Source organism: Bos indicus x Bos taurus, chromosome 15 (genome assembly GCF_003369695.1).
Source record: "Bos indicus x Bos taurus breed Angus x Brahman F1 hybrid chromosome 15, Bos_hybrid_MaternalHap_v2.0, whole genome shotgun sequence".
Classification (NCBI taxonomy): domain Eukaryota; kingdom Metazoa; phylum Chordata; class Mammalia; order Artiodactyla; family Bovidae; genus Bos; species Bos indicus x Bos taurus.
In genome coordinates, this window is record NC_040090.1 from 37,779,381 (window position 1) to 37,851,469 (window position 72,089).

General features: G+C 39.3%; 1 protein-coding gene across 1 annotated transcript; it reads right to left on the reverse strand.

Moving 5' to 3' along the window:
- Positions 1 to 10,903: 10,903 nt before the first annotated feature.
- On the reverse strand, positions 10,904 to 38,161 carry LOC113905624 (interferon-induced very large GTPase 1-like). The gene is made up of 3 exons (XM_027563161.1): positions 38,028 to 38,161; positions 27,514 to 27,583; positions 10,904 to 18,467 (listed from the first exon to the last, which is right to left on the reverse strand). The coding sequence occupies exon 3, from the start codon at positions 18,121 to 18,123 to the stop codon at positions 11,179 to 11,181; it is 6,945 nt and encodes a 2,314-aa protein (XP_027418962.1). The 5' UTR covers positions 18,124 to 18,467; positions 27,514 to 27,583; positions 38,028 to 38,161; the 3' UTR covers positions 10,904 to 11,178.
- Positions 38,162 to 72,089: the final 33,928 nt, after the last annotated feature.

A 72,089-nucleotide genomic window follows, 5' to 3' on the forward strand; every position in this document is an offset into this window, starting at 1 on the left:
TATCAGGCACAACAAAATTGTAGATGAGGATACAGATGAAGATGGCATGATTAGGACTTTCCCTTAGTCTGTTAAAGGCATTCATTATCAAGAGGGTGATTACAATATTTTACAAAAGAAATAAGACGGAGGTAATAATTCTCTTGATATCCCAAATGGACTTTGTTGTTGTAGTTCAACCACTCAATCATGTCCCACTCTTTGCAATCCCATGGACTGCAGCACGTCAGACTTCCCTGTCCTTCACCATCTCCCAGAGCTTGCTCAAACTCATGTCCATTGAGTTGATGATGCCATCCAATCGTCTTGTCCTCTGCCATCCCGTTCTCCTCCCGCCAACAGTCTTTCCCAGGATCACAGTGTTTTCCAGTGAGTCCATTCTTTGCATCAGGTGGCCAAAGAATTGGAGCTTCAACATCAGTCCTTCCAATGAATATTCAGGATTGATTTCCTTTAGGATTGCCTGGTTGGATCTCCTTGCAGTCCAAGGGACTCTCAAGAGTCTTCTCCAACACCACAGTTCAAAAGCATCAATTCTTTGGCACTCAGCCTTCTTTATCATCCAACTCTCACATCCATACATGACTATTGGAAAAACCATAGTTTTGACTATAGGACCTTTGTTGGCAAAGTAGTATCTCTGCTTTTTAATATGCTGTTTAAGTTTGTCATAACTTTTCTTCCAAGGAGCAAGCATCTTTTAATTTCTTGGCTGCAGTCACCATCCACAGTGATTTTGGAGCCCAAGAAAATAAAGTCTGTCACTGTTTCCATTGTTTCCTCATCTATTTGCCATGAAGTGGTGGACTGAATGCCATGATCTTTGTTTTTTTGAATGTTGAATTTTTTTTTTAATTTAATTTTATTTTTAAACTTTACATAATTGTATTAGTTTTGCCAAATATCAAAATGAATCCGCCACAGGTATACATGTGCTCCCCATCCTGAACCCTCCTCCCTCCTCCCTCCCCATACCATCCCTCTGGGTCGTCCAAGTACACTAGCCCCAAGCATCCAGTATCATGCATCAAACCTGGACTGGCATCTCGTTTCATACATGATATTTTACATGTTTCAATGCCATTCTCCCAAATCTTCCCACCCTCTCCCTCTCCCACAGAGTCCATAAGCCTGTTCCATACATCAGTGTCTCTTTTGCTGTCTCGTACACAGGGTTTTGTTATCATCTTTCTAAATTCCATATATATGCGTTAGTATACTGTATTGGTGTTTTTTCTTCTGGCTTACTTCACTCTGTATAATAGGCTCCAGTTTCATCCACCTCATTAGAACTGATTCAAATGTATTCTTTTTAATGGCTGAGTAATACTCCATTGTGTATATGTACCACAGCTTGCTTATCCATTCATCTGCTGATGGACATCTAGGTTGCTTCCATGTCCTGGCTATTATAAACAGTGCTGCGATGAACATTGGGGTACACGTGTCTCTTTCCCTTCTGGTTTCCTCAGTGTGTATGCCCAGCAGTGGGATTGCTGGATCATAAGGCAGTTCTATTTCCAGTTTTTCAAGGAATCTCCACACTGTTCTCCATAGTAGCTGTACTAGTTTGCATTCCCACCAACAGTGTAAGAGGGTTCCCTTTTCTCCACACCCTCTCCAGCATTTATTATTTGTAGACTTTTGGATCACAGCCATTCTGACTGGTGTGAAATGGTACCTCATAGTGGTCTTGATTTGCATTTCTCTGATAATGAGTGATGTTGAGCATCTTTTCATGTGTTTGTTAGCCATCTGTATGTCTTCTTTGGAGAAATGTCTGTTTAGTTCTTTGGCCCATTTTTTGATTGGGTCATTTATTTTTCTGGAGTTGAGCTGTAGGAGTTGCTTGTATATTTTTGAGATTAGTTGTTTGTCCATTGCTTCATTTGCTATTATTTTCTCCCATTCTGAAGGCTGTCTTTTCACCTTGCTGATAGTTTCCTTTGATGTGCAGAAGCTTCTAAGGTTAATTAGGTCCCATTTGTTTATTTTTGCTTTTATTTCCAATATTCTGGGAGGTGGGTCATAGAGGATCCTGCTGTGATGTATGTCGGAGAGTGTTTTGCCTATGTTCTCCTCTAGGAGTTTTATAGTTTCTGGTCTTACGTTTAGATCTTTAATCCATTTTGAGTTTATTTTTGTGTATGGTGTTAGAAAGTGTTCTAGTTTCATTCTTTTACAAGTGGTTGACCAGTTTTCCCAGCACCACTTGTTAAAGAGATTGTCTTTAATCCATTGTATATTCTTGCCTCCTTTGTGAAAGATAAGGTGTCCATATGTGCGTGGATTTATCTCTGGGCTTTCTATTTTGTTCCATTGATCTATATTTCTGTCTTTGTGCCAGTACCATACTGTCTTCATAACTGTGGCTTTGTAGTAGAGCCTGAAGTCAGGTAGGTTGATTCCTCCAGTTCCATTCTTCTTTCTCAAGATCGCTTTGGCTATTCGAGGTTTTTTGTATTTCCATACAAATTGTGAAATTATTTGTTCTAGCTCTGTGAAGAATACTGTTGGTAGCTTGATAGGGATTGCATTGAATCTGTAAATTGCTTTGGGTAGTATACTCATTTTCACTATATTGATTCTTCCAATCCATGAACATGGTATATTTCTCCATCTATTAGTGTCCTCTTTGATTTCTTTCACTAGTGTTTTATAGTTTTCTATATATAGGTCTTTAGTTTCTTTAGGTAGATATATTCCTAAGTATTTTATTCTTTCCGTTGCAATGGTGAATGGAATTGTTTCCTTAATTTCTCTTTCTGAATGTTGAATTTTAAGCCAGCTTTTTCATTCCTCTTTCACCTTCATCAAGAGGCTCTTTAGTTCCTCTTCACTTTATGCCATAAGGGTGGTGTCATCTCCTTTTCTGATGTTATTGATATTTCTCCCTTGAATCTTGATACCAGCTTGTGCTTCATCCAGCCCAGCATTTTGCATGATGTACCCTGCATATAAGTTAAATAAGCAGGGTGACAGTATGCAGCTTTGACCTACTCCTTTCCAATTTTGAACCAGTCCATTGTTCCATGTCCCGTTCTAACTGTTGCTTCTTGATCTGCCTACAGGTTTCTCAGGAGGCAGGTAAGGTGGTCTGGTATTCCCATCTATTGAAGTATTTTCCACAGTTTGTTGTGATCCATAGATTTAAAGGCTTTAGCATAGTCAATGAAGCAGAAGTAGATATTTTTCTAGAATTCCTTTTCTTTTTCTATGATCCAGTGGGTGTTGGAAATTTTATCTCTGGTTCCTCTGGCTTTTCTAAATCCATCTTCAACATCTAGAAGTTGTCAGTTCATGTACTGTTGAAGCCTAGCTTGGAGAATTTTGAGCATTTCTTTGCTAGCGAGGGAGATGAGTTCTATTGTGCGGTAGTTTGAGCATTCTTTGGCATTGCCTTTCTTTGGGATTGGAATGAAAACTGACCTTTTCCAGTCCTGAGGCCACTGCTGAGTTTTCCACATTTGCTGGCACAATGAGTGCAGCATCATCTTTTAGGGTTTGAAATAGTTCAGCTGAAATTCAGTCACCTCCACTAGCTGTGTTCTAAGGTCTACTTGACTTAGCACTCCAGGATGCATTCTAGGTGAGTGATCACACCATCGTGGTTATCTGGGTCATTAAGATCTTTTATGTCTAGTACTTCTGTGTATCCTTGCCACCTCTTCTTAGTATCTTCTGCTTCTGTTAAGTCTATACCGTTTGTGTCCTTTATTGTGCCCATCTTTGCATGAAATGTTCCTTTGGTATCTCTAATTTTCTTGAAGAGATCTCTAGTCTTTCCCATTCTATTGTTTTCCTCTATTTCTTTGCACTGATCACTTAGGAAGGCTTTCTCATCTCTCCTTGCTATTCTTTGGAACTCTGCATTCAGATGGATGTATCTTTCCATTTCTTCTTTGTCTTTAGCTGCTCTTCTTTTTTCAGCTATTTGTAAGGCCTCCTCAGACAACAGTTTTATCTTTTTGCATTTCTTTTTCTTGGGGATGGTCTTGATACCTGCCTCCTGTACAGTGTTACAAACCTCCATCCATACTTCTTCAGGCACTCTGTCTATCAGATCTAATCCCTTGCATCTATTTGTCACTTCCACTGTATAATCGTAAGGGATTTGATTTAGGTCATACCTGAATTGCTTAGTGGTCTTCCCTGCTTTCTTCAATTTAAGTCTAGTTATAATTACTACGGAGAAGGCAATGGCACTCCACTCCAGTACTCTTGCCTGGAAAATCCCATGGATGGAGGAGCCTGGTGGGCTGCAGTCCATGGAGTCGCTAAGAGTCGGACACAACTGAGCGACTTCACTTTCACTTTTCACTTTCATGCATTGGAGAAGGAAATGGCAACCCACTCCAGTGTTCTTGCCTGGAAAATCCCAGGGACAGGGGAGCCTGGTGGGCTGCCGTCTATGGAGTCGCACAGAGTCAGACACAACTGAAGTGACTTAGCAGCAGCAGCAGCATAATTACTAAGATCTGTTCCCAACCATAGAACACTTCTGACACTAAAATGTGGGGTTTCCCTACCAAACAGTTCTCTAATTCTGTGCAGATACCAACTGGGTGTCCTACAATTTAATTCAATTCTGACACTAAGTACCTGGAGTTGGTTCAGACCTCCCTTGTTAAGGGCTCAGCCCCACCAGACTGCCCTCCCACTTCAGATAGCAATTGCAAATTTTGGATACCTAGTTATCCACAAGTTGTCTGCCTTATCTTAAAATTTGGGATTCCCATGACCCTTTCTTCTAGTTTGATAATTTTCTATGACAGCACATGGAAATCAGGGACTTTTCTTATTTATAGCTAAATATATATGGGAGATATGTATTTATATATCCTTATAAAGGATGTTGCTACTGCTGCTGCTGCTGCTGCTAAGTCACTTTAGTCGTGTCCGACTCTGTGCGACCCCATGGACTGCAGCCTACCAGGTTCCTCCGTCCATGGGATTTTCTAGGCAAAAGTGCTGGAGTGGGGTGCCATTGACTTCTCTGATAAAGGATGTTAGAAAATATATAAATGAAGAACCTGATTAAGAGGCAAATCATATGAGGTACGGAAGTGTCCTGAATAGAAGGGCTTCTGTGACTGTGGAGGTTGGGGTACACCACCTTTCTTCGTGTGGGGGTGTTCACCACCCTAGAAGCTCTGCAAACCCTTTCCTTTTCAGTTTTATGGGGGTCCCATGACATAAGCATGATTAAATCATTGGCAACTCTGGATTAACTCAGTCTCTATCCCGTTTCCCTCCTGGAGGTGTGAGGGGATTTGGAACTGAAAGTTCCAACCCTGTAATCACATGGTTTCTTTGGCAGGCAACCTGCATCCTGAAACTATCTAGAGGGCTCATACAGAGTCACCTCATTAACATAAACTCAAGTATTTTCTACAGGGATTTTTTAGGAGTAACAAAAGAGGCTCCTCTCATCCCTGTAACTCATGAAGTTCCAAGAATTCTAGGAGCTCTTCTCCAGGAACCTGGACAAACCTGGAACTGGATGTATCTTTATTATTATATCACAATATTGTACTAGTTAATAATGAGAAGTAATTGAAAACATCTCCTGGAAGCAGCTCCTTCCTTTTCCAGAAGAGACTCATCTGTGTTGCCAGTTTATTTCTCCTCTTGCCCTCTTCCTCACTTTTCTTCATCTGTGTGTAACCTGTTCATTGAATGAGCTGAACTCAGTGATGTATAATTGGAATATTCCTTTATTTATCTCTACTCTCTGCTTGCCACCATGTTATTTTGGTTCTCCCTGCCCCCATTCCCGGTAATATTCTTGGGAAAGTGACTTTTCTAGTCACTTTTGGTATTAGAATATCTAAAGTCTTAGGCATTAAAAAGTTTAGTCCTATCTACTATCAAAACTTCCATCTCTCATTAAACCCTAAGCTGGCTCTTTGACCACCTTTAACCACCTCCATCAAGTTCAGGCCTGATTTACAATTTCATAGGACAGTAGGGAGTAAGTATGTCATAGCCTGTTTTTTTTCTTATTTCTTTACTTCCTTTCTTCCTCCTATTCTTATTATTTGGTTTGAGGGATGAGAGCTGAAGGGTAGCTGGTGCTATTTGTGATTTGTCTTTTAGTTGTTGAATATACAATAGCTGCTTCTTGTGGTTGTGCTTTTGTGGAGTCTTCAGAATGCGCCCATACACTTAATGACCTGATAGTGTAAGCTACCAGCACAACACATTGATGGATTTGTGGATAACGACCCATCCTAGCATCCTGGGATGAATCCTACATGATCACTGTATATGAGCCTTTTAATGTATTTTTGAATTTGGTTTGCTAATATTTTTTTTTGAGAATTTTTGCTTCTATGTTCATTAGTGATATTGCCCTATTTGCTGGCCTGTTTTGCTGACATCCCAGGGCAACCTGTTTGACTTTCCCCTCATTCCTGCTTCTGGCAGTATATTTCCAGTTGTCTCTGCTAAAGTGGGCGGTGGGAGGGGTGGGGCGTGGCAGAGGTGACGGGTAGGCGGGGTGAAAAAACTGCTGGGCAGAGGATCCCATCTGTATTCCATGGACCTTGGAGAAATTCAGCATCTTATTCAGGAGTAGAGGACACTAGTGACCATGAGCAGGTTGCCCCAGCCTCCATGTTAGCTACCATTATTGCTATTTCCTGAAGGTTGCTCAAACTCAGTGATGCTGTCTAAACATCTCATCCTCTGCTGCCCTCTTCTCCTTTTGCCTTCAATCTTGATATCTCCTCCAAATTAAAAGAGATAGAAGTCTATCTTAAATCCCTATGGATTTCGGGATGACAGAAATATTGAGTCTGTAACAGTCCATAATACACTTCATTTACTTAGAGACCTAAGTGAAAATCTTTTTAGTGCAAATTTCCATCTTTTTTAAAGCATGTGCTGGTGCTCAGTCATGTCCAACTCTTTTCAGCCTCATAGACTGTGGCCCACCAGTCTCCTCTGTCTATGGAATTTTCCAGGCAAGAGTACTAGAGTGGGTTGCCATTTCCTTCCACAGGGGATCTTCCCAACTTAGGGATTGAACTTCGCTGTCTCTTTTATCTCCTGCATCGGCAAGTGAGTTCACCATTGGTGCCACCTGAGAAGTAACTCACATCGTATTTGTGTTATTTATCTTGTCCTAGAATCCATCCAGAGAAGGCAATGGCACCCCACTCCAGTACTCTTGCCTGGAAAATCCCATGGACGGAGGAGCCTGGTAGGCTGCATTCCATGAGCTCGCTAAGAGTCGGACACGACTGAACAACTTCACTTTGACTTTTCACTTTCATGCATCGGAGAAGGAAATGGCAACCCACTCCAGTGTTCTTGCCTGGAGAATCCCAGGGACGGGGGAGCCTGGTGGGCTTCCGTCTATGGGGTCGCACAGAGCCAGACACGACTGAAGCAGCTTAGCAGCAGCAGCAGCAGCAGCAGCAGCAGCAGCAGCAGAATCCATCAGTCTCCTAGCCCCATTCCTGCAGGACTTGTCCTGTCTTGCTTAAATTACTCTGGAAATTCCCTATATCTATTGATGTCGTGACCCCCAATAACTTTGTTTCTGTGATCCACATTTTCAGTGAGTCTGAGAGACTTTTCGTACTGATCATGTGAACCTTACCTCCAGTGACCTTACAACTCTGGCCATCTCTAATCCCTGTCACCTACACTGGGCCCAGCATCTCCCACTTTTCATGACTATAGGATTCTCATCCCTGTGAACTCTATGACCCTACTCCAGTGTTCCTAATATCTCCCTCACTGACCTCAACCCATTGACACTTTGATCCTGACCCCACCTTGATGGCACTTTACTATCCACGACTATCACAGAAAACCATATTCATATGTTTCCATCTACCCTCATTCCCAACTTATGTCTAGCCATTTTGTACGGAACTCTTGACACTGTCTCTGAATTGCATTTAGTAATCATTCTGCTTAAATGCCTGAGGAATTGATAAAAAATTATTTGTTTATACACAAGAATTTTGCCTGAAAATCAAAGTTAATTATAATGCTTCTTAGTTAAAAGTTTTAAGGGCTTATTGAGCAAATATGAAAAGCATTGAACAAATGCTAACATTGCACAGTTATCAAGGATGCAGTGATGTCAGAGACAGGTGCTATTGTGCATGGATTCTGTTTTTATCACTATTTCAACTTTATCCTATTCGGAGGCTCCTCCAACTCTCAGTGAGACTATTTTTAAAGAACAAAAGGAAAATCTATCTATTCAAGAACATCTGCTTTCTATATAGTTTTTCTGTTTGATGATTTCTTCTGGAGACATGGTCACTTGACCTTAAACTGAAGAGTATACTTGGGGCACAGAGATAGCAGAGTGAGCACTCCTATCCCCCAACTCTGAAGATCCAAGTCCTTTGATTGTTCTTCTTTCTACTGTATGTTTTAATACAGGCTGTGGAGGGGTAGAGAGTGTACCCTTAAATGGAAACCAATGAATGGCCCTATGTCAGTCATGAGTAACTTTTTTATTTGCATCAGGATTCCTTCAGATCATCAGCTTTGAGAACCTAGCATAAGTTATTGTTTCAGAAGGTAGAGGTTTGCAGAATGGAAATTTGCTCCCCTCTCAGGTCCTTGGTTGCCTTTAGCATGTTCTCCGTTTTTATTTCTTTTTTTTTTTTTTCTTTTTCTCTAATTTTATCGTTTTTATTTCTTATCATGACTCTATGGCTCAAATAGTGTGAAAAGTCACAAAGGTGCTTGATTGGCGATAAGCATTTTCTTACATTTTAATATTCAGAAACATTTCGTACTGAATTATCACTATGGTTTAGTCACTAAGACGTGTCTGACTCTTGTGACCCCATGGACTGTAGCTAGCCAGGCTCCTCTGCCCATGGGATTCTCCAGGCAAGAATACTGGAGTGGGTTGCTATTTTCTTCTCCAGGGAATCTTCCTGACCCTGGAATCGAACCCAGGTCTCCTGCATTGCAGGCAGACTCTTTACTGATTGAGCTATGAGGGAAGCCCTGATCTGGTCCACAGTCTTGATTAAAATGGCCATTTTTCCCTGGTCATAAATCTTGTTCCATAAACGGGTCCTTCTCAGACGCATACAGAGCTCTAGGCCTTGAATACCTAAACTCCTGTGAATTTTTTCTTTACCTTTTTAAAAAAACATGCACAGGCAAGTGCCAAAGTGCCCAGGAAGAAGAGAAAATGGTTAAATTAGAAAAAGTTATTTAACTTCTATTTTTCATATTTGTTTAATATTGTTTCCTGAATTGATGCAGGCTCTATCTTGGCCAAGTTTCTGTTTTTTTTTTTTTTTTTAATACCTATAATAGAATAGCTCTAAATGGCATTATATTTTAGAATTGGAAATCTTGAATTTCCTATGATTATTTTTGCATTCAAGCATTAATAACTCTTCCTCACAATTTCATGGAGTGAAAAAAAATACACTTAGAAATGAAAAGAATTTGTAACTTCCAGTGAATAACTGTATATTGATAAAAATATTCATATAGTTATTCTATAGATTTTGTAGCAGTCTGCAATGATTTTAATTTCCCTCTATGAAAATGACTTTCTTGAAGCTTTATATAATATTAAATATTTAAATTGCACTCATCTCACATGCTAGTAAAGTAATGCTCAAAATTCTCCAAGCCAGGCTTCAGCAATACATGAACCGTGAACTTCCTGATGTTCAAGCTGGTTTTAGAAAAGGCAGAGGAACCAGAGATCAAATTGCCAACATCTGCTGGATCATCAAAAAAGCAAGAGAGTTCCAGAAAAACATCTATTTCTGCTTTATTGACTATGCCAAAGCCTTTGACTGTGTGGATCACAATAAACTGTGGAAAATTCTGAAAGAGATGGGCATACCAGACCACCTGACCTGCCTCTTGAGAAACCTATATGCAGGTCAGGAAGCAACAGTTAGAACTGGACATGAAACAACAGACTGCTTCCAAATAGAAAAAGGAGTACGTCAAGGCTGTATATCGTCACCCTGCTTAATTAACTTCTATGCAGAGTACATCATGAGCAACGCTGGGCTGGAAGAAGCACAAGCTGGAATCAAGATTGCCAGGAGAAATATCGATAACCTCAGATATGCAGATGACACCACCCTTATGGCAGAAAGTGAAGAGGAACTCAAAAGCCTCTTGATGAAAGTGAAAGTGGAGAGTGAAAAAGTTGGCTTAAAGCTCAACATTCAGTAAACGAAGATCATGGCATCTGGTCCCATCACTTCATGGCAAATAGATGGGGAAACAGTGGAAACAGTGTCAGACGTTATTTTGGGGGGCTCCAAAATCACTGCAGATGGTGACTGCAGCCATGAAATTAAAACACGCTTACTCCTTGTAAGGAAAGTTATGACCAACCTAGATAGCATATTCAAAAGCAGAGACATTACTTTGCCAACAAAGGTCCATTTGTCAAGGCTATGGTTTTTCCTGTGGTCATGTATGGATATGAGAGTTGGACCGTGAAGAAAGCTGAGTGCCAAACAATTGATACTTCTGAACTGTGGTGTTGGAGAAGACTCTCGAGAGTCCTTTGGACTGCAAGTAGATCCAACCAGTCCATTCTGAAGGAGATCAGCCCTGGGATTTCTTTGGAAGGAATGATGCTAAAGCTGAAACTCCAGTACTTTGGCCATCTCATGTGAAGAGTTGACTCATTGGAAAAGACTCTGATGCTGGGAGGGATTGGGGCCAAGAGGAGAAGGGGATGACAGAGGATGAGATGGCTGGATGGCATCACTGACTCAATGGACATGAGTCTCAGTGAACTCCGGGTGTTGGTGATGGACAGGGAGGCCTGGTGTGCTGCGATTCATGGTGTCGCAAAGAGTCAGACATGACTGAGTGACTGAACTGAACTGAACATATTTAAAAATAAAAACATTCAGAATAATAATATAAAATATGCAATTGGTATATTAAATGGACTTTATTCAATTTTATCATGTACTCATATATATCAGTTATCTGTTTTTAAAGAAGGAATTGAGGCAAAGAAAAATGATGTTCTTACTCAATAAATCTTCAACTCTTGTTATGATTGACTTAGTTTTAGATGTTTCATTTGAAAAAAGATTGATATGAGGAAGGTTTTCATTCTGAGTGGGTGGTATTTTATGCTTGTTCTGGTAATGTGCCTTCTTTGTTTAGACGCTGGAACTCTTATCTTGTCATTGAGTATTAATTTTTTTTCAAGTCATCAAGCACATCCTGCTTTGTGATTTTGTTCCAGGCATCAGGAATTTCACCTTTATTGATAAATCTTTTGTGATGTTTTTCTTCTAGCTTTGATCTGAAGTGACAGACAAACCATTTCCAGTATGGCTGGGTGGATGTGTCTGGGGTGATGCTCCATGTGGCATATTCCCCTCCTGCTTGTCGATAGGTCTTATATGGGAAACTCCTGCCATCATTCAAAATAAAATTACAATCACTTGCTACCAGACTAGTACAGTATTCAATGACAAAATGGTCTGTTTGATCCCATCTCCATCCACTGAGAGCCTTTGGACGGTGGAAGGGAACACTGTGGTCTCCTTCATGGGTAGGGATTGTGTTTGTACAAATTGCTTTACAGAAGGGACACTGTTTCCAGCAGCCACAGAGATGTTCAGAGAGCATTTTCTGGATTTCAGGAATCATTTCTTCTACAAGTCTAGACAAACAGTTCTGTTCTTCACTGTTCATTGCAGAATCCAAAGCTTTACTCATGGCCTCTTTGATAAACTCGATATCTTTTATCTCCTGGTGTTCAATGCTTATCAAGTCTTTTCGTGGAAAAGTCAAGGTACTCCCCAGGTGATCACAGAACAAATCTAACCACCCAGACATTGTGCTGCTTTTATCTTTAGCTATTGCTGTAGATGCATGTATAGCTGAGAGGATGGCATTCTTGATGTCATGTAAACTCATTTGTAGAAAATTCTTTATTTTCTCACTTCCTGTGTCAGACAAATATCTTTTAACATGGTTTTCAATGTAATTATTAAAAAATGATTCTGGATTATGAAGGTACTGCCAGTAGTTATCAAAATTTTCCTCTTCTGCCAGAGAGATGAGAATGTGTTTCTCCAGGTTAGCTCTGTTTTCATTGAATGCCCGGCAGGTGGTTCGAATGTCCCCAGCAATTCTGAGGGCCATGTTTTTCCTTATGGTGCTGGAGACAGCAGGTGTGAGTTTGTTCCAGAGAAAATCAACAAATGTTTTAATTGAAGTTGCTCCTTGACAAGAGATCTTAAAGCTCATGAAGAAATCATCTTTCTTGCATTGCAGATAGTATACAGGATCATTTGCCCTCTTGAATGCCTTGTGCATCTCCTTAAACTTCACTGATGCTCTTTGGAATAAACACAATGATAAGTCTATTTCATATTTTCTTGTAAATGTGTATCTTTTCTGAGTGGGTTCAGACTTCACCTCCTCATGTATTATTCTCAGGATTTTATGGAAATAAGTTGGATTGTAATCATGCTTTTGCTGACATATTTTGTTAACAGTATCATTAACTTTTGAAATAAGGCAGTCAGTAGTCATATTTATGGAGTACATATCCTGGTTCTCTATTGTCATTGTAGAGAGTTCCCCAGATTTCCTGTTCATCTTAACATGGTTGTCATAGTTGATTTCAAACTTTTCTCCAGAATAGTTCATCAGTATGCTTGCTATGTCATTTTCCTTTTTGAAATAATCCAAAAGGATGTTTTCAGAATCCATTTTAATATCAGGGTCTGTGGCTGGAGGGAGACTTGAGGACACATCATAGACCCATTTTTCCCAAACTGAGTTGAATTTCTCATGGAGCTCTTCCTCGCTCAATTCGGTGCCATTTAGTGATAAAGCCAAATTCCGGCTTTTTCCCAATAATTCCTTTTCATAACCTGACTTTTTGTTATCCAGTTTTTCTTGATTTTTTTTAAAACTAATAAGTTCTTTGGCTTTTCTTTGGCCATCTAAAATTAGTACCTCTTTAAGAGTTATTAATTTATTTTCAAAATTTCCTTTCCACTGAACCAGCACTTCACTATCTGGGTCTTCATTAAAATACTTTTCAAGTTCTTGCTTGATGGCTTCATATATCTCTGTAACTGGAGCCTCCAGGGGATATGTTTCAAGTGTCTGGATTTTTCCATTCTGAATCTGGTTGATCAGCTGGTCCTGTAATCTCTGCACATGACTCCTCAGCTCCCATGTCCAGGAGTTATACATGGTTTCCAGTTTGCGCATGGCCATGACTTCTTGAGTGTTCCTGAAACTGAAAATAAAGTTCTCATTCCGTAGGGCTCTCCACAAATCTTGAACTCGGGATTTTACATCTGATATCTTCATGATGCTTCCCCTAGATTCCTGTCGGGCAGTCACAAGAATTCTGCTTTTTAGTTCCTGAACATTGTGGCTGTAGCGAGGATTGGGAGGGGCCATTGGGGGATTTCCATCCCAGAGGTGAGCAAAGTAGTAGACGTGGGTATTGACATCAAAATTAATGACATCATTAAAGCAGGTTACGTCGGAGCACTGCTCTTCCTCAGCTGCTATTGCTGCCATTTTGTCCAATGTCTGCTTTAGCCGCCTTTTTCCTTCCATATTTTGGTCTTTAGCTGTAACTTCCTCCACATTCTGATGGACAAAGAGACAACAGGGAGAGATTTTTACTTGTTTCATCCTCAGAAAAGCTTGGACAACTATTTGTAGAATATCTTGCATTTCTGATGTATTTTCCCCAAAAATATTGATTAGAGTCAAGCTTCCAAGTCCGATGACAAAAGTTGCCAACTCATTGTCATGATTCTGGGACTTGTTGCTGCGTTCTGGGGCTCGAAGTCCCTCTGTGTCCACAACAAGCACAAAGTCAAAGCCAAGTTCAGCTGTGAATGTCTCCTCCACTTTCAGAAGCTGCATGTAGGCCCCCCGGGTACACCTCCCAGCACTGACAGTGAACTGCAGCCCAAAAAGGGCATTCAGCAGGGTGGACTTCCCTGAACTCTGCAGGCCAAGGACAGAGAGAACAAAGAGTCGCTTGTTTCCAAGTTTCTCAGAGAGCTTGTCAAAAACAGCTGCCACCCACCTCAGGGGCACATATGAAACATCCCCATCCATTAGCTCAATGGGAACACCAGATATCATCAGATCTGCAGCAATGTGGGGAAGGGAGAGAAATAGGGTATCTTTCATGGGTGAAGCTTCTTCCAGAGCTTCATAGATCTGGCCAGCTTCTCTGAGAATGTGCTCAATTCCCAAGGTACAGTCATTAATCTCTCTGGAAATAGCTTCTATCTCATTTTGCCAGTCTTTCAGAGAGCTACTCTTTGTGGTATCTTGGTTTTCTTTTTGAACCAATGCCTTTTTCTTTTCATTTAGATTTTCCAAGTGTCCTGCAGTCAGGTTGTCCAAAACTACATTCAGCCATTGGAGGAAGTAGAGTTTGGTGTGAGTTTCTGAATGATTTTGGAGAATTTCAAGGACAGAACGCATTAAAGCATTGAGAGGAAAGGCTTTTCTCAACTGTTCATGTCTTATCATTTGTTTTTCTGTCTCAGTCTCACTTTTGTGTTGTTCAATGCTGCGATTCCCCTTTTCTCTCAGATGATAGAGTTCTTTGTCCTTTGTACACCATCGTTGCCACAGTTTTCCCTGAAGAGGTAGTAAGTTTTCCTTGACCTGAGGTATTTCCATTTCTCTCAGTAGGGTCATTAGATTCTCTGCCTTTTCTTTGGCTTCCTTGCAATGTTTCTGGTCTTCATCAATAAGCATTCCTTGCTTGCGAGCAACTTGGGCACAGTTCTCCAAGCTGAGTGCAGTGTTAGAGAGCTCCAGCAAACGTTTGATTGTAGTTGTGAGCTCCCCTATTAATTCTGCCTCATTTCTGTTCTTGATCCCAATTCTCACTCTTGAGCCAGACTCATTGACTGGGACTTTTCCTTTATCATCAAGCAAAAAGATTAAAGGTTTTGATGACTGACACATATCACGGACTATTTTTCGGTTTTCTTTATTGTCATCAGAATTTGACATGAGGACCACAATTATGGAAGAGACTTCCTTCAAAAAGGTGAGTTGCTTCTCATGTTCCTTTGCATCTCCATGAAGATTGGTAAAGGTCAAGCAGTTGTCAAATATGTCCTGCTGTTCCCCCCTGGGACAGAACCAGGCGACTTCCACCACTCCTCCCATCAAGAGACAGTTTCTGCTGCTGCCTTTGCAGTGTCGGTGAAAAAAGACATCATGTTTGCGTTCACTGAGAAGACAGTTCATGATCTGAGATTTGGAGGCAGAGAAGCCCGTTCCAACTCTAATAAAGGACACAATGGGGGCAGAAACACGACACATCTGTTGATTCGTGTAATTGTCCTTCTCCCCTTTTATTGATTTCCCTACTTGCTGCCAGCTCCTTCGAATTTGACTGAGAGACCAGAGAGAGAATTCAATTTGAGCATTGCAAGGATTAGGTATGAGAAGGGGGAGAGCAAACTGACAAATGGAAAGTTTGTCCAAAATATATTGTCTGGCAAAATCATCTGCACAGTGAAGAAGTGCCATCTGAATATCCATAGGGTGAACATAGGGTCTGACATTAGTGGCTGCTGAAGGCTTAGTAAGGCTAACATTTTCTTCAGGTAGATCTTCATATGGATCAAAAGCCTCCTTTTCTTGATTTGAGGTGCTTAAATAGACTTGGTTCTCTGTGTAATCTTTATGTTTGATGATCAGGTATCTCAGCTCATAATCCAGCATCAATAACTTCTGTAGGAAGAAGAAGAGAAGTTCTCTTTCAGAGCAGGGCTGGGTGTTGTACACAGAAGTCTTGTGGATCAGTTGGAAGTTAGCTCTGCTCATTTTTCTTGGGTAGTAACGTTCTAGGCCTAGACGCTGGAGTAAGTCTTGGAAGGCTCCATTTTCTATGACTTCCTCCTTTTTCTTTTCATTATTGTGTGGTTCGTGGGGCTCTTTCTTTTCATGGGAAACACTTTGCAATTCTTTTATCACCTCCTCCACTTGCAATGAAGAGACAGGAGCTTCATAATTCCCATTAATGAGCAGTCTCAAGTCTTTTTCTAGGTTTTCCCAATCATGATCTCCATGGTTGGTGAGGACATATGCAACTTCTTTAGTCAAAGATTTTCCCATGTGATGTTTGATCAATGCCAAGCGTTGTGTTTTCTCCTCTGGAGAAACTGCTTTGATGTCCGCTGTTGCTGTCAGACCTGTGAGCACCAGGAATGCCTGAGCCCTGTAGTAGCAAATATTTTTGAGCTCTTGGTATTTATTTGGCGTAGTTTGCATTTTATCCAATAGGAAGTCTATCTCATCATGCCCCAGGAGATACTGAAATATATTGTCAACCACATGATATCCTGCACCAGATGCTATCAAAAGTAGCAAGATGTGTGTGTCTGGATTCCCCATTTCTTGGAGGTTTTTCAAGAAGGAGCCAAGAAACAAGCTGACCTCATAAGTCAGCTTTCTTTGAGCTTCCTCCACCAATTTTGTGGATCCAGAGTTTGCCTTTACTTCCCTAAGGTCATTCTTTTTTTTTTTTAACATTTCAATTAACTCAGAAAATTGGGTGATATGGACATTGTCTTCCTTTGGTTCTGACTGAAATATCCACTGCATAATGGAATGAGCCTGAGGAAAGTTTTTTACTTTATGGATGTGAGGATCCAAAAGACTGCTCAACTGAGATTTAATATACTTCATTCCATTATTGGAAGATTTTTTGCAAAAGTTGACAGTTTTTACCAGGAAATTCTGCAGACCCCAGTGTTTGAGGCATATATTAGTCCAAATGGTATTGCTTTCAGTTTTTTGACTCAGTCTTTGCATGAAATTTCTCAGGCTTTCAAGCTGTTCTTCAGGATTAAGAACTTTCCAGGATTTCACATCCTCTAGGAAAATCCCAGCCTCCTTCTTAATACTCAGTAATTCTTCTCCCTCCTGGATCTGGGCAGTGAATTCATTCAGAGCAGTATAGCTGTCTTTCAGGCAGTTAGCTACTTTAAGAGGATCCTTAAAATCACTTCTGTGGCCAGAGAGGACAATGTCCCAAACAGGTACCAGCTGAAGTCCACGGTCAATGACACACCAGGTTTGGTTATTGTCAACTAGACCTTCTTTCCAGTCAGAAAGTCCATTTGCTTCTGGTGGGCCACCTGTCTGGGCCACAGATAATTTGGCTTTGGTTTGGAGATTTTTGGAGCTTTTTCTCTGAGAGGCTTTTTTCGAATGAGAGTCTGACACACCCAGACCTGTACCAATGTTCACTCCAAAGCCACTGGAACTGCCCCTTATGTAACTATCCAGGGCCTCTGCTGCTTGCTGTTTCACTTCTGCCAGCTGCTCTTTTTGGAAACCCTCTGAAATGGCTTTCCACCAGTAGATTCCTCCCAGGTGCAGAGGGCCCTGGTTAGCATGAGACCCAAACCTTTGGAAGAAGGCTTCAGCCCTGTGCCTCAGCAAGAATAGTTTGTCTGGGTCTTCTGACTGACCTAAAAGGTCTTCAATGGATTTTAATTCCTGGAGAGCAGCATTGGAAAGTTGGAGCTGGTCAATGGGAAAGATGCAGGAGGCCAGTGGGATATAGCTGAACTTGGTTGAGCAGAAATAAGAGTGTGTAGAATGTGACTGTTGTATTTTCTTGGATTCTGAATGCATGCTCTGATCCATACCAGCTTCCATGCTAATTCCCCAACTTCCACCCTTTGCTAAGATAGTTATACTGAGGCCCAGCTTCTCTATAGTCTGAGTGAACATGGATTCTTCTTGAGAAGATGTAAATTCCTTCATTTCTGTCCGTATACCCTGCTCAGGGCCACAGAGTACAAACTCCTTGGGGATGCAGATTAGCTCCTCTTTCTTCTCTATAAGACACCTTTGGTCACTGGTTTTGTAAATTCCCTGTAGGGCTAGTCCTCCAGAAGCATGTCTCACCAGTTCTCTATCTGGAAGATTTTTCTTGTGAGAAAGTGCCCCCTCCATGACCTTGAGTTGTCTCTGCATATCTTCCATGACTTCTCCTGGGGGTTTTTCAGGAGATGGCCAGAGCTCTTTGGGGATCTCCATTGTTTGCCTGAGCACTGCTTCCTTTTTCCTCACTGCCTCTTCCTGTTGTTGCCTCTGTTCTGACAGCATTTCTCTTTGTTCCTGCAGTGCCTGTTCTGCCTCCTTCTGCCTTTTCTTTAATGATTCCACCCAAGACTCCTGTAACTCTGAAAGAGTATTTGAGCATGACAGGTTAAGCAATTTCTCCAGGGCCCTTTTCTCCCAGGAATGTTGCACCTGGCATTTCAGTTTCTGGAGGTCTTTTTCTTCTAGGTGTTGTAAGGCATGGGCAGAAGTCACACCCAGGTGTTCCTGCACCTTTGACAACTAGTACTCAACTGCCAGTGCTACTTCTCTGAGCATCTCTTGGAGATCTTGCCTATTTTTGCCTCTAAACAGGGGTTCATTGGGCCTAGACTCTGCTGTGTCCATGGCTGTGGGAAGAAAAGACACTCAGTTAGCCTGTGGCATGTTTATATGCAGAATTCTGCGACTAATTTGCAGAAATTGGTTGCTTTTCTATACACTAATAATGAATTATCAGAAAAAAATTTCAGGGAACAATCCCATTTATGATCATACTAAAAAGAATAAAATACCAGGGAATAAACTTAACCAAGAAGGTGAAAGACCTATATTCTGAAAACTATAAACACTGATGAAAGAATTTGAAAATGATATAAAGGAATGGAAAGATATCCTGTGTTCCTTGATTAGAAGGATTAATGTTGAAAATGTCCATACTATCCAAAGCAATCTATAGATTTAATGCAATCACTATCAGAATACCCAGGACACTTACACAAAAGTAGGACAAATTAATTCTAAAAATTGTTTTGGAACCACATAAGACCAATTGCAAGCTGATTGGAGGAAAAAAAATAGGTGGATGTATCATGTTCCCTATTCAGACTATACTACAAAGCTATGTTAATCAAAAGAGCATGACATTGACATAAAAGCAAACACCTAGATCAATGGAACAGAATAGAGAGCCCAGAAATAAACCTACACACTTATGGTCAATAATCTATGACAAAAGAGATGAGAAAACAATGGAAAAAATTACAATAAGTGGTTTTGGGAAAATTGGATAGCTACATTAAAAGAATATTAGGAAAAAATAGGAAAAGAATTAATAGATGTTTCTCCAAAGAAAACATACAGATGACCAACAGGCACGTGAAAAGTCACTCAGCATTGTTAATTGTTAGGGAAATGCAAATCAAAGCCATAATGAGGTATCACCTCAAGCCAATCATAATGGCCATCATCATATAGTCTACAAATAATAAATGCTAGATAGGGTGTGGAGAAAAAGGAACCCTTGTGTACTGTTGCTCAGAGACATGACTGAGTGACTTCACTTTCACTTTCCATTTTCATGCATTGGAGAAGGAAATGGCAACCCACTCCAGTGTTCTTGCCTGGAGAATCCCATGGACGGAGAAGCCTGGTAGGCTGCAGTCGCAGAGTCAGACACGACTGAAGTGACTTAGCAGCAGCAGCAGCCACTATAGAAAAGATTGTAGAGTTTCCTCAAAAGTGAAAAGTAGGATCACAATAGTACCCAGCAATTCCAGTCCTGGATATATATGCAAAGGAAGTGAAGACAGGATATTGAAGAGATATATGTATGCCCATGTTTGCTGCTGCTGCTGCTATTGCTAAGTCACTTCAGTCGTGTCCGACTCTGTGTGACCCCATAGATGGCAGCCCACCAGGCTCCCCTGTCCCTGGGATTCTCCAGGCAAGAATACTGGAGTGGGTTGCCATTTCCTTCTCCAATGCATGAAGGTGAAAAGTGAAAGTGAAGTATCTCAGTCCTGTCTGACTCTGAGCGACCCCATGGACTGCAACCTACTGGGCTCCTCCGTCCACAGGATTTTCCAGGCAAGAGTACTGGAGTGGGGTGCCATCACCTTCTACTGCATCATTATTAACAATAGCCAAGATATGGAAACAGCCTAAGTGTCAGCCCATGGCTTAATGGATAAAGGGTATGTGATACAGCATGCACACATGTGCACACAGACACAGACACACAATGGAATATTATACAGTCACGAGAAAGAGGGAAGTCCTGCCATTTGTGTGTGAGAACATGGATGGACCTTCAGTGCATTATGCTAAGTGAGATAAGTCAGACCAAGAAAGAGAAATTTTGTATAATATCACTTACATGTGGAATCTAAAAAAGCCAAACTTGTAAAACCAGAATAGTATGGTGGTTACCAGGGTTTGGAAGGTGTAGGAATTAGGGAGATACTGTTTAAAGGTACAAATGTGCCATCACTAGATGAATAAGTCTAGACATCTAGGCTTCCCTGGTGGCTCAGATGGTAAAGAATCCACCTGCAATGCAGGAGACCTGGGTTTGATCCCTAGTTTGGGAAGATCTCGTGGAAGAGGGCATGGCAACCCACTCCAGTATTTTTGCCTGGAGAATACTTATGGACACAGGAGCCTGGCAGGCTACAGTTCATGGGGCTGCAAAGAGTTGGACACAACTGAGCAACTTAACATAGCACATAGCACACATAGTGATTATAAACAATATACTGTATTATAAACCTCAAAGTTGCCAAGGGACTTAATTGTTCTCACCACAATAAGGAAATGATACTGTGATGAGATAGAGGTGTTAGCTAACTCTATCTTGGTCATATGACAATATAAAAATGTATCATATCAGCACATTGTATACCTTAGACTTATGCAAGATTATATGTTAATTTATCTCAATAAAGAAAATGCACTTAGCTGATTTATACTTGTCACCCTCTTCTCACTCTTCCTCTGACACTAGTTAATATCATTATATTATATATATCTATTTTATAGTATAAACTATATGTATATAATAAAATTCTCTTTATCTACTGATGCCATCTTAATGTGTGTATGTAGAACCAAATACTCTTATATTCAGTGTTGTCTCAATGTTATGTTTTTAACCACCCTGTATTTGAGACATATTAGATGAGATTTCACACGTTTCAACTTCACACATAATTCAGGTTTCCTCTCTTGTTGTATTTCCTGTCCTACTGAATGTCACTATGATAATCCTACACATCCTCTTCCTCCTAATGTGAATGTAGTTTCATGTCCTTTCAAAGTATCCTTTTCAATCTCTCCTAAATCTCAATTCTTTTTAATCCCCTACCACCTCTCCCTTAATTTTTTCCTTCATTTTTTTCTTTACTGAATCACTCTAATTGTCATCTCATCTTACAGTCATTTTGATTTTGTGCTTTCCATCTTTCCCAATGTCACTAAAATTTGAATCTAATGGCAGACTCAGTAATTCAAAAAACAAGTTTTCTGGGCTTCTGTCATGGACAGTGGTTAGGAATCCACCTTGCAATGCAGGGAATACTGGTTTTATCCCTGGTCCAGGAAGATCCCACATTTCATGGAGCAACTAAGCCTGTGCACCACAACACCTGCTCCTGTGCTTAGAGCCCACAAGCCACAACTACTGAGCCCATGTGCTGCAACTACTAAAACCTGTGTACCCTGGAGGCTGTGCTCCACCATAACAGAAGCCACAACAATGAGAAGCCCTGGGTATATATGCAAAGGAAGTGAAGACAGGATGTGGATGAGATATATGCAGTGTGCATATGCGCACTGCAACTAGAGTAGTTCCTACTTACTGCAACTAGAGAAAGCCTGCGCACAGCAATAAGCACCCAGTGCGGCCAAAACATAATTAGAAAAACTTTTCCAACTGAGTTATCTAAAATATCTAAATTTTTAAGACAAATTCTTTGAAGTCTCAAGGAATTTAATAGATAGTGAAATAATATCTGATGGAAGAGGTAAATAAATTTGAAGCAAGTGAAACACTTTCATCACAAATCAAAGGCAACATTTAGGATACCTTGGCATACACCTTGGAAGACAAAAGAAATTCACAATCAGACATAGTGAACCTGCAGAAAATAAAATAGGAAAAGCAAAGCATTTAGAGAAAGTCAGATTTTTAAAAATTAATGTATTTTAATTGGAGAATAATTACTTTACAATATTGTGATGGTCTGCCGTACATCAACATGAATCAGCCATAGGTATATAGGTGTCCCCCACAATTCTGAACCCCTCTTCCCACCTTCCTCCCCACCCTATCCTGGATTGTCCCAGAGCACCTACTCTGGATGCTCTGCTTCATGCATCGAACTTGCACTGGTCATCTATTTTACATATGGTAATGTACATGTTTCAGTGGTATTCTCTCAAATCATCCCACCCTCACCTTCTTCTACTGAGTTCAAAAGTCTGTTTTTTATATTTATGTCTCCCTTGCTGGCCTGCATGTAGGATTGTTGGTATTGTCTTTCTAAATTCCATATATATATGTGTTATTATACAGTGTTTGTCTTTCTCTTTCTGACTTAATTCACTCTGTATAATAAGCTCCAGGCTCATCCACCTCATTAGAACTGACTCAAATGCATTCTTTTTAAAAGCTGAGTAATATTCCATTGTGCATATGTAGCACAACTTCCTTATCCATTCATCTGTCAATGGACATCTAGGTTGCTTCCATGTCCCGGCTATTGTAAATAGTGCTGAACTGAACACTGTGGTATATGTGTCTTTTAATTCTGGTTTCCTTGGAGTGTATGCCCAGCAGTGGGATTACTGGGTGGTATGGCAGTTCTATTCCCAGTTTTTTAAGGAATCTACACACTGTACTCCATAGTGGCTGTACCAATTTGCATTCCTACCAACAGTGTAAGAGCATTCCCTTTTCTTCACACCCTCTCCAGCATTTATTGTTATAGACTTTGATGATGACCATTCTGACCAATGTGAAATGATACCTCATTGTGGTTTTGATTTGCATTTATCTAATAGTGAGTGATGTTGAGCATGTTTTCATGTGTTTATTAGCCATGTGTATGTCTTCTTTGCAGAAATGTCATTTTAGGTCTTTTGCCCACTTTTTGATTGGATTGTTCATTTTTCTGGTATTGAGCTACATGAGCTGCTTGTATATTTTGGAGCCTAATTCTTTGTAGGTTTTTTCATTTGGTATTACTTTCTCCCATTCTTAGGACTGTCTAAGGTAAGTGGATTTTATCTTCAAATAATAATCAGAGAGAGCAATGACCTCAGCAGCACTGATGGAAGCCAGAAGGCAGTAGGATGAAAGGTTGAACCTACTGAAAGAAAATAGCTGATAATGTAGGATTCTATACAGAGTTTAAAATATCCTTAAAGAATTATGGTGGAAGAAAAACATAATTGAAAACAGCACAATAACAGAATTTGCTACTTAGAAATGCACATTGAAGGAACTACTAAGGCATGTTTTTTTCAGGAGAAGGAAAATATCACCAATGACTAGTCAGAGACGCAGGAAAAGATGGTGAGCAACAAAGGAATAAATATACAGAAAAATCTAAATAAATGCATAAAACAGTGGGGTTTAAAATACATGATGACAATTGCATTTAGGCAGGAGTCTGCAGCCAAATGGATTTAAAGGACCCTCAGTTCCTTGGGGTATTTGAGAGGAAGCTCAAAGATTCTATTGATTTTGTAGAATATATGTTGCAATTTCTAGAACAATATCAAATATAAGAGTCAAGAATGTATAATTGTGAAACTAATGCAGGAAAATAAAATAAACATTTGATTATACAACTTATCAAAATTTGTGGGCTACAGTGAAAGCCGTGCTTAGAGGGAAACTTGCATTGAATGCATACATAACAAAAGAATAGTTATATGAAAACAATAATCTAGGTTTCCATCTGAGGAAATGAAGAGAAAATTAAATCCAAATAAGCAAGAGAAAAGAAATCAGAACTAAAAAAACAATAAAATTGAAAACAGGAAATCAATAGAAAAAAATCAGTAAAAGTACAACATGATTCTTTGCAAATACCAACAAAACTAATAATTCAGACTGTGAAAAGAGGGAAGATACAAATTACTAATATCAGAAGTAAAATACGGGTTATGGATATGAATTCTGTACACATTGAAGATGAAAAAAAGAGTACTATGAAAAACTGTTTGCTCTCACATTTGATAGCCTAGATAAAAGGTATCAATTCCTTGGTAGACCAACTATTAAGCTTTCATGAGAGGAAATAAATAATCTAAATAGGCCTGTGTCTGTTAAAAAAATTGAATCAATATTTAACAACCATCCAAAACAGAAAGCACCAGTCCCAGTGGGATTCACTGGTGAATTCTACCAAACATTTAGGGAAGAAACTACCAAATATGTACAATCTTTTTCAGAGGACAGAAACAGAAGGAATACTTCCTAATTTAGTTCATGAGGTCAGTGTTACCCTAATACCAAAACCATTTAGGACATTATAAGAAAGAAAACTGAAAACCTATATCTCTTATGAAAAAAAGTAACAAATTAAATCTAATAATGTAAAAAGGAGTTATATACCACAACCATGTGGGATTTACCTCAGGTAAGCAAAGTGGATTCAACATTCAGAATCAATTCATGTGATATACTACAATGAACTAAGAAAAACCACATGGAGAGAACCCATTTGACAAAATCCAATACTTACTCATTATTAAAACTTCCAGCAAGCTAAGAATAGAGGGGAACTTACTGAACTTGATAAAAGACATTAACAAAATCCCTACTATTAGCATTACACTTAATGCTGCTGCTGCTGCTAAGTCGCTTCAGTCGTGTCTGACTGTGCGACCCCATAGACGGCAGCCCACCAGGTTCCCCCGTCCCTGGGATTCTCCAGGCAAGAACACTTAATGCTAAGAACCTAGAAACTATCCTCTTAAAGAAAAATAGGTTAAGGATATCCCCTCTCATCTCTCCTATCATACATTCTATTGGAAGAGTTAGTTAATAAGATAAGGAAATAAAAATATACTGATTGGGAAGAAATAAATAGAACATGTCTTTGTTTGTAGATGACACTATGTAAAAAATGCCAAAGAATCAACAAAAAATCTCCTGGAACTCATAAGTGAATACAACAAGATAGTAGAATATAAGGGTTAGAATATAAAAACTATCATTTTTTAATATGCTAGCAATAAGCCACAGGAATTTGAGATTAAAGTCTTATGGACTCTATGGGAGAGGGAGAGGGTGGGGAGATTTGGGAGAATGGCATTGAAACATGTATAATATCATGTATGAAACGAGTCACCAGTCCAGGTTCGATGCACGATACTGGATGCTTGGGGCTGGTGCACTGGGACGACCCAGAGGGAGGGTATGGGGAGGGAGGAGGGAGAAGGGTTCAGGATGGGGAACACAGGTATACCTGTGGTGGATTCATTTCAATATTTGGCAAAGCTAATACAATATTGTAAAGTTTAAAAATAAAATAAAAAAAAAAACACAATACCATTTAAACTAGCACACTTGCATAATAAATAGTTAGATATAAACCTAATAAAATATATGCAAGATTGCTTTATTGACTCTGCCAAAGCCTTTGACTGTGTGGATCACAATAAACTGTGGAAAATTCTGAAAGAGATGGGAATACCAGACCACCTGATCTGCCTCTTGAGAAATTTGTATGCAGGTCAGGAAGCAACAGTTAGAACTGGACATGGAACAACAGACTGGTTCCAAATAGGAAAAGGAGTACGTCAAGGCTGTATATTGTCACCCTGTTTATTTAACTTATATGCAGAGTGCATCATGAGAAACGCTGGACTGAAAGAAACACAAGCTGGAATCAAGATTGCCGGGGGAAATATCAATAACCTCAGATATGCAGATGACACCACCCTTATGGCAGAAAGTGAAGAGGAACTCAAAAGCCTCTTGATGAAAGTGAAAGTGGAGAGTGAAGAAGTTGGCTTAAAGCTCAACATTCAGAAAATGAAGATCATGGCATCCGGTCCCACCACTTCATGGGAAATAGATGGGGAAACCGTGGAAACAGTGTCAGACTTTATTTTTCTGGGCTCCAAAATCACTGCAGATGGTGACTGCAGCCATGAAATTAAAAGATGCTTACTCCTTGGAAGGAAAGTTATGACCAACCTAGATAGCATATTCAAAAGCAGAGACATTACTTTGCCAACAAAGGTTCGTCTAGTCAAGGCTATGGTTTTTTGTGTGGTCATGTATGGATGTGAGAGTTGGACTGTGAAGAAGGCTGAGCGCCGAAGAATTGATGCTTTTGAACTGTGGTGTTGGAGAAGACTCTTGAGAGTCTCTTGGACTGCAAGGAGATCCAACCAGTCCATTCTGAAGGAGATCAGGCATGGGATTTCTTTGGAAGGAATGATGCTAAAGCTGAAACTCCAGTACTTTGGCCTTCTCATGCAAAGAGTTGACTCATTGGAAAAGACTCTGATGCTGGGAGGGATTGGGGGCAGGAGGAGAAGGGGACGAAGGAGGATGAGATGGCTGGATGGCATCACCGACTTGATGGGCTTGAGTGTCAGTGAACTCCGAGAGTTGGTGATGGACAGGAAGACCTGGCGTGCTGCATCATGGGGTCGCAAAGAGTCGGACACGACTGAGTGACTGATCTGATCTGATCTTATCTGAAGAGCTCAATAAATGTAACACCTCCTATATTTAGATTTTTCTAAAGTCTCTGTTGGAACCACAGTCTCAGTGCCGAGAGAGATGTGGGTCTCAATGAGGTAAATTCCACTGAAGGGGTGGAGGATCAAAAGGAGTTTGCCCCCACCTAGCCAAAGGAGAATCAGATACTCTTACTTAAAAGAGCATTCTTCACAGTTTAGGAAAATCTGGAGAAAGGAACTGTTAGTGGAGATTTGAAGACCTAAACCAGAGAACTTGGAAGGAATACATATGCAGATTAGTTTTCAGGGAATTTTTCAGTGCATCAAGGTAGAGTATAGAAAGGAATAAGAGAGAAGCATAGCCCAGGGATTGTATGCCATCCAAACAAGTAAGATGGCTGTTATATGGAGATACATATAACCTTCAAGATATCCTTTTAGTTGACCAAAGGGACTTGGAGTTTAGGTGGTTTAGGATTATAACTGAGCTATTCTGTACATGGAATTCATTTGGCACCTATACCTATTCCAGGTGGTAGAGGCAAATTTTAAGAGATGGTATTCAGTTAAGATTGGCCTATGAACTAAAGTAACCTGAAAAGTGGCAAGTGTAACAGGGAAAACATTATGAAAAGAGACAAAGGCTGTTTGAATGGGATGAATAAATTCCAAGGACTAGAGCATCTTATGGGACCAAGAATTGAAATGTACGAAAAAGAGAATCTCCCCAAGGTAGAAGCAGGTTCCAATCTCTAGGAGACCATGAAAACTGAAAGTAGAATGTCAGACCCACCACTCCAGGGAGAATAAATATAGGGTTTAATGATAATATGTCAAGTCCAATAAAGACTGGGAAGCTTACATACATTTAGATTGAAAGGAAAGATCAAGACTTAAGGGTCTAAATTAAGGCCAAGGTTTGTTTTTTGTTTGTTTGTTTGATTTTTACTTTAACTAGAAACTACATACCACAACTGCAGTCAGGAACACCGATCCTGTAGGTTTTCTTTCAGAAGTGACTTCTCATCTCCTGAAGCTTCTGCCATGAGATAATAGGGAATGTTAGGAAATAGCAATTTGGAAATTTCCAATTTCCAATTAGGAAATAATAGGAAATAGCAATATGGAAATTGCTGCAACATGGAAAATAACTTTCAACATTTTAGTATAGACTTAAAGTTAATGGAGATGCTGCTTGTCTTTTCTGCTAATGTTTTAGAAATTCTATTATTTTCTTGTTGTCTCAAAATGGGGAGATGCTTTTCTTTAGGAGATGTGGGAGATTGTAACCCAAAGAAGGCCTCTTCAGCATTTGAAATCCCATAATCTTTGACCTCCATATAGATTGAGTTCAGTTCAGTTCAGTTCAGTCACTCAGTTGTGTCCAACTCTTTGTGACCCCATGAATTGCAGCACACCAGGCCTCCCTGTCCATCACTAACTCCAGGAGTTTGTAACCAGGATATGGAAACAACCTAAATGTCCATCAACAGAGAAATGGATAAAGAAGATGTGGTACAGATATACAATGGAATATTACTCAGTCATAAAAAGGAACGAAATTGGGTCATTTGTAGAGATGTGGATGGACATAGAGACTTTTATACAGAGTTAATTAAGTCAAAAAAAGAAAAACAAATATCATATATTAATGTATATATGTGGAATTAGAAAGAATTGCCATAGATGATTTATTTATAAAGCAGAAATAGTGACACAGATGTAGAGAACAAACACATAGATAGGTATCAAGGGGGAAAGGAGGATGGGATGAATGGGAAGTTGGGACTGGCATATACATACTATGTATAAAATAGGTAACAAATGAGAGCCTACTATATAGCTCAGGAAACTGTACTCAGTGCTCTGTGGTAACCTAAGTGGGAAGGAAATCCAAAGAAGAGAGGATATATGTATTTGTATAGCTGATTCACTTTGCTGTACAGTAGCAACTAATACAATATTATGAAGCAACTATACTTCAATAAAAACTTTAAAAATTCCAGTCAGCTCAATACAGGATGAGGTGGTATAGGTGAGGATACTGTGTGTGTGTGTGTGTATGTGTGTGTGTGTGTTTGGTGGTAATGAGAGTGAAAATGTACCAAGGTGGTAATAATTTACTTTTGAATGTGACAGATAAGAATGAAAGTTAGTAATGACATAAAAGGGTGATTCCTTTCTCTCTATGTGTGTGCATGCTCAGTCATGTCCATCTTTTTGTGACCACATGGAATGTAGTCCCCCAGGCTTCTCTGTCCATCATCCTAACTAATGAAATAATAAAATGAAATAAAGAAATCTCAATTGGTATCACAAAAGTAGACAAAAAAAATTCAAAGGAAGAAATTATGGGTACATGTAAATAAGTGACAGGAATAAGTCAAGTTTTTCATCCTTATGTATATGCCAGTAGAACTGTGTGTAAACATACATCAAGACATATCCACCAGAATGTTCATATCACCACTATTCATAAAAGTATAAAAATTGGAAAGAATCCTGATGTCCTTTCACAGTGACATGGTAAATAAAAAGTGACATATTCATACAATAATAAAAACAACATCATGGTGATACACAACAATATGGGTAAAATCTCACAATTTTAAATTTTGAAACAAGCCAAATACAAATAATATGATTCCATATACAGAAAGATAAATACCTGCCAAAGTGAATTTATAATATCACAAGTCTGAGTACTGACTAGTGTAAACTTTTAGGAAGTAGAGAGATTAATGATAAGAAGTAGCTAAGAGAGATTGTTTTGGAATATGGGCAGTGTTCTAATACTCCATCTGGGCATGCTTATGTGGTCAATTTGTGATACTTCATTAAACTATAGATCCTGGTAGACTGTAATCTCATGGCATGATCTTCTCTATGGTTTGAGAAGTTGTTGGTCAGTGGAGGAAGGATCAAAGAGACCAGGAGCAAAGACCAAAGCAATCTTTGTTCCATCCCAGGAGGACTGTAAAGTTAGTCTGTGTTGTTCCTAATCAGGGTAAAATCACAGGCACATGTTTTATGGTTATTGGGCTCAAATCTTTGATAGTCACATAAAAAGAAAGCTGATAATCTCAGACCTTATATGGAAAACCCCCTGAGAATCTGTTTGTTAATTTCCTGAGCTAAAAAGCCTGACATAGTCCATCTGAGACAGATTTGAGGGTACAGTTGGACACAAATAGAGAAAGACTGGAGAAGGCAATGGCACCCCACTCCAGTACTCTTGCTTGGAAAATCCCATGGATGGAGGAGCCTGGTGGGCTGCAGTCCATGGGGTCGCTAAGAGTCAGACACAACTGAGCGACTTCACTTTCACTTTTCACTTTCATGCCTTGGAGAAGGAAATGGCAACCCACTCCAGTGTTCTTGCCTGGAGAATCCCAGGGACGGCAGAGCCTGGTCAGCTGCAGTCTATGGGGTCGCACAAAGTCGGACATGACTGAAGCAACTTAGCAGCAGCAGCAGCAGAGAAAGACTTATAGTTCTTTAGGGTAAAAGTCAGGCCACCGGGAAATGGTGATTTTCAGAGACTAGCAGGTAAATTTAGGCTTATTATTAAATGACTTGTCCCCTGTAAAAAAGGAGAGCCTAATCTTTGTTTAATTTCCTATTGTCTAATAAAAACTCAGATAAAGTTGTGTGGACATCTATGTGACAGAAAAATAACATCAGGTAACTTGTATTCAGAGATCTTCTCTGACATCCCCTAACTCAAAGTTTCCTTTCTGTCACACCTCAGGTTCTAAAGAGGAAGACTGTGGAGAATAGGCCTCTTAGCCATATTTAGCAGAAATTCAGTGGAAGGGATATAGTTGATGACATAGATATTATAAAAGTTCAGATATTTGTTCATTTTTCTAATCTATATTGATCTATAGCTTGTTAAACTTCATGAATATTATTAATTCCAACTTGCTGAAATTGTCAAGAAGCTTTGAGCTATTCAAACTCAAGATGTCTTCTCTCAGAAATAGGAAGTTTTTTGACTCTTTTGTCCTAAGTAAATTGCACATGTATATGTGGTTTGGTTATGTATGTAAAAAAGAAAGAGGTCATTGCATTGTCTCATTTTAAGACTTACATAGAGCCACCAAGAACAAGATGGTATTAATGAAGACAGATACAAGTCCATGGAAATGGAGGAGTACAGAGGATCTAGAAATACACTCATACATATATGCTACACCGATTTGCAAAGAGGAATGGAAAATCTATTCAACAAATGGTGCTTGGACAATTTGATATCCATGTGGAAAAAAGCTCATCATTGACCCTGCTTTATACCACACCCAAAATACCTCATCATACCACACCCAAAATAACTCAAAATAGACCAAAACTTAAATGTAAAAATTAACCTATTAAACTTCTGGATGAAAGAAGAGTGAAAAATATTAATATTCATGGCCTTGCAGCGAGCAAAACTTTCTTCAGTTCGGTTCAGTCGCTCATTCATGTCAGACTCTTTGCAACCCCATGAATTGCAGCACGCCAGGCCTCCCTGTCCATCACCAACCCCCAGAGTTCACTCAAACTTACGTCTATAGAGTCGGTGATTCCATCCAGCCATCTCATCCTCTGTCATCCCCTTCTCCTCCTGCCCCCAATCCCTCCCAGCATCAGAGTCTTTTCTCATGAGTCAACTCTTCGCATGTGGTGGCCAAAGTACTGGAGTTTCAGCTTTAGCATCATTTCTTCCAAAGAACACCCAGGGCTGATCTCCTTTAGAATGGACTGGTTGGATCTCCTTGCAGTCCAAGGGACTCTCAAGAGTCTTCTCCAACACCACAGTTCAAAAGCATCAATTCTTTGGCGCTCAGCTTTCTTCACAGTCCAACTCTCACATCCATACATGACCACTGGAAAAACCATAGCCTTGACTAGATGGACTTTTGTTGGCAAAGTAATGTCTCTGCTTTTCAATATGCTATCATGAACCATAAAAAATACTGATCAATTAGACAATCAAAATGAAAAATTTGGCTCTCTGAAAATTACATTAAGACAAAGGTCGAACTAAAGAATGGAAGAAAATATTTTCAATGAATATATCTGACAAAAAACTGATATCCAAATTATATAAAGACTCTTACAGTTCAATAATATGTAAGAGAATGTAGTAAGAACAGGGCAAAATGTTTGAATAGCTGATTTCATAAAAGAAGATATTGAGTGGTCAATTAGTGCATGAAAAGATGGTCAACATCATTAGTCATTAGGGAAATTCAAATTAAAACTGCAATGAGAAAACAGAACAAACTCATTAGAAAGGCTAAAATTAAGAAGACTGACAATATCAAGTGTCAGAGAGGATGTAGAGCAGCTAGACCATGCCTCACTATTAGTAGTAACCATTAGAGAAACTTGTTAGGCACTTGTGAAACATGCACACACCATATGACGCAGACATTTCACTTCTAGATATCTATCCAAGAGAATTAAAAATTTTTGTCCACACAATGATTCATGTATAGATGTTCATAGTAGATTTTTGCATAATAGCTGAAGACTGGAAATACTCAAAATATCCATAAATATATAGATACTGGGTTGGCCAAAAAATTCTTTTGGGTTTTTGTGTAACATCCCCTGAATGAACTTTCTGGCCAATCCAATAGCTAAACAAAGTACGCTATACAATGAAATACTGCTTAATAATAGAAATGGATAACTACTCATACAAGCAACAACATGGTTGAATTTAAAATTTATTATGCTGTGTGAAAGAAGGCATCAACGAAGGAATACTTCTTGTATTATTCCATTTATATAAAATGCAAACTAATTTATAGTAACCCAAAGCATATCTGGTTGCCTGGGACTGGAGCAGAGAGAGGAATAGACTGCAAAGGGACACTGTAAATTTTGGGGGGTCATGAAAATATTTTGTGTCTTGATCGTGGAAATGGTTTCAAGGGTTTAGTGGTTTCAGCTTGTCAAAATTCATCAATATGTGTACCTTAAATGGATGCATTTTTTGGTGTATAGGTTATTTCTCAATGAAATTGACATAAAAATAAGAAAATAATTTTAAACTAGGATAGAGGAAGTCACATGATTCCATCTTCTGTGGGACCTTTCAAGTGCAAAAACATAGGGCCCATTTATGTGGGAGTGTATGCTTACACTTAGACATGACTTCCTTGAGACCATTTTATTCCCATATTCTAATTTGCTTTTAGCCTAGTGAGGCTTCTGGGAGCATTGTAAAACCCTATAGCAAGAGAAGATCTTTTCCCTTTCCTTGGTTTTGACATTTTTGTCTTTATGTACCTAGTGATTAGTAGCAAATGCCTTGGCTACAGTTGAAGCATAAGACATTGTCTTGAAGATGGAAAGAAACTGAACTGGGACCTGAACCAGGAGCAGCCAAGTGTTTAGAGGATGTTTTTGGATAACTGAGGTGACTATAGAAAAACGCTGCATCCCTGGGGGCCCAAGGAAATGTGAAACTAGCATGGGAACAGTCTAGGACAGAATTGTACTTCTTACCAGCAGGTGAGACCCTTGAGGTGGAATATATGTGCATCCCAGCTAGCACCCAGTAACTTGTTTAAACCTCTCTCTGCCTTTTGTTTTCTCAACGCATCCATTCTATTGCCATCTTCGAAGTGTCTCAGGCCCCCAAAAAGTCTAGTTGGATTCTTCTTCATTCTCTTCTTCACTTCCCACAACCAAACGACTCATCTTCATAATTTTACATATAATTTACACTTACTGGTCTAGTCCTAAGTGCCAGTCACTTTGGGGCTAGAGAGATAAATTCGAAAAAGGCTGAGTAGGTCCTTTGAACCGATAGTCCAGAAGCATTGAGAGGGGTCTATGAATGCAGGAAAGATTACATCAAAGAGCATTAGTTGAGGCTCCTCTCACATTTGGTGATGTCCTTTTGCATTTCTACAGAGTGTAGAAGCTATGTGGTCAGTCCTTCCTCATCTTCAAAGATTGTCACCTTGAAATTAAGACTCTATTATCCATTCTTGTGTTCTTTCCTCTGGTCCCTAAGGAAGAGGCATCCCTAACTTCTTTGCAGGCAGAAGGCAATGGCACCCCACTCCAGTACTGTTGCCTGGAAAATCCCATGGATGGAGGAGCCTGGTAGACAGCAGTCCATGGGGTCACTAAGAGTCGGACATGACTGAGCGACTTCACTTTCACTTTCCACTTTCATGCATTGGAGAAGGAAATGGCAACCCACTCCAGTGTTCTTGCCAGGAGAATCCCATGGACGGAGAAGCCTGGTAGGCTGCAGTCCATGGGGTTGCACAGAGTCGGATACGACTGAAGCGACTTAGCAGCAGCAGCAGCAACCTCTTTGCAATACTAACTGTTCTCTAAATCCTGCTGCTACTCACCTCCCGTTGGGCTTTTTTTTTTTTTTTTTTTCTTTATCTTGAGTCTAAAATATCTTGAGTATTTTACTTTTGTGGTTGCTTCACTTTGGATAAGAAAACACACATCTTCCCATTTTGTTTAAATATAGAGTGGATCTTGCCTTCTTCATGAGCTTTTCTTTATATTTCTTTTATTGCCAGATTTCTCTAAAAGGAATTTCAAATTTAGCACTTCTGGCTCAGTAAATGTTTGTTGATGAAATAAATTGCTGAATGCATCCTATCCACTTATTATTATTTAGTTTCACTTCTGCCCTCACCTTTATCTAGAAAAAGTTCTCTAGAAGCCTGATATTCACATTCTAATTATCCAGTCCAGGGAGCCTTTCCAGCTTTCTATCCTTTTGAATCTGGGACTTCCTCTTTGTTGACCATCTCTCCTCTCTTGTACCCATCATGATAATGTGTCATTGAGTAAATGAGATTATACAAGTACTGCTGATTGGAAGTTTGGTAAAGATTTTTTTAAATGTCAGCATTTATTTCACACATATTTATTGAGGGCTTTCAGCGTGCTGGGAAATGCTTTAGGTACTGTGTGTTGACTAATAAATAAGGCAGGTTAGATCCCTGCCTTTAGAGTGTTTACCTCTACTGAGGGAAGCAGACCATAAACTTCAAAATATTTGAAGAAGGAAAATAATTTCAGGTTAAGTGTTAGCAAAGAAACAATCAGATAATTGGATGGAGAGTAACCTGAGACTGCTTTTGATCATGTAGTTAGAGAATATGTGTTCAAGGACTCTGCTGCTAATTGTGAGCTGCTTTAGGCTCTTTATGCAGTGTCTAGCCTTTCCCAGTTTCTATCAAATATCATGGTGTCACTGGTGATCTAAAGGAAAAGAAAATAGTAATTTGAAAAGATCCTCCCCATGCCTGACCAGGTTCATTCCAGCATTATTTACGATAACCAAAGTTGAAAGCAACATAAATGTCCATTGATGGATGGATGGATAAGAAAGTGTGGTACATTTCTAATGGAATATTACTCAGCAAAAGAGAAAGAGAGAGAGAGAGAGAGAGAAAGAAATCCTGCCATTTGTGACAACATGGTTTGACCTTGAGGGCATTATGTTAAGGAAAATGTCAGACAAAGATAAAAACCATATGATCTCACTTACGTATGGAAGCTAAAACAAAACATAACATAACCAAAAGCAAGCTAAATGATACAGAGAACAGATGGGTGGTTGCCAGAGGTTGGGAGAGAAGGACAGAAAATGGGTGAAGGAGGTACAAAGGCTGAAATTTCCAGTAATAAAAGGAATGTGTCCTGGGAATGTTATGTGCAGCATGATGACTATAGTTGATAATACACAATTGTGATTTAAAAGTTTATAAGAAGACCTTAGCATTTTTCATCATAAGGAAAAATAAACTGTAACTGTGTGGTGATGGATATTTACTAGGCTTGCTGTGGGTTATCATTTGGCAATATATACACATATGGAATCATGTTGCACAGTTTAATATTATATGTGAATTATATCTCAATAAAAAAGAAAAAAGTAACAAAATGTTAGCTTGCCTCTTAATCTCTACCTCCTATTGTAGATTTTACTATTTCTGTAGCTCCTCTTTGGACTTGGATTTATGGTGTTGAATGGCCTATCCAGTTAGAAACTTATTTTGAATCCCTAACTCTGGCCCTTTGGGGGTATTATTCCATTTTGATGGGCAAATGGTGATGTGGGCACCTTTTATTTCTTGGAAGCCATTTTTTCCTACTTCTCCACCTAAACTATGTCCCTGTTAGTTACCTACTAAATGCCGGGCATTAGTTTGCGCTATTTGACTGCTCTGTACAAGAAGCTCTCGAATCTGTATCTCTGTCCTTGTACGGTCCACCTTTCACAGTGCATCCTGAAACTCATACTTGTTTACAAAACTCGAAGAGTCCTCATTGGTTTATGATATGATCAAATTACTTGGTCTTAGCATTCAATCCCCCTCACAATCTGGCAACAATCAACCCAGTCACCATTTTTTTCTTTGAAGTGAAGTGAAGTGAAATGAAGTCGCTCAGTTGTGTTTGACTGTTTGTGACCCCTTGGACTGTAGCCTACCAGGCTCCTCTGTCCTTGGGATTATCCAGTCAAGAGTACTGGAATGGGTTGCCATTTCCCTCTCCAGAGGATCTTCCCGACCCAGGGATTGAACCCAGGTCTCCAGCATTGTAGGCAGACACTTTACCATCTGAAACTTCTGTTATATTACTTCTCTCCTATGGCTTGGTTTCCTGGCTGCAAAACAGGTGGCATCTTAGCTCCCTCACTGGGGATCAAACCTCAAAAAGCAAAGTCTTAACCTCGGGACTGCCAGGGAAGTCCCAACCCAATTCTTTTTACAACCAGTCTTTTTCCTTTTCTGAACTTCTAGTTCACTTTCTTCCCGTAAAAGCTGTACTCTGTCATCTTTCCTCAATCTCATAGTTTTTTTAACCCTGTATGTTGAGGTGGAGCAGAATATGCCATCTCCAAATCTGCCACTTTGACATGTGGATTGTTCTGAGCAGAAGGCAATTAAGACCCAGGAGACTCAAGAAAAGCTTTTTTACCTCTCCTTGAACTGCCTAAAAGAATGATATAGAGGGCCTGTACCCGAAAGTCTTGGAGAAGGAAATGGCAACCCATTTCAGTATTCTTGCCTGGAGAACTCCATGGACAGAGGAGCCTGCTGGGCTACATTCTGTGGGGTAGCAAAGAGTTGGAGTGACTGAGCGACTAACACTGTACCAGAAAGAGCTATTACCAGAGACAGCTTTTTTTTATCAGAAAGACATATTTGCACAGCATCACAAACATTTGCTTACCAATCATTTACTCTTCCCATCTTCTGAATTGTCTCCCTCCTCTTTGAAGCCCCAGACCCCTACTGCCTTCTCCTTAGCTTGAGATGGTATATATACCTCAATTGCCAGACCATCTTTGAGTCTTGGTGGGGATTCTGTAAGTATGTAATCAAACTTAACTTTGTCCCCTTAATCTGTTTGATATCAATTCAAATATTAGATCAGCAAAATATTATATTAGATGAGCATTTCCCAGGACACTATACTCCTAACCCAATTCTCCTTATTTGTGAAGCCTTCCTTTATTCTTCCAGGTCCAGTTAGTTCCCCTCTTCTCTGTATTTACCATAGCACCTCTTACTTACATGAGTCATAATAAACTAAACTTTTCATGAGTCCTTTGCTCTTGGAAAGCAGTGATGGTTAAAAAACTCCATGCAACCTTTTGTGCTCTGAGAGTTAACTTACTGCAAAGAGCCCCCTTTTTGCATAAGACTTAGGTAAGACTCATTTGTGTGTTCCCCTATTACTTATAAGGAGGCCAGACACAGACCCCTTTTTAAAAAATAAACTGCTTTTCTTTCTCTCTTTCTTTATTGCTATACAGTAAATCTTTCTTGGTTACTTATTTTAAATATACCATCAGACACAGACCCTTAAAATTCCATTCTTTGCCTCATGAAACTTTCACTGAGCTGTTTGTCTGCCTGATCAGTTGGAGTGTTTGAAACTAAACATTAATTAAACTTCTCTTCTTTTTAGACCCCTTAAGGTTGATCCATCCTCGTTCTGATCCAGCCTACAAACCCTCCTTAATGATCGCTCCTAAGAATAAAAATATTTCCTTTTATACACACCCTCTATTCTGTGTTTTTTCTAGCCTGTTGACCCTTCACTACAAAAGAAAATCCCTTTCTTCTTGTCCTTTGAGATGCTTGCAGTTCTGTTTGAATTGTTTTCTCTATTACAATAGTCTCTTTCCCTTTATTGCAATAATCCTTTCAAATGAAGTCTCTTTTTATGTCAGTGTAGATTTATTTTTATTTGACAATAGAAGTTATCAAATTATTTGTCTCTTTTGATAATGTACACCCTTTATCTCAGATTTGGAGCTGTTTATTGGAACAATGAGAATGTTAGATTCATATTTGTGTTCTCATCATTCTTAATCTGCCTTGATCTCTGACTGTCCCTATTCCCGTTTCCATCAATTTCTGTTTTTATTTTAGTCTCTGAGTATGTTGTATCTCTCTGTCTACCCATTACTCTCCTTTTCCTTCACTTACCTGTCTCCTGGAGGCCAAGCTCCTGTCTTCAGTTTGCTCTAGAGAGATGAGTGAGAAAGCAGAGCAGGTTCCTTCCCTGAGTCTGGCAGTTTGCTTATTGAAATCTCCAGCCTAGACCTCAGCTCCTTCTGTGGTAAAAGGGCAAGCAGGAAGTGAAAAACTGGTTTCACTTTTGTGTTTTTTTTCCCCTCTTTTAAAAGATCAGCTGATTTAAAGGAATCCTACTCATTCATTTATTCTTTCAATCATTTGTTTATAATTGTGATTTATATTTATTTATATAATTGTGATTAGATAATTGTGATTTGTAATTGTGTTCACATTGTGATTCCTGGGTGTTAAGGTTATTGTAAATAGAAGACTAATGTTGGGGGGAGTGGTGTGTGTGCATGTTTCTTTATGGTGGCCGGGGGTGAGCACCAGGTAAAGAACATGGGAGAAGCAGGATAGGGACCAAATTTCAGAAAAGAGACAAGGGCACGATAGAATGTCTTCCTCAGGGAACTTGCTTTAACTGCTTTACTTCTAGCTGTGTGATTGATTTGAAAATTAACAAAGTTTCACAATTGTATTAGCTGATGTGGATGATCAACACTAACATGAGCTAAATTCTTAAAAGCATACTGTGTGTTTATAGTGAGAAAGAGAATTTTACTGTTCTCTAATTTTGTATTAGAACTTTTGTAGTAGTTTAGTTGCTAAGTCATGTCAGACTTTTGCAACCCCATGGACTGTAGCCTGCCAGGCTTCTCTGTCCATGGGATTCTCCAGGCAAGAATACTGGAGTGGGTTGCCATTTCCTTCTCCAGGGAATCTTCCCAACCAAGGAATTGAGCCCAGGTCTCCTGCATTGCAGACGGATTCTTTGACTGAGCTACGAGGGAAGCAGAGCTTTTGAGTAATGTTAAAAATCTGTTTTCCCTTACACATCTCATGTAAAGCATTTTGTTTCATTGATTATTATCTTACCCCATGATTTAATTCATTATAATTTTGCTTGTAAATGGTACTGCCTGCTCCATTGTTCCTCTGTTTCAAGCTGTGTATGTCTGCACATGTCTTCTTGGAGGTGAACCTCATGCTCAGTTTTCCCAGGACCTCTAGAAATTCTACTGACATCATCTCATATTTCCCCTTTCCACACCCAGTGCACCTGTCCATCTCCCCTACACGGGCCTGTACTGAGCTGTCTGTGCTGCTCTCAGAGCACTGACTCCACCTGCTGATGCTCCCGTCACAGTGTGCTGCTCTGTAACTGCTGCTTGTCTCCCTCATTTCTCCCATCCCCCAAACCTCAAACATCCCACCTCCCTTTGTTCCTCCCAGTTGTGGGGGATCTGTCTTATTCATCTTTGTATCCCACACATAGTGCATGAACCATATAGATGAACAAAATGTCATGATTGAATAAGAAAATGATTGGTCTGTATGAGCCTGTTTCTTCAGTTTTATGTGAGAATATTAACAGCTATTTCAGTGAGTGACATGAGACACAAGGAAGGTATAAGAAGGGCTGGAATGGTACCCTTCCAATAAGACTTCCCTTTTCCTACTTTTAGAATAGGAATTAAAGTGTTTTCTAGTAGGCCAGAGTTTACATGTCAGGCATTAGTTTGAGTCCAGGATCCAGCAGTTCCTAGCTATATTTGCTTATGAGTGTGGAGAGGGTGACCTAAGTAATGAGGAGCAGTCGAGGAGTGGAATGAATTTGTGTCAGTAATACCATCCACTCGCAGAATATTAATGAGGATAAAATGAGGTAGGTTAATCTCACCCAGTGCTTGGCCTGAAGTAGACGTTCACGTATGCATTCTTTTCCCCAGCACACAATTTGTTGATGATCAAATCTGTCAGAACAAGAACTATCAAGGGACGTGTGTTTAGTAGCGGAGTTCCCTCCACTGCTCAGTCTGCACCTCTGAGTGTTTCTGTGTACGTGCGTGTTCTTGCGTTCTTGTGCTGGGCTTTGTGTCAGTGCCCGTGTCTTCTCTATTGCTATGCTTTGGTCTAGAGATCATAGAGTCTGATGCACCTCAGATTCTCTCACAGAGTGAGTAAACTTTCTGTACATGGTAAGATTTCAGTAAATGTATAAATTAGTGATGGAGTAAAAGCAATCCCTTAGAATAAAATCGGATTTGAAACCAAGTTTATTTCACCACACATTTACCTCCCATTACTCCATGTCAACGACCAATACAGGAAACAGACTTTCGCTTTCTTTTTCACTTTTCTCTCAATTCCAGGAAATGTTTGTTTTTAACATGAACTTCCGTTCAATGACTAGTGAGTGTTTTTTGAAAGATGTTTTCTCTGGGCTTTTTTGTTTCTTTTTTTATTGCCAGTTTTTAACTTAAGTTCTCTTTGAAAAATTCACCCCACTCCAGTACTCTTGCCTGGAAAATCCCATGGATGGAGGAGCCTGGTAGGCTGCAGTCCATGGGGTCGCTAAGAGTCAGACATGACTGAGCAGTTTTACTTTCACTTTTCACTGTCATGTGTTGGAGAAGGAAATGGCAACCCACTCCAGTGTTCTTGCCTGGAGAATCCCAGGGACGGGCGAGCCTGGTGGGCTGCTGTCTATGGGGTCGCACAGAGTCAGACACGACTGAAGCGACTTAGCAGCAGCAGCAGTAGCCTTATTTTGAATAAACTGAGGAAAAAGGAAATCACCCAGTTCTCCACAGTGATACTAGAGAGAACCAAGCACCCAGGGCTGGAACTCGGGTGAGGCAAGAGAAGAGTTTAGGCTGTAAGGGAACTTGAAAGTGAGAGAGACTTAAATTTTGTCGTCTGGTTGCCTCACTTGCTTCACCCTAATTTCAGCCCTTCTTTTAGCTTCAACTAAAAATCCTGGCATGAACCAATCCATCTCTAACCCATTGATTACAGAGAAAAGGGCAGCTGAGACCACTGGGTCTCTCTTGTCTGACATTTCCCCCTGATTCTTTCCTTCTAATTGGCTCTTCTTTGACTAAGAGAATATGTATGTTAAGGGACTCTGTTGGCCTCTTCTGAAATCAGGTGGGTGATACTTGACAACAAAAAAAGGGGTGGTGGTATTTTTCTTTTTCCCCTTTTATTTCTTTTGGCTAGTCAGATAATTAAAATGACATAAGACATTCACAGTACAAAACTAAATTTAATACATATGTTTGGAGAATTAACATAGGCATGAGAAATTTGAAAGATAGTAAGGCAAGGTGAGGTACATTTATAAATCATACTGGACTAAGGAGAAAGAGGTAGGAGTCTGGGACTTCAAAGGGAAGTAAAGTAATTCACAGGAAAACATAGAGATTTAATGTTTGTTAAACAAGTGTTCGCTGGTCAATCTAGAGAGAATAGGACACAGAGAGGACTTTGATCAAACTGGCCTTGCTAAGTTCCTCCCTGTTTAGCACACCTAGTTCATAGTATACTATAGTTATGTATAGTGTTGTATAGTTCTCTTTAGTGGTATCTCCCTCCTGGAACAGGCTCTATATTCTGTTCTCTTAGGCAGTTAGGTAGAAGTTCAAAGTTTCTTTCTGAGTCTTTTGGAACTTCCTTACCTTCAGGTTGAAATAATCTATACACCTAAGTGGCACATGTTGGGTCACCTGCACTGTATCCCATCAAAAGAGAGGAAGAAGAGGAGGAAAAAAATCAGGCAACCTAGGTGTTTCAGAAAAACAACAAACAAAAAACAGTTTTCCTTTGTTTCAACACCAGATGTGTGTGGGGCTTTCCCCACAACAAGCAATTCTGCAGCACTAGCTGGTGTCTTAAAATTTAACTTGATTCTGACACTGTGTATCTTTCTGAATGTACTGTCAGGTCCCACAGTTTAAGGGCTCAGTCCCAGGAGACTGCCACTGGCTTCACATGTCAATTTCAGGCAGTAGATCCTCAGATTACCCTCAACTTCTGTATGACTTGGCTATAAATCAGAAGTTCCCGAAAGCTGCCTCTTCAGGTTTGATGTACTTGCTAGAGCAACTTCTAAAACTCAGGGAAGACTTATGTTTACTAGTTGAGTAAAGAACATGATAAAAGATACAAATGAACAGACAGATAAAGAGATACATAGGTTGAGGTCTGGTGGGTTCTGTCCCTGTGGAGTAGGGGGTCCATCCTGCTCCTGGTGTATGTGGATGTGTTCACCAAACTGAAAGCCTTTCAAACCTCATGCTATTGGGATTTTATGTAGGCTTTCTCACATAGGATTCATCTATCTTTAAGTTAATTTCCAGCCCCCCTCTGGAGAATGGGAAGTGGAGGCCTGAAAATATGAAACTTCTAATCATGGCTTTGTTTTTCTGGTGACCATTTCCCATCCAGGGACACAACCAGAGTTGCCTCATTGAAACAAAAGTGCTTCTACCATTCTTATTACTTAGGAATTTATAAGCATTTCAAGAACCTGTTTTGTGAACTGGGACAAAGATTACTTATATATTTCTCATTATAAATAACAATATTACAGAGGGAAAGACACAGAGGCATCAGATCCTGCCTTCAGTGGACTTCTCCCCCTACCTCTCAGGGCAGGGCCCAGCTGCAACCAGTAGGGCTTTGCTAGCCCTAGGTAGAGGTAGAAAGGAAGAGCATCTTCTTGTGTGAACCCTGAGATTTTCCTGCTTCTGCTGTCTGACCCTACTTCCAGTCTACTCCCTTTAGAAAACATGAATTTCTAAGCAAATATTTAGGTGGCATTATCCTTGCAGATGACAGGGATATAAAAATTTGGGCTGATTTGTCAAGTTTGGGGATGGCTATCAGTACTAGTCTTCTTAAAGGTATGTATTTACATGGAAAGTGGACCCAAACTCCACTGTTGTTACTTTCTAATTATGCAAACTTTCAGTTCAGTTCAGTCGTTCAATCGTGTCTGATTCTTTGCGACCCCATGAACCTCAGCATGCCAGGCCTCCCTGTCCATCACCAACTCCCAGAATTCACTCAAACTCACATCCATTGAGTCGGTGATGCCATCCAGCCATCTCATCCTCTGTTGTTCCCTTTTCCTCCTGTGCCCAATCCCTCCCAGCATCAGAATCTTTTCCAATGAGTCAACTCTTCACATGAGGTGGCCAAAGTATTGGAGTTTCAACTTTAGCATCATTCCTTCCAAAGAACACCCAGGACTGATCTCCTTTAGAATGGACTGGTTGGATCTCCTTGCAGTCCAAGGGACTCGCAAGTCTTCTCCAACACCACAGTTCAAGAGCATCAATTCTTCGGCACTCAGCTTTCTTCACAGTCCAACTTTCACATCCATACATGACTACTGGAAAAACCATAGCCTGGACTAGACGGACTTTTGTTGGCAAAGTAATGTTTCTGCTTTTTAATATGCTACCCAGGTTTGTCATAACTTTCCTTCCAAGGAGTTTGGTCACACATTTAATCTTTCTCAGTTTTTCAGTAACTAAGTTGGACCCTATAGGGCTTTCCCAAAACCAAACTGCCCACCCTCCCATGTGCTCCATCTGCCTCTTTGTAGAAAAGCTTTAGTCTCCCAGGTCTCTCCTGAATCACAAAAGGCTGGCTCAAGACTTGATTTAAAGACTGTGAATTTGTAGTAACAAAAAATAGCAGCTGGGCCAGGAGAACTGGTAACAATTCAAACAACAGATCAGCCACATAGCAGTCACAGGACCTTTAGTTTCTTCTTGAAGTACTTAGATAATGGTGTCTGATACAACTTCCTGAGTTGTTTTGCAAATACTAGAAAACCTCCACCAGATGTAAGAAGTTAACAGCATTATGACTATGAGAACATGGCCCCAGACTTATTGGAGTCTGAGGATTCATGGTATTAACCCCTATGACACCAACTTGTTACATCACCATCAACCAATCAGAGAATTATACACAAGCTTATCACATACCTGTGATTCTCTCACTCACTTTACCTTTAAAAAAAAGAAAAAAAAAAAGGAAGTCTTTTCTGAAATCTACTGGGGAATCTGGACCTTTTGAGCCGATATGACCCCTTGTATGGCTCTGTAATAAATGCAGCGTGTTTTGTAGCTCAGCTGGTGAAGAATCTGCCTGCAGTGTGGGACCCCCTGGTTTGATTCCTGAGTAGGGAAGATTCCCCAGGAGAAGGGATAGGCTACCCACTCCAGTATTCTTGGGCTTCCCTGGTGGCTCATCTAGTAAAGAATCAGCCTGCAATGTGGGAGACCTAGGTTCGATCCCTGGGTTGGGAAGGTCCCTTGGAGAAATGAACAGCCATCTACTCGGGTTTTTTGGCCTAGAGGATTCCATGGACCATACAGTCCATGGGTACAGTCTGCAAAGAGTCAGATAGGACTGAGTGACTTTCCCTTTCACTTTCCTTCACCAAACCTTGGTGTCAGTAGATTGGCATTACATGTGCTAATGGACTCAGGTTTATAAAAGTTCAGTAACATTTCTTCTTGAGACTTTTCATTGTGTTGATGAAATGAGAATTCCAGGGCTTAACCTGAGATAGGGGCTCAGAATATTAGTTCTTTCCATCTCTTCTTCCCATTTAAGTTCTGCTTTAAGGAATCTCCAGTGTAAACTCCATCTCAGTCTCAGATGGGGATACTGAAACTGATTGTGAAAAATTGACGTTGTCTCAGACAGTAAAGAATCCACTTGCAATGCAGGAGTCCTGGGTTCCATCCCTGGGTCAGGAAGATCCCTGAAGAAGGGAATGGCTACCTACTCCAGTATTCTTGCCTGGAGAATTCCATGAACAAAGGAGCCTGGCAGGCCACAGGCCATGGGGTTGCAAAGAGTTGGACATGACTGAGCGACTAACTTTGACTTTCACACTGTGTGAAACAGAACATGGAATTCAAGGATTCTTCCATCACCAAGCCAAGGGGAGAACTTACTATGCCTTTCTAGACATTAGGATAAGTTTTATAATTGATGATATTGAATACTTTAGAATCCATCGGTATGAATCTAGAAGAGCAAATGTAGAAAATTTACAGTTGTTGGGGATATAGGGTGGCTTCCATTTCAGAAGAACCTGAGGAATTTTCAGAATAGCCAGGAAGAATGCAAAGGGAAATTAAGTCAGAAGCTTAATTTGGAGTGTCCACCATGGAAGTAGTAAGAATGAACTTAGGGAAGAGCTCCCAGTAATATGGGAGCAGTCGTGGATTTTGCTGGCTCTGAAAGGGATTTGGTTGCATTCTGGTACCACTCATGAATATTGAAAACTTTAGAAGAGATTACTAATTACTAAAGGTATCCCTCGGGTTTGGGGTCAGATATGAGGGGGAAGCAGATCTAGGATTTTTGCTAATTTGGTCAAATAGAAACTTAGAGTTGATGTAATCTGGGACACCATTTTAGGGGAATATTTTTGAACTCTCAATCAGATTATCGCAGACATGTTGGGAGGTCTGGGATATTGATTCAATTCAACAAATCTTATTGGTTCTACTATCAAAATATATCCTGGATTAGGCCACAGGCCATGTGTAGCACTAAGTGCTATCCTAATACAGGCTGTTATCATCTCTTTCCTGAGTTGTTGCAATAGTCTTCTAATTTACTCCCCTGAGTTGTCATTGTCATTGTACTTTACCTCATTTTCTCTGTCTATTCACACAGTATGAACATTTTAATAAGAGAATGACCCTTTTAAATAAAAAGTAAGATGTCACTCCTCTCCTTAGAAATCTCCAAGAGCTTCCCATCTCTCTCTTAACAAAAGCAGCAAGTCCTACAATGTCCCACAAGGCCTTATGTCAGTTTCCTTGGTCACCACTCTCTCCCTTGTTTTTTGTTTGTTTTTTGTGTGTGTGTGTGTGTTACAACTATACTGGCTTCCTTGTTAGACCTCACCTGCTTCCATCTTTGGAGTCTTTGCTCTTGCTCTGTCTGAAAAAATTTTTTGTTTCCATCACTTTCTTCAGAATTATGCTCATATTTCACTGTACCTGGAAAAGTATTTCCTGATGACCCTATATTAAATAGCAGTCTTATATGCCCAGCACTCATTACTTTCTTTACTTTGCTATATTTTTTTCTTAGCATTTGTCATCATCTAACATATGATTTATGACCTAAATCAGATCTCTTACAAGTATACAGTGGAAGTGACAAATAGATTCAAAGGATTAGATCTGATAGACAGAGTGTCTGAGAACTATGAACAGAGGTTTGTGACATTGTACAGAAGGCAGTGATCAAGACCATCCCCAAGAAAGAGAAATGTAAAAAGGCAAAATGGTTGTCTGAGAAGGCCTTACACATAGCTGAGAAAAGAAGAGACGCCAAAGGTAAAGGAGAAAAGGAAAGATATACCCATCTGAATGCAGAGTTCCAAAGAATAGCAAGGAGAGATGAGAAAGCCTTCCTAAGTGATCAGTGCAGATCAGTGCAAAGAAACAGAGGAAAACAATAGAATGGGAGAGTCTAGAGATCTCTTCAAGACAATTAGAGATACCAAGGGAAAACATCATGCAAAGATGGGCACAATAAAAGACAGAAACAGTATGGACCAAACAAGCTGAAGATATTAAGAAGAGGTGGCAAGAATAACCCAGAAGAACTATACAAAAAAGATCTTCATGACTCAGATAAACCATGATGTTGTGATCACTCACCTAGAGTCAGACACTTGGAGTGTGAAGTCAGGTAGGCCTTAGGAAGGATCACTACAAGCACAACTACTGGAGGTGATGAAATTCCAATTGAGCTATTTCAAACCCTAAAAGATGATGGTGTTAAAGTGCAGCACTCAATATGCCAGCAAATTTGGAAAACTCAGCAGTGGCCACAGGACTGGAAAAGGTCAGTTTTCATTCCAATCCCAAAGAAAGGCAATGCCAAAGAATGCTCAAACTACCGCACAATTGCACTGTATCTCACACACTAGCAAAGTAATGCTCAAAATTCTCCACGCCAGGCTTCAACAGTAGGTGAACCGAGAAATTCCAGATGTTCAAGCTGGATTTAGAAAAGGCAGAGGAACCAGAGATCAAATTGCCAACATCTGTTGGATCATCAAAAAAGCAAGAGAGTTCCAGAAAAATATCTACTTCTGCTTTATTGATTATGCCAAAGCTTTGACTGTGTAGATCACAACAAACTGTAGAAAATTCTTTAAGAGATAGGAATACCAGACTACCTTACCTGCCTCCTCAGAAATCTGTATGCAGGTCAAGAAGCATCAGCTAGAACCAGACATGGAGCAACAAACTGTTCCAAATTGGAAAAGTAGTATCTCAAGGCTGTATATTGTCATCCTGTTTATTTAACTTCTATGCAGAGTACATCATGCGAAATCCTGGGCTGGATGAAGCACGAGCTGGAATCAAGATTGCCAGGAGAAGAAATATCAATAACCTCAGATATGCAGATGACACCACCTTTATGGCAGAAAACAAAGAGGAGCTAAAGTGCCCCTTGATGAAAGTGAAAGAGGTGAGTGAAAAAGTTGGCTTAAAATTCAACATTCAAAAAACTAAGATCATGGCATCCGGTCCCATCACTTCATGGCAAATAGATGGGGAAAAATGGAAACAGTGGCTGACTTTATTTTCTTTCCTCCAGAATCACTGCAGATGGTGACTCAGCCACAAAATTAAAAGATGCTTGCTCCTTGGAGGAAAACCTATGACCAACCCAACAGCACATTAAAAATCAGAGACATTACTTTGCCAACAAAAGTTCATCTAGTCTAAAGTATGGTTTTTCCAGTAGTCATGTATGGATGTGAGAGTTGGACTGGCGCTCAGCTTAAGAAAGCTGAGTGCTGAAGAACTGATGCTTTTGAACTGTGGCTTTGGAGAAGACTCTTGAGAGTCCCTTGGACTGCAGGGAGATCAAACCAGTCAATCCTAAAGGAAATCAGTCCTGAATATTCATTGGAAGGACTGATGCTGAAGCTGAAGCTTCAATACTTTGGCCACCTGATGTGAAGAACTGACTCCTTGGAAAAGACCCTGCTGCTGGGAGGGATTGCGGACAGGAGGAAAAGGGGATGACAGAGGATGAGATGGTTGGATGGCATCACCGACTCGATTGACGTGAATTTGAGCAAGGTCTGGGAGTTGGTGCTGGATGGACAGGGAAGCCTGACATGCTGCCATCCATGGGGTCACAAAGAGTCAGACACGACTGAACAACTGAACTGAACTGAACATTTTATTTATATCCTTGTTTATTTATTGTCTCTTTCCATTGGAAAGTTTATAAAAAAGTTTATAAAAATAAGTTTCTTTGTTTTAACACTTGAGTCCCTACCTTTTATAATAGTAGCTAGAACACAGAATGTGCCTCAATGATATTGACCATATGTAATAGTAATCGTTTATTTTAACAAAATTGGATCACATTGTACACAGCTATTTGTACCTTGCTATGTTTATTTAACGTGTGTTCATATTTTTCTAATAGATGTACAAGGCATTGTCTCATTTTTCTTAATTTCTGTATTAAATCCTATTGAAGAGATAGACTGTTTTCCTGCTTAGCATCTTCAAAATAATGGACTTTTTTTTTTTAATAATGGACTTTTAAACGATTTTCACATTTTGTTTTATGTACATTTCTATGACCAGTACTTTTCCATAGTTAGCTTGTATATGTTTATATATTTACTTAGAATAAAATCCTACAAGTAAAATTGCTAGGGCATGTCCTTTATTAAGGCTTTTGATACACATCATGAAATTGCCTTCCAGTGTACTGCTTTATATTTCTATTACCAGTACAGGTGCTAGTTAAAAGTGACATGATTGTTTGTTTTTATGTTTGTTGTTTGTTTTCATATTATTCAGTTTAAAATTATGTTGATATTAATGATATTTAAGATTTATTTATATTTTATTTATGATTTTTATTTCAGTTTTTTGGATATGCATTTTAAATTCTACTCATTTTCCTTTTGATGTGTTTATTTTTCATGTTTACTTATTTTAAATAAACTTTATATATTAAAGATGGCAAATTTTTGTCTTTATTATATATTGTTATTTTTTCCTTTTTGTTGTAACTTTAAATGTAATTGTTCTTGTTTTGCTTTATTTTTGCTATGTTGATCAGTCACTCAGTCGTGTCCAACTCTTTGTGACCCCGTGGACTGCAGCACGTCAGGCCTCCCTGTCCTTCACCATCTACCAGAGCATGCTCAAACTCATGTCCATTTTTGCTATATAAAAATTTTAAAGTTTAAGTGAAAGTGTTAGTCGCTTACTTGTGTCCAACTCTTTGGGACCCTATGGACTGTAGCCTGCCAGGCTCCTCTGTCCATTGAATTCTCCAGGCAAGAATACTGCAGTGGGTAGCCTTCCCTTCTCCAGGGGATCTTCCTGACCCAGGAAATGAACCCAGGGTCATTGTATTGCAGGCAGACTCTTTACCATCTGAACCACTAGGGAAGCACATAAAAGTTTTAAATTGATATGAAGTCAGATCTGTTAATATTTTCCTTAATATTGCCTGCTTTTGGTTTATTAAAAGGTCTTTCTTACTGAAACAGTGTAAGTTACTCAGAATATTTGTCACTTCTATTGGATTTTTGTACATTTGGATTTTTATTTTATGTAAAGTATGTTTAATTGACAAATATACTCCTAAATGATATACCATATTTTTCTAGTCACATTTGTCAAACCCACTCCATTCTGTGTTTGATCCTTGGGTCAGGAAGAAGCCACCTGCAATATGAGGAGACCCAGGTTCGATTCCTGGGTTGGGAAGATCCCCTGGAGAAGAAAATGGCAACCCACTCCAGTATTCTTGCCTGGGAAGTCCCCTGGACAGAGGAGCCTGGAGGGCTGGTTAATGGGGTTACAAAGAGTCGGACACAACTGAGAAGCTAACACTTTCACTTTACACTAGCCTTAGGAGTGTTAAAAACAAAACTCAACTTAGTGAATTTTAAAGATCTCTTTGGCTTTATTCAACGAATCATGTACTAGTCAGAGTCCAATCTAGTAGACAGAAGGGATCTCTGAAGAGCTATACAGTGAAGTAATTTCATAGACAGAGGGGAAAAGGAACAAGGAAGCTGAACTGGGCATGAAGCAGATCGGTTACTAAAAGCTTAATTTCCTTCTAGGGAATGGGTAGAATTTATCAGGCAGATTGCCTAATCCAAGCTGATCAGGCAATTCCTGATTGCATGGTGTTAGACTATTTTTGGGGAAAGCCAAACTATAACTGTCTCAGTTTTCTGTATAAGATTAGCATGAATGACTCAATTTAGGGCCTGTTTTTTTTTTTTCTAACGAAAATCAGTCCTGAATATTCATTGAAAGGACTGATGTTGAAGCTGAAACTCCAATACTTTGGCCACCTGATGCAAAGAACCGACTCATTTGAAAAGACCCTGATGCTAGGAGAGATTGAAGGTGGGAGGAGAAGGGGACAAGGGAGGATGAGATGGTTGGATGGCATCACCGACTCAATGGACATGAGTTTGAGTAAGCTCCGGGAGTTGGTGATGGACAGGGAAGCCTGCAGTCCATGGGGTCACAAGGAGTTGGGCACGACTGAGTGACTGACCTGAACTAAACTGATCAGTCTTGTTTTTAACAGAGCCTGTGACAATCTTCCTGCTTATTTAAAACACCACAGACTTTCAAGACAGAGCACTTTTCTAGTTTCCCTCCTTTGCAAACCTGGATGCACTTCTCCTCTGTTGGATTTGCAGGCTCATCAAAACTCATACAGACATGCATACAATAATTCATTATGGCACTGTTGTACAATGTTCCTCATCTACTTTGTCTCTCACTCTAAATGACCCCTTGGTTTCACTGGTCAGTTCATTTCAGTTCAGTCGCTCAGTTGAGTCCAACTCTTTGCAACCTCATGAACCGCAGAATGCTAGGCCTCCCTGTCCATCACCAACTCCCGGAGTCCACCCAAACCCATGTCCATTGAGTCGGTGATGCCTTCCAACCATTTCATACTCTCTCGTCCCTTTCTTGTCCTGCCCTCAATCTTTCCCAGCATCAGGGTCTTTTCAAATGAGTCAGCTCTTCACATCAGGTGGCCAAAGTACTGGAGTTTCAGCTTCAACATCAGTCCTACCAATGAACACCCAGGACTGATCTTCTTTAGAATGGTTGATCTCCTTGCAGTCCAAGGGACTTTAAGGAGTATTCTCCAACACCACAGTTCAAAAGCATCAGTTCTTCGGCTCTCAGCTGTCTTTATAGTCTAACTCTTACATCTATACATGACCGCTGGAAAAACCATAGCCTTGACTAGACAGACCTTTGTTGAGAGCCCAGAAAAATAAAGTCAGCCACTGTTTCCACTGTTTCCCCATCTATTTGCCATAAAGTGTTGGGACCGCATGCCATGATCTTAGTTTTCTGATGTTGAGCTTTAAGCCAATTTCTTCCTCTCCTCTTTCACTTTCATCAAGGGGCTCTTTAGTTCCTCTTCACTTTCTGCCATCAGGGTGGTGTCATCTGCATATCTGAGGTTATTGATATTTCTCCTGGCAATCTTGATTCCAGCTTGTGCTTCCTCCAGCCCAGCGTTTCTCATGATGTACTCTGGATAGAAGTTAAATAAGCACAATGACAATATACAACGTTGATGTACTCCTTTTCCTATTTGGAACCAGTCTGTTGTCCCATGTCCAGTTCTAACTGTTGCTTCCTGACCTGCATATAGGTTTCTCAAGAGGCAGGTCAGGTGATCTGGTATTCCCATCTCTTTCAGAATTGTCCACTGTTTATTGTGATCCACACAGTCAAAGGCTTTGGCATAGTCAATAAAGCAGAAATAGATGTTTTTCTGGAGCTCTCTTGCTTTTTCCATGATCCAGTGGAGGTTGGCAATTTGATCTCTGGTTCCTCTGCCTTTTCTAAAACCAGATTGAACATCTGGATGTTCATGGTTCATGTATTGCTGAGGCCTGGCTTGGAGAATTTTGAGCATTACTTTACTAGAGTGTAAGATGAGTGCAATTGTGCAGTAGTTTGAGCATTCTTTGGCATTGCCTTTCTTTGGGATTGGAATGAAAATTGACCTTTTCCAGTCCTGTGGCCACTGCTGAGTTTTCTAAATTTGCTGGCATATTGAGTGCAGCACTTTCAGAGCATCATCTTCCAGGATTAGAAATAGCTCAACTGGGATTCCATCACCTCCACTAGCTTTGTTCGTAGTGATGCTTTTAAGGCCCACTTGACTTCACGTCCTAGGATGTCTGGCTCTAGGTGAGTGATCACACCATCATGATTATCTGGGTTGTGAAGATCTTTTTTGTACAGTTCTTCTGGGTATTCTTGCCACCTCTTCTTAATATCTTCTGCTTCTGTTAGGTCCCTACCAGTTCTGTCCTTTATTGAGCCCATCTTTGCATGAAATTTTCCCTTGGTATGTCTAATTTTCTTGAAAAGATCTCTAGTCTTTCCCATTCTGTTGCTTTCATCTATTTCTTTGCATTGATTGCTGAGGAAGGCTTTCTTATCTCTCCTTGCTATTCTTGGATCTCTGCATTCCAATGGGTATATCTTTCCTTTTCTCCTTTGCTTTTCACTTCTCTTCTTTTCACAGCTTTTTGTAAGGCCTCCTCAGATAGCAATTTTGCTTTTTTGCATTTCTTTTTCTTGGGGATGGGCTTTATCCCTGTCTCCTGTACAATGTCATGAACCTCCGTCTATAGTTCATCAGGCACTCTGTCTATCAGATCTAGTCCCTTAAATCTATTTCTCACTTCCACTGTATAGTCATTAGGGATTTGTTTTAGGTCATACCTGAATGGTGTAGTGGTTTTCTTCATTTTCTTCAATTTCAGTCTGAATTTGGCAGTAAGGAGTTCATGATCTGAGCCACAGTCAGCTCCCGGTCTTGTTTTTGCTGACTGTATAGAACTTCTCCATTTGTGGCTGCAAAGAATATAATCAGTCTGATTTCAGTGTTGACCATCTGGTGATGTCCATGTGTAGAGTCTTCTCTTGTGTTGCTGGAAGAGGGTGTTTGCTATGACCAGTGCATTCTCTTTGCAGAACTCTATTAGCCTTTGCCCTGCTTCATTCTGTACTCCAAGGCCAAATTTGCCTGTTACTCCAAGTGTTTCTTGACTTCCTACTTTTGCATTCCAGTCCCCTATAACGAAAAGGCCATCTGGTCAATTTATATGTAAATTATTCTTTTGTCTATCAAGCACTGTATCAGAGTTCTATCTAAAAGGAAACTGCAACTTTGAATAATTTGGAATATGGGATTTATTCTAGGGGTTTGATTTCATGAAGCAGTATGACTATTGCCTCTGTGATTAGTGATGGGCCTAAGTCATAGGGGAAGAGAGATAAATGGGGAGGAAAGATAAATATGACATGGGGGAGGATAATCATAAACTAGAATTCATGAGGATGAACTATAGACTGTTGTGGTCTCTTACAGCCTCCAATTACCTGACTTTGATAATTCAGGTAATCTACAAAAGAAGCTGGTATCCTTGGTCACGATATTAAACTTCTACCTGGCTCATGAGTCAGTGAACATGAAGGAGGGGAGCTGGATGGGAATTGATGGAGTGGTCAACTGATCCACTGCCCCACATCTACAAGGTGAGTCAGTGAAACCCTCTGTGAGTTGAGATAGGTCCCTAATCAACTTCCTACATAGAAGAAGAATACAAAGAATATAGCTGCTGCTTCAGCTCTGCCCTCTAAATCTCACACAAAATATCTCTGTGGTTTACACTAACCTTGAACTATTAATAACACAAGGAAGGAAGTTCTAGAGAATGTAGTTTCAGTTTAAGTAGACACAGGACAGCTCCACTACAGTCTTGATTTTCAGCCCCATAAAACTATGGTGACCACATGATTTGCTTTTAAAATGGGGCACTTTAAAGAGTGAAAGATGATGGGGCAAATGCTAAAATCCTCACAGCAATCCAGGCCATCTATTTAGAACATATATACTCTAAACCTGCAAATTATCTACTTTAGACTGGTATTTCCTCCAAGTTCAGTTTTTGATGTTAGTCGAGTTTATTCTTAGCATCATGCTAAATTGTATTAAAAAGACACATTCCTGTGGCAACCAAAATTTCTTCCCTGGCCTTTACAATCTTCTGCCACGGTGGTCTCTATAATGTGCGTGTGTTCTTAGTCATTCAGCCGAGTCCAGTTCTTTGCAACCCTGTGGATAGTAGCTCTCCAGGCTCTTCTGGCCATAGTCATTCTCTAGGCAAGAATACTGGAGTGGGTTGCCACGCCCTCCTCCAGGTCTCTATAATAATGAGCTCTAAATATATTGTTTTCCTGTTTTCCATTTACTTCTGCTTTTTTCCTCCATGGAATCTTCTCAGTTTAAGTGAGAAGATTCTCCTCTGTCTAAGAAATTACTTCACTGTATAGCTCTTCAGCAGAGAAGGCAATGGCACCCCACTCCAGTACTCTTGCCTGGAAAATCCCATGGATGGAGGAGCCTGGAAGGCTGCAGGTCATGGGGTCGCTGAGGGTCGGACACCACTAAGCAACTTCACTTTCACTTTTCACTTTCATGCATTGGAGAAGGAAATGGCAACCCACTCCAGTGTTTTAGCCTGGAGAATCCCTGGGATGGGGGAGCCTGGTGGGCTGCCGTCTCTGGGATCGCACAGAGTTGGACACAACTGAAGCGACTCAGCAGCAGGAGCAGCATAGCTCTTCATAGATCCCTTCTGTCTACCAGATTGGACTCTGACTAGTACATGATTCATTGAATAAAGCCAAAGAGATCTTTAAAATTTCAGTTCAGTTCAGTTCAGTCGCTCAGTCGTGTTTGACTCTGAGACCTCATGAACCACAGCATGCCAGCCTCCCTGTACATCACCAACTCCCAGAGTCCACCCAAACCCATGTCTACTGAGTCGGTGATGCCATCCAAAGATCTCATCCTCTCCTTCCATCTCCTCATCTCTGATCTTCCTTACACCTTCAATTTTCCTGTGTTGACTGTTATGCTCTACAGGGTTCTGTGTCAGCATCTCATTTCACTTTGAGACTTTAAACTCCTAGAGCATGGAATCTAACTATTTTGTTTGGTCCTGCTTCTTGAACACCACTGGGCATGGTGAAAAAGGTGAAGAAATAAGAGTATGAAATAATGGGTTGAACCCATGCCAGGCTTTAATATCTCTGGCAGTTCTGCCCTGTTGTCTCCAAAGGAGACCATTTCATCAAACCTCTACCACATGTTCCAGTCCCAGGTAAGAGCACTGGAAATAACATAGCTTGAAAGGTTACCTCAAGGTTACACTGCGAGCGCACGCCAGTATCATTTGTTTGCAGCATCCCTCCCTCCCTCCCCACAGCGCGACTGAACAAGTGAGCCTAAAAAAAAAAAAAAAAAAGTGTCCTCCACCCTCCCCTTTGTGTCAGGGCGGAAACCAGACACTGAAGAGACCAGCAAACAGAAGAAGCTATAACAGAGGGAAACGCCTTGGAAGCTACAGGCAATAGATTAAAACCCCGTCGTTACTGCGGACTACATAGGAAGGGGCCTATAGATCTTGAGAAATATAAGTCGGACCAAGGAGCTAGCCAAAAATAAACTGAAACCACAATACTCACAACAAAACCAGAGAAAGTCCTAGATATATTTTTACTATTTTTACGATCATTCTTTCTTTCTTTTCTTTTTTTTAAAAATTTTAAGTCCTCTATTGTTCCTTCAATTATCATTTTTATAACCTATTACTTTGCAAAAAAAAAACCAACCCTATTTTTTTCTTCTTCAGCAAACTTCATATATATATATTTTATAATTTTTTGATCTTGTTTTTTTCTTTTTTCTTTTCTTTAACATTGTATTTTTGAAACTCCAAACTCTACTGCAGATTTTTAATTTTAGCTTTTTGGTATATGTTATCAATTTTGTACCTATAGTTTTTTTAATAATTTCTGTGACTTTTTTTTTCTTTCTTCTGTTTCTTTCTCTTCTTCTTTTATATAACATTGTATACCTGAAATTCCAAACTCTACTCTAGATTTTTAATTTATGCTTTTTGATATTTGATATCAATTTTGTACCTGTATTTTCTTGATAATTTCTGCGACATTGTTTGTTCTTGTTTGTTTGTTTTCTCTCTTCATTTTTCTTCTTCCTTTTTTTTTAACATTGTATTTTTGAAATTCCAAACTCTACTCTAGATTTTTAATTTTTGCTTTTTGGTATTAGTTATCAATTTTGTACCTGTATTTTCTTTATAAGTTTCACGACCTTGTTTGTTTTTCTTTGTTCGTTTTTTCTCTCTTTCTTTTCCTTCTTCTTTTCTTTAACATTGTATTTTTGAAATTCCAAACTCTACTCTAGATTTTTAATTTTTGCTTTTATGTATTTGTTACCAATTTTGTACCTTTAAGAACCCAATCTTCAGGACCCATTTTTCACTAGGGAGCGAGATTACTGGCTTGACGGCTGTCTCTCCCTTTGGACTCTCCTATTTCTCCACCAGGTCGCCTGTGTCTCCTCCCTAACCCCTCTCTACTCTACCCAACTCTGTGAATTTCTGTGTGTTCCAGACGGTGGAGAATACTTAGGGAACTGACTACTGGCTGGATCTGTCTCCCCCCTTTTCATTCCCCCCTTTTATCCTTCTGGCCACCTCTGTCTCCTTCCTCCTTCTTCTCTTCTCTGTATAACTCCGTGAACATCTCTGAGCAGTCCAGTTGTGGAGTGCACATAAGGAAGTGACTACTGGCTAGCCCACTCTCTCCACTATTGATTCCACCTCATCTCATTTGGGTCACCTCTAACTCCCTCCTCCCTCTTCTCTTCTCCATGTAACGCTGTGAACCTCTCTGAGTGACCCTCACAGTAGAGAAACTTTTCATCTTTAACGTAGATGTTTTATCAGTGGTGCTGTATAGAAGGAGAAGTTTTGAAACTACTGTAAAAATAAGACCCATAACTGGAAGCAGGAGGCTTAAGTCCAAACCCTGACTCCAGGGAACTCCTGACTCCAAGGAACATTAATTGACAGGAGCTCATCAAATGCCTCCATACCGACACTGAAACCAAGCACCACACAAGGGCCAACAAGTTCCAGGGCAAGACACTCCAAGCAAATTCTCCAGCAACAAAGGAACACAGCCCTGAGCTTCAAGATGCAGGCTGCCCAAAGTCACCCCAAAACCATAGACATCTCATAACTCATTACTGGACATTTCCTTGCACTCCAGAGAGAAGAAATACAGCTCCACTCACCAGAACACTGACACAAACTTCCCTAACCAAGAAACCTTGACAAGCCACCTGTACAAACCCACACACAGTGAGGAAATGCCACAATAAAGAGAACTCCACAAACTGCCAGAATACAGAAAGGACACCCCAAACTTAGCAATTTAAACAAGATGAAGATACAGAGGAATACCCAGCAGATAAAGGAACAGGATAAATGCCCACCAAACCAAACAAAAGAGGAAGAGATAGGGAATCTACCTGATAAAGAATTACGAATAATGATAGTGAAATTGATTCACAATCTTGAAATTAAAATGGAATCACAGATAAATAGCCTGGAGACAAGGATTGAGAAGATGCAAGAAAGGTTTAACAAGGGCCTAGAAGAAATAAAAAAGAGTCAATATATAATGAATAATGCAATAAGTGAAATTAAAAACACTCTGGAGGCAATAAATAGTAGAATAACAGAGGCAGAAGATAGGATTAGTGAATTAGAAGATAGAATGGTAGAAATAGATGAATCAGAGAGGATAAAAGAAAAACGAATTAAAAGAAATGAGGACAATCTCAGAGACCTCCAAGACAATATTAAACGCTACAACATTCGAATCATAGGGGTCCCAGAAGAAGAAGACAAAAAGAAAGACCATGAGAAAATACTTGAGGAGATGATAGTTGAAAACTTCCCTAAAATGGGGAAGGAAATAATCACCCAAGTCCAAGAAACCCAGAGAGTCCCAAACAGGATAAACCCAATGCGAAACACCCCAAGACACATATTAATCAAATTAACAAAGATCAAACACAAAGAACAAATATTAAAAGCAGCAAGGGAAAACCAACAAATAACACACAAGGGAATTCCCATAAGGATAACAGCCGATCTTTCAATAGAAACTCTTCAAGCCAGGAGGGAATGGCAAGACATACTTAAAGTGATGAAAGAAAATAACCTACAGCCCAGATTATTGTACCCAGCAAGGATCTCATTCAAGTATGAAGGAGAAATCAAAAGCTTTTCAGACAAGCAAAAGCTGAGAGAATTCTGCACCACCAAACCAGCTCTCCAACAAATACTAAAGGATATTCTCTAGACAGAAAACACAAAAACGGGGTATAAATTTGAACCCAAAACAATAAAGTAAATGGCAATGGGATCATACTTATCAGTAATTACCTTAAACGTAAATGGGTTAAATGCCCCAACCAAAAGACAAAGACTGGCTGAATGGATACAAAAACAAGACCCCTACATATGTTGTCTACAAGAGACCCACCTCAAAACAGGGGACACATACAGACTGAAAGTGAAGGGCTGGAAAAAGATTTTCCATGCAAATAGGGACCAAAAGAAAGCAGGAGTAGCAATACTCATATCAGATAAAATAGACTTTAAAACAAAGGCTGTGAAAAGAGACAAAGATGGTCACTACATAATGATCAAAGGATCAATCCAAGAAGAAGATATAACAATTATAAATATATATGCACCCAACACGGGCGCACCGCAGTTTGTAAGACAAATGCTAACAAGTATGAAAGGAGACATTAACAATAACACAATAATAGTGGGAGACTTTAATACCCCATTCACACCTATGGATAGATCAACTAAACAGAAAATTAACAAGGAAACACAAACTTTAAACAGTACAATAGACCAGTTAGACCTAATTGATATCTATAGGACATTTCATCCCAAAACAATGAATTTCACCTTTTTCTCAAGCGCACATGGAACCTGCTCCAGGATAGATCAATCCTGGGCCATAAAGCTAGCCTTGGTAAATTCAAAAAAATAGAAATCATTCCAAGCATCTTTTCTGACCACAATGCAGTAAGATTACACCTCAATTACAGGAGAAAAACTATTAAAAATTCCAACATATGGAGGCTGAAAAACACGCTGCTGAATAACCAACAAATCACAGAAGAAATCAAAAAAGAAATCAAAATTTGCATAGAAACGAATGAAAATGAAAACACAACAACCGAAAACCTGTGGGACACGGTAAAAGCAGTCCTAAGGGGAAAGTTCATAGCAATACAGGCACACCTCAAGAAACAAGAAAAAAGTCAAATAAATAACCTAACTCTACACCTAAAGCAACTAGAAAAGGAAGAAATGAAGAACCCCGGGGTTAGTAGAAGGAAAGAAATCTTAAAAATTAGAGCAGAAATAAATGCAAAAGAAACAAAAGAGACCATAGCAAAAATCAACAAAACCAAAAGCTGGTTCTTTGAAAGGATAAATAAAATTGACAAACCATTAGCCAGACTCATCAAGAAACAAAGGGAGAAAACTCAAATCAATAAAATTAGAAACGAAAATGGGGAGATCACAACAGACAACACAGAAATACAAAGGATCATAAGAGACTACTATCAACAATTATATGCCAATAAAATGGACAACATGGAAGAAATGGACAAATTCTTAGAAAAGTACAACTTTCCAAAACTCGACCAGGAAGAAATAGAAAATCTTAACAGACCCATCACAAGCACAGAAATTGAAACTGTAATAAAAATCTTCCAGCAAACAAAAGCCCAGGTCCAGACGGCTTCACAGCTGAATTCTACCAAAAATTTAGAGAAGAGCTAACACCTATCCTGCTCAAACTCTTCCAGAAAATTGCAGAGGAAGGCAAACTTCCAAACTCATGCTATGAGGCCACCATCACCCTAATACCAAAACCTGACAAAGATGCCACAAAAAAAGAAAACTACAGGCCGATATCACTGATGAACATAGATGCAAAAATCCTTAACAAAATTCTAGCAATCAGAATCCAACAACACATTAAAAAGATCATACACCATGACCAAGTGGGCTGTATCCCAGGGATGCAAGGATTCTTCAATATCCGCAAATCAATCAATGTCATACACCACATTAACAAATTGAAAAATAAAAACCATATGATTATCTCAATAGATGCAGAGAAAGCCTTTGACAAAATTCAACATCCATTTATGATAAAAACTCTCCAGAAAGCAGGAATAGAAGGAACTTACCTCAACATAATAAAAGCTATATACGACAAACCCACAGCAAACATTATCCTCAATGGTGAAAAATTGAAAGCATTTCCTCTAAAGTCTTGTTCCTCAGGAACAAGACAAGGGTGCCCACTTTCACCATTACTATTCAACATAGTTTTGGAAGTTTTGGCCACAGCAATCAGAGCAGAAAAAGAAATAAAAGGAATCCAAATGGGAAAAGAAGAAGTAAAACTCTGACTGTTTGCAGATGACATGATCCTCTACATAGAAAACCCTAAAGACTCCACCAGAAAATTACTAGAACTAATCAATGACTATAGTAAAGTTGCAGGATATAAAATCAACACACAGAAATCCCTTGCATTCCTATACACTAATAATGAGAAAACAGAAAGAGAAATTAAGGAAACAATTCCATTCACCATTGCAACAGAAAGAATAAAATACTTAGGAATATATCTACCTAAAGAAACTAAAGACCTATATATAGAAAACTATAAAACACTGGTGAAAGAAATCAAAGAGGACACTAATAGATGGAGAAATATACCATGTTCATGGATTGGAAGAATCAATATAGTGAAAATGAGTATACTACCCAAAGCAATTTATAGATTCAATGCAATCCCTATCAAGCTACCAACAGTATTCTTCACAGAGCTAGAACAAATAATTTCACAATTTGTATGGAAATACAAAAAACCTCGAATAGCCAAAGCGATCTTGAGAAAGAAGAATGGAACTGGAGGAATCAACCTACCTGACTTCAGGCTCTACTACAAAGCCACAGTTATGAAGACAGTATGGTACTGGCACAAAGACAGAAATATAGATCAATGGAACAAAATAGAAAGCCCAGAGATAAATCCACGCACATATGGATACCTTATCTTTGACAAAGGAGGCAAGAATATACAATGGATTAAAGACAATCTCTTTAACAAGTGGTGCTGGGAAAACTGGTCAACCACTTGTAAAAGAATGAAACTAGAACACTTTCTAACACCATACACAAAAATAAACTCAAAATGGATTAAAGATCTAAACATAAGACCAGAAACTATAAAACTCCCAGAGGAGAACATAGGCAAAACACTCTCCGACATACATCACAGCAGGATCCTCTATGACCCACCTCCCAGAATATTGGAAATAAAAGCAAAAATAAACAAATGGGACCTAATTAACCTTAAAAGCTTCTGCACATCAAAGGAAACTATCAGCAAGGTGAAAAGACAGCCTTCAGAATGGGAGAAAATAATAGCAAATGAAGCAATGGACAAACAACTAATCTCAAAAATATACAAGCAACTCCTACAGCTCAACTCCAGAAAAATAAATGACCCAATCAAAAAATGGGCCAAAGAACTAAATAGACATTTCTCCAAAGAAGACATACAGATGGCTAACAAACACATGAAAAGATGCTCAACATCACTCATTATCAGAGAAATGCAAATCAAAACCAAAATGGGGTACCATCTCACACCAGTCAGAATGGCTGCAATCCAAAAGTCTACAAATAATAAATGCTGGAGAGGGTGTGGAGAAAAGGGAACCCTCTTACACTGTTGGTGGGAATGCAAAGTAGTACAGCCACTATGGAGAACAGTGTGGAGATTCCTTTAAAAACTGGAAATAGAACTGCCTTATGATCCAGCAATCCCACTGCTGGGCATACACACTGAGGAAACCAGAAGGGAAAGAGACACGTGTACCCCAATGTTCATCGCAGCACTGTTTATAATAGCCAGGACATAGAAGCAACCTAGATGTCCATCAGCAGATGAATGGATAAGAAAGCTGTTGTACATGTACACAATGGAGTATTTCTCAGCCATTAAAAAGAATACATTTAAATCAGTTCTAATGAGGTGGATGAAACTGGAGCCTATTATACAGAGTGAAGTAAACCAGAAGGAAAAACACCAATACAGTATACTAACGCATATATATGGAATTTAGAAAGATGGTAACAATAACCCTGTGTGCAAGACAGCAAAAGAGACACTGATGTATAGAACAGTCTTATGGACTCTGTGGGAGAGGGAGAGGGTGGGAAGATTTGGGAGAATGGCATTGAAACTTGTAAAATATCATGTATGAAACGAGTTGGCAGTCCAGGTTTGATGCACGATACTGGATGCTTGGGGCTAGTGCACTGGGACGACCCAGAGGGATGGTATGGGGAGGGAGGAGGGAGGAGGGTTCAGGATGGGGAACACATGTATACCTGTGGCGGATTCATTTTGATATTTGGCAAAACTAATAAAATTATGTAAAGTTTAAAAATAAAATAAAATTAAAAAAAAGAAAGTAAAATACCAAAAAAAATTTTTTTAGATTTTAATTCGAGGATAATTACAATATTGTGTTGATCTCTGCCATACATCAACATGAATCAGTCAAACGTATTCCCCTCCCTCCTGAACCTCCCTCTCACCCATATGTCCCATATGTCCCCTCCCTGTTGAATCTCCCTCCCACCTCCTGTACTCTTTTAAAGTTTCATGGAAACTTTGTCAGGTTTTTGGCTATACTTTCATTGAGTTTAGAAATTCATTTTGGGGAAAATGACCATTTTCTGTTATTGCAACTTCTCTTCCACAAATGTGGTTAGCTCATATTATTTTGATGTTTATGTGTGTCAGTAAAGTTTCATAATTTTCTTTAGCAGATTGACTCTAAGGACTTTTTGATAACACTAATAGCATGATTTTTTCACAGCCTATGTATTTTTATTTTATTTTTGTAGCATAACATATTTGTTTTGTTTTTTCATTTCATATTGGAGTAAAAAAGCTAGGTGAAGAATATATAAGCTCCTCAAGTGTTTATCCCAGTTCATAAAGTAGCAGAAATTCCTTACCCCAAAGGACATCAGTCAGTGTTTTGGAAGTTTTTGTAGGCCAACTTAAAATTAGTAAAAAATTCTTCTCTTTTACTTTCTAAATATAGAACAGGGTTGTTGGCTGTCTTGAATGCAATGCACATCTTTTTAAAATGGTTTGCTGCCTCTTTCAGTAGCTCTAGAGCAAGTTCTAGTTTAAATCTGTTTGTCAGCATAAATCTGACTCCTTGAGATGCAGCCTCAGCTTCAGTATGGATCACTTGCAGAATTTCATGGAAGTAACTAGAACTGTAACCTTCATTCTGTTGTTCTCTTTTGTGTATGATGTCTTGAACCAGTTTCACAATTTGAGCTGTTGTCTTCTTTATGATATCTTTTTCAAACTCTTCCTCAGAGGGCCCATATACTGGGAACTCTTGAGGGGTGATAACATGTTTAGAATAATTGATAGAAAATGTTTTCTTTGTACCACGATACTGAATTTTGTTCACAATATTGGGGTGCTGTTTAAAATGCTCCAGGAGAACATTCTCTAACTCAATATCAATATCAGGCCCCTCAGCAGATGCAAGTGTGGGAAGCAACAAAATGGAGATGTTCTCTGACCAGATCTTGTTGAACATATCTCTCAGTTCCTTATCATGTAATTCTTTCCTACAGGGGGACTTAGCCATCCCTCTGATTTTTTCTAATAACTTATGTTCCAGTTTTACTCTTTGCTCCTTGAAAAGGTCTTGTATTTTCTTTCCACTAATTAGAGCCTCACATTTTCTCATGGTTTCTACTATAAGATCCTCTTTAAGATTCTTCAAATCATCTTTAAATATTCCTTTCCTCTGAGACAAGATATTTCTATCTCTATCTTCTCGAAAATATCTTTCAAGTTCTTGCTTAATGGCTTCATGTTTTTGCACAACTTGATTCTCAATTGAACTTCCCTTGATCTCTTTAACTTCTCCTTTCTGAATCTGGTTAGTCAGCTGATTCTGCAAGTCCAGCACATGACTTCTGAGCTCCCAGGTCCAGCTCCTGTACACAGTCTCCAGTTTATTCATAGCCATGACCTCCCGAGTGTTCTTGAACCTGAAAATGAAGTTCTCATTCACTAAGGCCTTCCATAAATCCCGTACCCTGACTTTAAGTTCTGATATCTTCAAAATACTTCCTCTGGATTCTTCTTTGGCATGCTTAAGAATCCTGCTTTTCAGCTCCTGAACATTGTGGCTATAGCAGGGATTAGGAGGGGCCATTGGGGGAGACCCTTCCCAGAGGTGAGCAAAGTAATAGATGTGGTTCTTGACATCAAACTTAATGACATCACTGAAGTGACACACCCCTGAGCACTGTTCATGTTTGGCTGCTGCGATTGTCATTTCATCCAATATCTCTTGCAGCCACCTTTGCCTTTCCATACTTTGATCTGTATCTATAATTTCTTCTATGTTGTGATGAACAAATAGGCATCTTGGTGAGATATTCAGTTGTTTCATCCTGAGAAAGGCATGGAGAGCTATTTGCAGAATATCTTGTATTTCTGAAAGATCCTTTCCCAAAATATTGATTAGAGTTAAGTTTCCAAGTCCAATAACGAAGGTTGCCAACTCATTTTCCTCATTTTGTGCTTTGTTCATGAGCTCTGAGACTTGCAGTCCTTCTGTGTCCACAACAAGCATAAAATCAAAGCCCAGCTGTTCTCTGAGCATCTCGTCTACTTTCAGAAGATGCATGTAGGCACCCCGAGTATGTCTTCCAGCACTAAGGCTCAACTGCAGCCCAAACATTGCATTCAGCAGAGTAGACTTTCCTGAGTTCTGCAAGCCAAGGACAGAAAGAACAAACACACGTTTGTCTCCAAGTTTTTCAGAGACCTTGTCAAAAACAGCTGCCACCCACCTCAGGGGCACATATGAAGCATCCCCATCCATCAGTTCAATGGGAGCCCCGGATATCATCAGGTCAGCAGCCATTTGGGGAAGGGAAAGAAACAGTGTATTTGTTTGGGAGGAAGCTTCTTCCAAAGCTTCATAGATCTGACCCAGCTCTCTTAAGAGGTGCTCAATTCCCAGGGTGGAATCACTGATTTCTTTGGAAACAGCTTCTAGCTCAGCCTCCCAGCATCTGAGGGAGTCTCTCTTTGACTGCTTCTGCTTTTCTGTTCGTACTTGAGCCAACAAAGAACTGTGCCTCTGGTGGAGCTTCTCTAACTCTGTTGTGGTTAGTTGGTCCATTGACATACTCAGCACCTGCAGAAAGTAGAGCTCTGTGTGGGTCTCCAGGTGGGACTGCAGGCTTTCAAGCAGGGACTTCATCAGGTCGTTAAGGTTAATGACTTTGTGATACTGTTCACAGCGTATCTTGAGCTTTTCCTTCTCAATTTCATTCTTGTATTGTTCAATGCTCTTGTTTCCTTTTTCTTGCAGCTGATGGAGTTCTTTATCCTTCTTACACCAGTCACGCCATAGACCTCCTTGGAGAGGTAGTAACTTCCCCTTTATCTCAGATAATTTTACTTTTCTCAAGATGTCCATAAGGATGTTTGCTTTTTTCCCTGCTTCTTGGCAATCTCTTTGGTCCTCATCAATAATAAACTCATACTTCCTTGCCATGTTGGCCCAGTTACTCAGACTATAAGGAGATCCAGATTTCTTCAACAGCTCTGCTAATGTAGCTGCAATTTTATCAGCTAATTCTATCTTATTTAGATTCTTAATTCCAATTCTCACTTTGTGAGCATAATTCTTATCCATAATATTTTCTGCATTTTCAAACAAACAGATGAGAGGTTTGGGTGAATTCCAAAATTCAAGTAGAAGGGAGCTATTCATTATGTCAAAATCAGAAGTTGCCAGGAGGATAACAGTGACCGAGGAGACCTCCTGCAGGAACTTTACCTGCCTCTCATGTATTTCAGCGTTTCCATGGAGATTGGTGAAGGCAATACAATTTTCAAATCTGTCCTCAGCTCTCCCACCTGGACAGAACCAGCAGATTTCCACCATACCATCTACCAATAGACATCTATTATTGTCTTCCCTAGAATGATGGAGGAAAAAATGGTCATGTTTGCTTTTACTCAGGAGTGAATTCAAAATCTGTGATTTGGAAGTAGAGGCATAATTTCCAATTCTTATGAAAGATACAGTGTGTATAGGTTGCCAACTGATCAGCTGGTTGTTATAACTCCTAATCTTTTTCTCCCATCCTATTTTTTCCACCTCTCTCCAGCTTCTCCTGATTTGCCTCAGAGACCAAAGAGGGAATTCAATTTGGAAATTGCAAGGATTTGGCACCAAAAGTGGGAGAGCAAATTGACAAATGGAAAGTTTGGTTAAAATATACTGTCTTGTAAAGTGATCTGCACAGTGAAAAATTGCCATCTGTATGTCCATTGGGTGGATGCAAGTTGGTACTGTAGTTGATTGTGTTTCCTTGACAATAAAAAAGTCCTCAAATGATTTTTCTATTTCTGTGGTTCTCAGTGTCTGGGACACAGTAGGTATTCTGTCTATATTACCTCTGTAAACTTGATATCGCAAATGACAATCTAATACCAAAAGTTTCTCCAGAAAACACAATGGCAGCTCCTCCTCAGTTCTTGGTTGAGTGCCATGGAGGAAGGTCTTATTTATCAAAAGAGAATTTACTTTGGTCATCTTTTTGGGATAATAACTTTCTAGATTAAGCCGCTTGATCAAGTCAGGAAAGTGTTGATTTTGGATTGTTTCTTCCTTATTATTGACTAGTTGAGTGTCTCTGTGAGAAGAAGCAGTTTCATTGGGTGTTTTCTTTGACTTAGTTTGGAAGATATTCTTAAATCTCTAGAAAGAAAAAAAGACAATGATAATGGCTGTTATTTTTCTATATCAAAGGGGTTTCATTGTTTATCATTTATGAATACATGCATATATTCTTTCCAAAAATAAATTGAGTCATTTTATGTGTGAGGCAATAGTATGACCAAGGAATGAAGTATAAAACAGGGTCATGCCTTGGAGGGCTTAAAACTTACCAATAAAGTTTGAGAGAGATGAATAAGTAAGTAGTTAATTATATGGCCCACAATACAAGTCTGAGGCCATAAATGGTATAAAGTTCAAAGTGTACTGGCAACACGTTTGAAGAAGTGATTAGATTTTCTTGAGAAGCAAAATGAGGAAAAGCTTTACCAAACTGATGTAACATATAATCATGAAAAGAACATAGGTGGAAAATAAAATTTGAAAATAAATAGAAGGGAACCTACCACAATGTAGGTATTGTGTTGACTGTTTTGCAAGCTATTAATATATTACTGAATGAATGGGATTTTATCACACAAAGGACTAAGTGGGTAGGGGCATTCTAGAAAAAGAGAACAAAAAAGCCAAACCAAATATTGTAAAAGTTGGATATGCTTAGGAAATAGAAAGTAATCTAGTATATATATGGACAGAAGCAGAAAATGAGTTTAGTGAGAGAAACTGAAAAGAAAATGAATTGGTTTTTATTTAGTGACCATCAATTTTCATAATGCCCGTATTATTATTATTTCCATTTTGGAGAAGAGTAACTCATAAAAATTAAGCAATGTGCTTGAGAATGAGCAACAGAGACAGGAGTCACAGCCAGATTTCTCTGGGATCTTTCTTTTCTCCAAAACACCTTGGAGACATTTGGTGCTAACATGGAACAACCATGCCATGCTATAAGATCTGGAAACCAGCAAACCTCTGAGATTCTGAGCATCCTTTGGTCTAGACACTCCACTCAATTTCAGGGCAAAAATATCTTCCCCAGGGCAAATTACAAACCTTTGACATCGTTAGTTGCCATTTATCTTCATCCAGTCCTGCTTTATTCTCCTGCTTCCTCTTATTTGTCTTTTTTGCAACTTTTTCAGTGGAAGATCCAGCTTTGGAGGGAAAATAGTGTTCATTATTCTCACCATTAGTAAAGCATGGAGTCAGAATTGTAGTGTTGCTGAAGCTTAGCACCTTCCCCACTTACAATCACTAGCTTGGTGCCAGCAGCTTAACATCAATAAGTTCAACATTAGCATCTGTTTCCCAGGAATGACCCAAGAAAAGATATAGGTATTTTATGTTATAGGAATGATTAGGAAATAAGAATAACCATCTCATAGAATGAGAGGTCTTGGGTATAAAAATAACACAGAAAAAATAGTGGTCAAACAAGGAGGATGAGTCAAAGTAACTAGGCTATTGCTGACAAATAGAGTGTTATTTATACAGAAATCTCAGCCATAGCACATGGGGGATTGTCGGAGAGTCTTGTGATGGCTCTTAATAATTATATTGTCTTCCTCCCCATACTTTTAAGTTTACTGAGAAAGGAAATCAAAGTAACGTTGTTAAAGAGACTTCCCTAAGGATATCAATTTTTTTCTTTTTTTTTAGAAATGATGCTTTTAAGCAAATGTTTCTCTTATATTATTACCAAAATATTGAGCATCCAGTTTATTAGCACCTCATATTTCTAAGCTTCTCACTGATTATTCCTGAATCTCCTAACTCACCTCTAATGATGGTCCATGTGATAATCACTCCTTGGTAAAAAATGAGATTCAGGCTGATTCAAATTAAGGTTTAGTTGAGAATAAGGTTAGTAGCTAGCTAATGACCTACTTATAGCTAAGTAGGAAATCAGCCTGTAGTCAAGACTGTGAAATTTCACCTTCACCATTGTGGAACTAAAGGGCACTGGTATTCATATCTAAAAGGCCTTTAAAGTGTCTAGCACAAGAAATGGGGAAAGAAATTTCTACTTCGTGATAAATTTTGTAACACTAACCTTAAAATCATCTGGGACAGGGATGGGGTGCTGAACAGACCACCGACAAAAGAATGATAATGAGGTTGGCATCAGACTCACCATCAGTAAGTAACAAAGACAATTATGTCATCCTTTCCAAATAATGATGTAAAAGGATTTTTAACCTAGAACCCTAACTCCATCCCAGTTACTCTTCAAGTTTGAGAATAAAGTTATTTTCAAAAAACTAACAACCTAGAAAGTTTGCTGTCCATATACCCTTTATTAGGTGGGCTCCAGAGGAAATTATCTAAGAAATAAATGGAAGAATAGAGGACTTCCTTCACTTGGTAGGATACTGGAGATATTGGAAGAATATAAGGATGTGATCACGATGCACATGCAAAACAATATGACTATGAGATTGTTTCCATGAAGCAAAAAATAAAAAACTGAACTCCATTTGATTCTGTTATGAATAAAATTTACATATGTATAATAGTATAAATTGTTGACATTCAACTTTTGGAAACAAGCTATAAATTTAAAAATGCAAGATTTTTATTATGATTCAAGCAAGAAATAAAAATTTTTCAGCTTTGACCATGTAAAAGTATTTTAGGGAATTTCAAAGTAGTGCCTTTTATAATGGAACAAAATAAAAAGTTTAAAAAATAAAATTCAAATGTAGCCTGTATATAAATTAAAAAATATTGCTATTGGGAAGACAGTAGGTGGGGAAGCAAGCAGTGGCATAACTGAGCAAAAAGCTTACCTCCTAATGGTAGGATAACAATGAATAATATTGATAGTGATGTTGATAATGATAAAATGATTGAACTAGTAGACCTAATATTGATAAACTTATGGAAGAGGGGTAAAAGCATGATATTCAGAGACATGTCAGTTACCACCAAAAGAAACATTGAATTCTAAGGGGTTATTTTGTGAGAGAAGGGTCAAGGTAATGTTCTATATGCTTTAATTTTTACTGTATTCATGAATTATTTTATTAAATAAATTGAAAATTTGTTTAATATATATTTAAATATTTTTGAAGTGTTAACACTCTCCCTTACAAATTAAAATTTAGAAAGTGCTTCATGCTGTTGAAAGTGCAGTAAGAGGGGGCATGCTTATACACTCTATATGACCAAGTCAATATAGTAGTTCTAAAAAATTATTTGGAAATAATTGTATGAATATAAGTACATATTTATATTTGGGACCCCAGGGTCCCTCTTGGCCACATAGCCACCCACTTTGGTATTCCTGCCAGGAAAATCCCATAACAGAGAATCCTGGTGGGCTACAGCCCCTGGGGTCCCAAATACATATGTATTTATATTCATACTCTTTGACTCATGTATTTTAATTTAAGGAATTTAAGGGACTGAAATAAAATGAGCACCAAAATCTATTACTAAGATGATTTTCACAACATTATTCATAATGTTCATATTTTAGAAACAATATTTTAAATGGCATTTTGGCAAAATTATTTACAGAGCACCAACAGGATGGGATAATAAAATAGTTTAAAATAGTACTTAAGAGTTGATGTTTATTGCTTTGGGAAAAGCTTATTATATGTTTTAAGCTCCCCCAAATTTCTGATGTTATAGAACTGTATATAGAGTATAATCTAGGTGAAAAAAATTAATCCCAGTGAAGATACCATAGACACATTGTTTGTTGTATTAGTCTCTTGGTAGGGATATTACTGATGTTTTTTCTTTTTTCAAATTCTTCTCTGTTTATTGAGCACAAATTATCATTATAGTTAAAAAAGGAAACAACAATATGATCAATAAGAACTGAGGGGAAAACACACAGTGAATTTAGGTGAAAAGGCTAGTACTTCCAGTTGAGGTAGAAACAGGAATGGTTACAGTGGTAGCATTTCAGTTGGAGCTTGAATAATGGGTAGGAATTAAGACTATGATGATCATAGCCAAGTGGCATGGGCTCACTAAAAGACTGAGACTTCATCATTGGACTATAGACTACATCTTCTTCCTCCCTACCTTACCACCATTAGTAAATTTCCTGAATAATAATAATATTCCTATAATAATAGGGGAATATACTTGAGAAGACTGCGTATCTCAGACTTAAGAAGTTTCCGTGAAAACTCAAATACAACGAGTATAAAAAACAAGGACATTGAAGGAAGTTTTAGTCTTTGATACCAGAGTAAATAGCAAAGCCTAACTCCTAGCCAGATAAATATAGAACTTGACTTTAAAGGCTTATCTACCTCAGTTTCTTTTGAGTTTCAATAAAAAGTTACAAGGCATGGTAAAAAGCAAACAAACCAAAACCCCCACAGTTTGAAGAGACAGAATAAGCATCAGAATCAAACTCAGGTATGGCTAAGATGTTGGAAAGATGTGAACTTCATCTCAAAAATAATTTTTAAAAGCACTGTGACACAACTCCTTTTATATTTTATGCTCTCAATGTGTGTGTTGAATTAGTTAAAATGCAGAGATTTCAGGAAAAGTCTTGAACCATGTCTGCAGATGGGAGTAGGTTTGGTCTAGACTCACATTTTTCCATTGCCTGGCAGAGCTTCTCTGCTAGGTTGCGCTGGTTTATGGCTTTCAGGACCTCCTGAGTCACAGTCTTGGAGTATTCTTCCCCATAATACTGGATCAGTAAGTCAGCAAGTCTCACTGGGTTTGCTTGCTGGATAGTGCCCCGAGGCATATGGTTGTATCCCTCAGCTAGAGCTATGTTTGTGAGTTGAAATTTGAATTTAACCAACTCCTCCTCTAAAAGATCCTCAAGGATGTGAAGAAGGCATGCCTTCAGTGTGCTTTCCATTCTGTGCATCTGGGAAATGATGACCTGAAATGGAGACATAATTATGGATGATCACAGGAATGATGGAAAAACACACATGAGGCAGATGGTTTAAGAAAAGTGAGTGAAAGAAGAGGAGATCAGAGACTGCCATGCTTAAAAACAAAAACAAAATGCTTGGGCCCCCAACTTTGTGCCTATGATACATAGTCCTTACAGAAGGGATGTTTCTCAGAGCTGTGGGGCTACTTAACCTGCATTCCAGGCTTCCCTGGTGGCTCAGTGGTAAAGAATCAGGCTTCAGTGCAGGAGACACAGGAGACCTGGATCTGATCCCTGGTATCGGGAAGATGTCCTGGAGGAGCGCATGGCAACCCACTTCGGTATTCCTGCCAGGAAAATCCCATGAACAGAGGAGCCTGGTGGGCTACAGCCCCTGGGGTCCCAAAAAATATAACTCTTTTGATTTTCCTCAGAAGGTGTGATGCTACTGTTGGAGCTGAGGGCAGACGACC

Coding starts and splice junctions, on each gene's coding strand:
- LOC113905624 (XM_027563161.1), bottom strand. CDS start 18,123: ATGCTGTCAGAACAGAGGCAACAACAGGAAGAGGCAGTGAGGAAAAAG.